This window comes from Blastomyces dermatitidis, assembly GCF_000003525.1.
Source record: "Blastomyces dermatitidis ER-3 genomic scaffold supercont1.2, whole genome shotgun sequence".
NCBI lineage: Eukaryota > Fungi > Ascomycota > Eurotiomycetes > Onygenales > Ajellomycetaceae > Blastomyces > Blastomyces dermatitidis.
Genome location: NW_025544775.1, coordinates 7,519,701 through 7,590,309, shown reverse-complemented (window position 1 = coordinate 7,590,309; position 70,609 = coordinate 7,519,701). Strand labels below are relative to the sequence as shown.

The window sequence follows — 70,609 nt, the reverse complement described above, 5'->3', positions numbered from 1 at the left end:
ACGCGCGTTGTGTACACTCTGATTCTCAGCCATTCCCAATCACTGATTCTCGGCCGCTACAAACACATGTATATTCTTCCGCCCCGAAGCTCCACCACCACATACACATATAAATATTCACCTCAATCATCAATTCTCGCACTTTCTCTTTCTTTCCTTCTCTAACATTTTTATCTTTGTTATATAAGACCTATAATATTATACCGATCTATTCGGCGTAGGCCCCTTACAGTACATGCAATTACAACATGTACAAGACTTCTTAGAAAGAGAGAGAGAGACATAGAGAAATACAGAAAGTATAACACAGTGTGTGAACAGCTCATTCTCACAACAATATCTTAGATAAGATATATAAGTCTCATATTTCCAGATGTAAAAGAGTACAATATTCATGTTTCTGTTTCTGAAAACATAGATATCTTTTATCTGCATTACAAAGTCAGATAACAGATATTAGAGAATAGACTGATATAGATCTATTATTCTGAAGAAATTCATTAGAGCAGATATCTCTGTGATATTGAACTTTACAGTTATAAAAAGCTTCTTGATATCTGTGAATATCATGACTTCATGCACAGTAAAACTTATAACAATTTTCCCTAAGAACAGAAAAATCAGTATTAGAAAGAAAAAGATGAAAAAGAAAAAGACTTATAATCTTAATACTGTTAAGAAAGAGAATAATTCTCTGATATTATTATTATTATTATTCTTCAATTATAGATGTATACAGTCAGAGACTATGACATCTACCTGAGAACTTTTAGTTCTCAGAGTTTTTTCTATGTCTGTAAAGTTAACTATTATACATTCATCAATTTCAGATATGTAAAATCAGAAAATTCCAGCTCAGAATACAAAAACTGTTTACAAATTACAGTGTTTTAACATCTTTTGAAACTTTGAAATCATTTGACAATATCATGACAAAGGAAAAGAGAAAAAGAACACAGTCTCAAAGATAGACACATTAAATAGATAGATAGAAAGAAATTGAAAGAAAAAGATAAAGAAAAAGATAAAGTAAAGAGAGACTATAATGAAATAAATTATTAAAAGAGAGTGTATAGCTGTTTTAACAGACTATATCTGATTGATTTTCTTCTCTTCATACTCAGATAATTCTGAATTTAGCCATTTTCTTATAGCTGCTTGAGTTTCTGATAGAAAGTCTATTAAGTATTTAATTCCAGTCTCAGTTGAGAATAAGAATCTCATATTTAATTGATTTAGATCATACTTCTCTTTCAATCTGACTCTGAGACTATTATATAATGCACAGAGCATTATAATATACTCAGAATTCTCATTTATATTACAGAATGAGCATTCTATTGAGTCAAATCTATCATCAAATCTTTGTATATAAGATTTGAAATAGTCATGTCCTAGTTTCAGCTGTATTATAGATGAGAATATTTTCTTTTTACATTTAATTGAACAAGATTTCCACTTAGGTTTTATTTCAAATCTTGAATAATATATACTCTTCTTTTGATTCTGCCAGTGTTCATTTCACTTATCTAAACAAGATTCTTTTATTTTTCTCTTTATAAAAGATCAGGACATCATTTTTTGAATAGATCTGCTTAATTCTGTATTCTTTTTTACAGCTGAATCAGTCAATTCATTGTCATGAATATTCATATGAGTAGAAACTCAGTGTAGATGAATTATCAGCTTTGATGTTCTTCTCTTTTGAATTTTCAAAACAGAGTTTAAGACCAGTTCAAGATTCATTTGATTATTATAAATCTGACTATTTCTAAGTCTTTTTAAAGCAGCTTGACTATCAGAGAATATTCATATCTCTTTCAAACAATTTTCTCTTTTATAAGATTTTATTTCAATGAGTTTAAAAGCTTTCACTATTGCAAATAGTTCAGCATCAAAGACTTCATATTCAGAGCCTAGATTTCAGAAATCTGAGATAAAATTAATATTATTTTCAATATAAGCAATGCCTGTGTCTAATGTATTCAAGTTCTTATTTTTTAAGTCATCTGAATAAATCAGAATAGAGTTCTTTATATTAATTGTAGAAATTCTCTTCAAATGCTGTTTATATTCTTTCTCTTTTAATAGTTCACTTATTTGTAAGTCTATAAGAGATTCAAGCTTTTCTCTTCAGAGAGATAACTTCTCATGATCAACTTTTTCAACATTTAAAGAAGAAAATTGATTTTTAATCAGAGAGCATAGTCTGTACAGTTGAGAAGACATTTTCTTTGAAGAATTATTTTCATTTCAATTAAGAAATCTATTTCAATCCAGTTCATTTCCAGAGTTAATTGATGAAAATGAAGAAGAGACTCTTTCTCTGATTATATGATTTAAGCTCATCTTTACAACTCTCAGAGCATAGTTCATACAGGCCTTTTCAAATCTAATAGCAGGAGAGAGAATTGAGGCTTCAATTTCCATTGCTTTTATAGAAGATAATTTGAATGCTTTCAGAATTCTTCTCAAGACTCTGTTTTGCAGACTTTGAAAGAGTTCAGTGAAATTCTCTTGATTATTTCATCAAACTTGAACTTCATAATCAGCTACTGATGTAATACAGACTATATATAACTGTCTCATAGCCTGAAAGAATAGATCTCTCTCTGTATTTAATAGTCTGATTATGTTGTTCAATAGTCTTTCTGCCTTGATAGTTCTTTATTGAATATGATATTTAAAATTCAACTTGAAGTTTAATCATACTTCTAATCATTTGATATTTACACTGGGTTTAATCTCTCTATTTAAAAGAGTTAGAGATAGTTCTTTCTCATTGAATCTAGAAAAGAAATGAATTAACTCAGTTTTATTCATATTAAATTGAATTTCATTGATATCTGCTCTAACAAAGATTTTCTTTACAGCTTCTTCAATCACTTTTAAATTCTCTTTAATAGTTTTTGAGCTGTAGACTAGATTAATATTATTCACATAACTCAGAGATTACACTATTCTCATATTTCTATTTTTAAATAGATATGCAGTGTATATTGTAAATAAAATAAGTGAGATTGAAGATCTCTGTGAGACTTCTATTTTTATCTCAGTCTTGTCTTATTTCATTCCATCAAAGAAGAGTTGTATAATTCTTTTAGATATAAAACAGTTAACTCATTTTATTAGAGAAAGTAGCAGTTTTAATATCTTCAATATCTGAATTAACTTTGACTTTGAAACATAATCAAATGCTTCTTTTATATTAATAAAAACTGTAGTTGAGACCAGACTCTTATGTTTTGCTATTTGAATATTGTGAACAACTAAGAGAACAGTGTCAATTGTAGAACACTGTTTTCTATCTCTCATTTATTCACTGAATAAAAGAGAATCATCTATAGAGCTTATAAAAGATAGTTAAGTAGCTATTATCTTTTCTAAAACCTTTTCTAGGCAGTTCAATAGAGATATTACTCTATATGACTTGAGAATTGAAGTTTTTCTATTAGGTTTTATAAGAATCACTTCAGTGGCTTCTCTTCAGCATTCATAATGATATTCATTTTTCAAGAGATTGAAAAAGAGCTCAAAATATTCATTCTTTAAGTAGGAATATGTATTTTGAATAATCAAGTGATTAATTGAATCAGGACCTGCAGCAGTTTTAACAGAACTTGAGAAGATAGCTGACTCTAATTCATCTTGTGTAAGATCAGATTATTTTCAGTCATTTTCATTAATATAGTTGAGAAGTGATATATTCTCTTTCTCTGAATCTGAATCTGAATCTGATGAGTTCTGAAAGAGAATTCTCATAAAAGCTTGACATTTTTCCTCAAAAGAGTTGACTGTATATGATTCATTCTGAAACTCATATTCTAAGACTAGAAGTTTTGCTACACTTCTTATTTTTATATAGTTAAAAGCTTTAAAAACTTTCTTCTCTTATGCTTCTTCAAGAAATTTATTTCAGCAGTCTGTTTTAGCTCTTTTAATATCTGAAAAATATTCATTTCTGACAGCTTTGAACTCTTCATCAGATATTACATCATTCTTTCAAATCTCTTCTAGCAGTAGCTAATTCTTTTCTTTTAGATGAGATATTCTCATTTCATCAAGATTTTGAATACTCAGAAGATTTTCTTTTTAAAATATTATCTCTAACACTTATTAGAATAATAGATGTAATAAGCTTCACTCTATTCTTAAGCATTTCATTTGAGATATCTTGATCAGAATTTCAATATAGCTCATTCTGTCTTTCAGATTTTAATAGTTTTATACTTTCTTCAACTGCTTTTCAATCAGCTTTTTCAAAGTTATACTGATTAGAGAGAAGAGGATTTTCACTCATTTATTTTTCACTCAGTTCAATATCAAATTGAATAATCTCATAATCTGATTCTGATGTCTCATTTAAATCAATAAATCAGTTTACAAGTCTTCTTTTCATTAGATTTTATGATATGAAGATTAGATATATAATAGACTTCTATTTCATGCCTTTTCTAAAGAATGTTTATTAATCAAACTTATTAATCAAATCTATTGAATGCTCGAAGATTTATTCAATCAGATTATCAGCTCTCACTGCTCTCTTACATTCTGAATTTTATCAGAAATGATATGCATTGAAATCTTCTGCAATTATAGAGTTTCTTAATAAAGTTAAGTTCAGAAATCCTCTATTAATTATTCAGATATTGTTATTTTTCTTCAATGACTTTTCATTATAGATATTTATGAGTTGTATAGTATCAAACTCATTTTCTTTATCTATAATATCACTCACCAGAATATCAGAGTCAGATATGATATCAAATCTTAGATTAAATTGATATCTTGATCTCTTTCTTTCATAGATTACTACTCTTGACTTTATCTCAGACTTTTGAGATAAAAAGCAGTAGTAGCTTAAATAAGAAATAACATATATTTACTCTGCATCAAAATTCAGCTTCTGAAGCAGTATAAAATCAACTTTTTATTCAAATGTAATTTGAAGATAAGAATACATACAATTTGAGTTTCTATTCACATTATTTTAAATAAATGTGATTTTTAAAGAGTTTTTAAACTTTTTTTGTTATTTTTATTGTATATTCATACTAAAAGAGAGTAGAGTAGAATCTAATCACTATTATTAAATAGTAGATTATAACTGTTCTGAAAAGTAGAAATCTTAACTACTTATATTATATCTAGTTTATCATCAGAGTTATTTCTCACTTCTCTAATCTTAACAGAAGTTTGAGAATTCAAATTCTGTTTACATTTAGCTGAAGAATTGAAGTTTGAAGACTTAGATAGTTGAGAGTTTCTTCTTTTTAAGCTTGCAGTTATAAGTCTACTAATTTGACTCTTCTCTTCAGTTTTAGATTGACTTTGAGCTTTATCTTTTCTTCAGTTCTTTTGAGTTCTAGAAGTAAATATACATTCTTTTAAGCTAGATGCATGTTTTTCTTTTCAATTAGAGCACTTAAGCAGAGTATGTTGACAAATTTCATCTCTTTTTAAGCATGTTTCACATTTATGCTCACTAGTTTTGTGATCTCTAGCACAGAATGCAAATTTTAAGTCTCTAAAATATGAGATTACAAAGTGTTCATATCTTTGATAGTTTGAACACTGTGTTTGAGCTTTGAGATTCATTCTTGAGTCTTTGTATTCATGAACTCTCATTTTCAAACCTGCTACTCTTACTTCAGAGATCTTTGACTGTTCAAGTGTTTTTATATATACTAGAACAGAGGCATTTCTCCTGCTTTGTCTGAACTCAATTGAATTTAGTTATACAGGCTTCTTTCTCAGTTGAATAGAGTTGTTTTCTTTCAATTCATTTTTAAGAAGTAGTATTTCTTCTTCACAGTCAAAAATATCAACTGAAATATTATAAAGAATGAATTTATCTCACTTTTCATCTCTTTCAGATAGAATTGTTGTGTTTAACAAAGATTCTACTGCTGACTTTCAGAGATTCTCATTCTGAATAAGGAATTCAGTACTGAATTCAGATATTGTAGTCAGAATGATGAAGTTTTCAAAGAATGATGACTCAATTGAAGCTATAACTGATTTTTAAACTTCAATATCAGTCATTAACTGAGAAAAGAACTGCTGATTAATTTCATTTCTGATTCTGAAAATGAGATTTAAGTTTAGCTTGTTTCTTTGCAGAATATTCTAATTTGAGACTTTGAAAATAAGTCTTCTATTTCTGAAGATTTGAAAGTTTTTCTCTTTTTACATTTTCTTTTTCACTTTTCTATGAATAGAGACATGAGCAGTATTCTTCTCAGTTTTCTCAGAATTTTAAGCAGGTTTTGAGATAGCAGATTTAGAGACAGCAGATTCAGCTGCTTAAGCATATGTTTTCTTCTAATTCAAAGAAGAAGAAGAAGTAGAAAAAAAGAAAGAAGAAGAGTAAGATAAAGAGTCAGTGATTATACTAGGAATTTTCAAGGTTTTTTAAACTGTGTTTGAGATTTTAAGTTTAAACTTGATCATCTTCTGTAGTTGTCTAGTCTGAGTATGAAGAATTAACAGAACTTCTTCATTCATCTCACTCAGACACTGCTTTTCAAGAATCTTTCTTACTTTTTCAAGTTTCTGTATTTTAAGAACTTATTATTTCTCTATTTCTTCTTTCTTTCTTCTCTTCAGAATTTCAATCTCAGAAATAGCATTTGAGAAAGCATCTTTTTCCACATCAACTGAGTGTATTTTTGAACTCATTATTTTCACTCAATGAAAAGTTGATCAGACTGTTTCAATTAAGATATTTCTAAGTCTGTTTTCAATTGAAAAGTTGATCAGACTGTTTCAAAAGAAGAATAAAAGACTTTTATGTATATAATATCTGAATTTTTTCACACTAGTTCAGTAACTAGATTAGATTTTTAAAGAGAATCTAATAAACTAAAATTGATTTTTAAGATAAATCAATAAAATCTTTACAATCTCTTTCTTAAGATACAGTGAGAAAAAGTATGATATCAATTGATAATAAATCAGATAATATGACAGTTTTTAAGAGAAAAACTGATAAAAAATAAATCAATTTTTTGCAGAGAAATTGATTAAAACTATTCAATTTTATTCTAAATTATTCAATTCTTCTTACACAATAAGTGTGTAACTCAAATCAGTTAATAAAGAGTGTAAAAAAGAATTAAGTATTAATAAAAGCTCTTCAGTCACTGAAAAAGTAATTCTTACTTAAAAGAATATGAAATTATGACATAAAACAACTCTGTTTTTAATTCTTTGTAAGAATATTGTGTAAAATTCAGAGAAAAACATCTTACTTTTTCAAGAGAAGTAAAAAACTATTTCTAAGATCTTTTTTTTTGCATTAACTGCTGCAGAAGAATGAGATAGAAACTGCTAAGATATACACTACTGTATACTCTCTATCAAGACTTTCTCTCTTCAGAGTCTTAATAGTATAGAGAATATAAGTCTGTTTCTATATAATAATATAAATATTGTCAGTGAGATGTAGAGGAACTGATTATCTATATTTCAAAATAGAAGACTTTGTCAATGATTATATCAATATAGAGTTAATTCTTAAATTCAATAGAAATCTAGTATTACTGTTCTCAATTCCTTACAGAATCTATTGAATATTGAGATATTAAAACTAGATTTAATATATCTCACTATGCAGGGATCAAAGACTCAGTCAGATCTTAAGATATACTGATTTTATAATTATTATGTCTGCTGATTATGTATTGAGTATAGTTACTGAGATATCTTTTTGTACTTTTCTATTGAGAATGAGCCAGATTGAGAGGGATGATATAAGAGTGAGACTTAGTGTTGATGTCTAGATACACTGAAGACAGACTGCAGAGATTGCACTTCAGAAGTGACTGTTAATTATATACTTGATATTATCATTGAGATATCTTTTTGTATTTTTCTGTCAGAGATGAGCCAGATTGAGAAGAGTGATATGAGAGTGAGACTTAGCATTAATGTTTTAAAACATCAAAGATGAACAGGGTTTTCACAGAGATTGCTTCTCAGATATCTTCACAACTACAGATTGAAGATCTTTCAAAATCAAGAAGATTGATGCATATGACTAGGTCTCTTCATCTTACAATTTGTATGGCACTTTGGCCCGGGGTTGTGGTGTGATAGGGGAGAATGAGGGATAATCCCATGCAGGAGTTCCGAATGACATCTGGTTCAATGTTTGGCTGGATAACTTCACCATCACACGGGGTATGCAGTCAGCGATGGGGTCAAAATGCTTGTATGATTGAGGGCTTTTCGATGGATCTATCGGCGGGTTCTTATTCGAAAAATCGAGCGAGTTCGTGGTGGAGCGGTTGTATTATAATTCTCTGATATAAATGAATAATTATCTCACTATGAATATTTAAAATAAACATAATAATCAGTATCTGTGACTGAGCTTCAGATTATTATATTATATACAGTCTTTATATAATAAATTGTTCTGAGAGTTGATAAGAAGAACAGAAGTATATATGCTAAAAAACATGATTTATTAAGTCTACACAATATCTTCTTGAAAGAGAGAGAGCTGATAATGAAAGCAGAGACAGTAAAATCAGAAGTAGTAGAAGTAAGAGTCATAAGAACAGAGATAGCAGAAGCAGGAGAATCAGACATAGAAACAGATGTAGAAGATTGAGAAGAAGTGACAGAGAAAGAAACAGAGAAAGCAGAGAGAAATGCAGAAGACTCAGTTATATATAACACAGATAATTTCTTTATTATTACATTCTTCAACTTTTCAATCAATAATTCAATATTGAGTTCACTATTATCAGTGAACACAGATCTGTTAACATGTGAAGATTCTATATGAATAAAAATAACATATCAGTATCTGCATTTATGCAAAATCATATCAGAAAATATGATCAGAAACTCACTGAGAAGAAAACAGTTAAGAATATATGAGAAAGTGAAGAAGATAGATTATTCATGATAGTACATTCTGACCATTATTAGAAGATAAACAAGTTCTGATCATGTTTCACAATATATTATACTTACTGCTAATGAACTGCCTAATATGAGTACTACAATAACACTTGTTATAAGAACAGAGAGTCATTATCAGAAATATGTATAATATAATAGACAAATAGATAGAAAGAGTTGAATAGAAGAAGAAATAGAGATCTTGAATAATGATGATATTTAATAATAATGATGATGAAGAAGATGATTGAAGAATGAGAAAAGTTAGTGAATAAGAGATGTAATATAGTGAAAGTTTCTTTGTAAGAGTGTACATGAAATACTAGCTGAATCAGAAATAGATTACAAGATTATGAATGCTAGTGGCGCGCTAATCCGCATGAAGCTAGAACAGATATTATGATCATATGAGTGTGACTGAATCTGATGAGGAAGAATGTAATTCAGAAGAATGTATGACTGTCAGATAATAACATAACTGCTTCTGAACTTGCTTACAAGTGTAAAGAAGGTCATAGCAGTCACTAATTAATTTAGCATACAATATTATAATATATAAGAAGCCGGCGTACGCCTGTAATTATATGCTGGCAAGCAATCTTTGAATCACAATATGAATAGAAATATAGTGGTTTGATTCTTAATATTAAATTAATGTAGATTGTTACTAATTACAGCTTTTATTAATATATTTCTTTTCAGTAATTCAATCTCATCTCTTTATCAAGACTGCTTATTCACTTCATTCATATCTTTTTCACGACACAACTTTTTTCTATAAATCATATCAGAAAGTAAAATGTTGTATCTGTTTAATTAAAATCTGAAACACTATCCGCTATCTGTCTCTAGATAAGAATCTGAGAATGATCAATGTCTTTCTTTCTTAGAAACTGTAAATAAAGATTTTACTGACAGTGATTCAGACAATGATGCTTATTATTATTATTATTATTCGTTAATTATAGATGTATGCAGTCAGAGACTATGACATCTATCTGAGAACTTTTAGTTCTCAGGGTTTTTCCTATGTCTGTAAAGTTAACTATTATACATTCATCAATTTCAGATATGCAAAATCAGAAAATTCCAGCTCAGAATACAAAAACTGTTTACAAATTGCAGTGTTTTAACATCTTTTAATACTTTGAAATCTTTTGACAATATTATGATAAAGGAAAAGAGAAAAAGAACACAGTCTCAAAGATAGACACATTAAATAGATAGATAGAAAGAAATTGAAAGAAAAAGATAAAGAAAAAGATAAAGTAAAGAGAGACTATAACAAAACAAATTATTAAAAGAGAGTGTATAGCTGTTTTAACAGACTATATCTGATTGATTTCCTCCTCTTCATATTCAGATAATTCTGAATTTAGTCATTTTCTTGTGACTGCTTGAGTTTCTGATAGAAAGTCTATTAAGTACTTAATTCCTGTCTCAGTTGAGAATAAGAATCTCATATTTAATTGATTTAGATTATACTTCTCTTTCAATCTGACTCTGAAACTATTGTATAATGTACAGTGTATTACAATATGCTCAGAATTCTCATTTGTATTGCAGAATGAGCATTCTATTGAGTCAAATCTATCATCAAATCTTTGTATATAAGATTTGAAATAGCCATGTTCTAGTTTCAGCTGTATTATAGATGAGAATATTTTCTTTTTACATTTAATTGAACAAGATTTTCACTTGGGTTTTGTTTCAAATCTTGAATAATATATACTCTTCTTTTATTTCTGCCAGCTTTCATTTCACTTGTCTAAACAAGATTTTTTTATTTTTCTCTTTATAAAAGATGAGGACATAATTTTTTAAATAGATGTAAGAATAAGTGCTCGGAGCGAATATTTGAGTGTTTGCAGCTTGGCGTGATATGTACTGTTAACTACTAGAAGTATTCACAGTAGAAAGATAAAATATAGAGATCAAGTGTATAATAGCATTCAAGCTGAGTTATGAATAGTATTCATGAACTTCAGTCTATATAGTTGTGTATAGTCAAGAGCTGCTAGCTCTATTGATTATATGAGAGATAGAAATAGAGATAAAGAATTCACAAGAAGTGAGATTTCTTACATACTCTCTTCTCTATAAGACTTTGTTCATGAAGCCTTTCACTGAGTGACTTCATAGAATCAGCTCAGCACTGCAGTGATACTCACTAAAAACTCTTCATATCTATAAAAAATCTCAGTGAGGAAAAATCCCTTGTTACTATGAAGAAAAAAGAGTCTGTCACTCAGTTTCTTATTTCATAAGATTCTTTATAGTTTACAGATTCTTCTCTAACTATTATACAGATTCATTTCACATCTTTTATATAGAAGAGTTTCAGTTAACTCTCAATCATTTTCATGAGATTCTTATGTAATCATTACATAGATTCATCTCACAGATGAATCACTCTCTATGAGATTATTCTCATTAAAGAGAAGTATTTATAAGTTAATCTTTCACTCATTCTTACAAATCATTGTTCTTTAACACTGTAGAATTGTGAGAAATTTTTCATTCTTTCATTAACTCTGTAGAATTATAGAATCAAGATGTCTACAGTCTGCAATTACTCTTTATAGTTATATAGAAAGATTCATATCTATAATTCACAATCACTCTTATTTACTAGAGTGATCTGACTATTTTATAAGATCACTTACAGTGTAAGTAAATCTCTCTAGAGTAGTATAAATATCTCAGATATATTCATAGAATCTCATCTTCTTTTCTCTTTTTCTATAATAGCTCTCTTTCTTATAAACTGTGAGTATCTCTATTTATTCATGAAGTATTTTCACTCAGATGACAGAGAGAGAGTATTTCTAATAATATCTGTGTATTAATTCAAGAACTTCTCAAGAATAAAAATTTTTTTAATTTTAATATCTTTGTAAATAATGTCTGACTACTGCTGAGCTTCTCATAAGTATCTTTACAACTTCTCTGATTGCTTTTTATCAGCTAATGAAGCAGAGACACTGCTGTTTACAACTGTGTCTTCACTCTTCTCAGCTCTGTCACTGTATTCAATCTTCAGATCTGCAGCTCACTCTATATCTCTCTCATATCAGTCTCTAGCTTCAAGTAGTGTAGTTCTCTTCTTTACTGTAAGTCTTCTCACAAGTAATTTCTTATAGACTCTAGCTGACAGTTCTTATAAAGCTCTCTGTGTTGTCAGTGTCTTCTACAGCTCTATAGATCTATGATTATCTTCTCTCTACTCACACAATCTCTGATCAGATATATATGAATATATCTAGATTTTCTATCAATGATTCTCACATCACAGTACATTTTCACAATCTCATTATCAATGAGAGATGAGTCTTCAGATACCTGCAAAATCTGAGTAATTAAGATAATGTAAATGTCATGAATTTATAATAAGAGTTAATCTGAATAGATAAGCTCTCTCTCTGCATCTTAATTGTTTTCAGACTGAATACATCAGCATAACTGAGAGAGTAGACACAGCTTTGTAAGAGATATCTGATTATATGCATAGACAGCCAGCTTTTAAGACTCTGCTATAACTGTATATACTCTGATGTTCAGCTTCTCTGAAGTTTATACATTTCTGAAAATCTTCATATCAAATGCAATAATTATCTGTATCACAGATATAATACTTTCTGCTTCTTTGAAGAAGAAAATTGATAGTTATAAGAGAATTGAGTGTCACAGATAATAAGAATATAAGTTTGAGTTTTCTTTATTTTTTCTTTATTAGTCTCTAAATTATGTTCACAGTTCTGTTTTTATTTTCTTATTTCTTAGCTTTAATGAGAGCATGATTTCTTCTTCTCTTATATACACTATGAACTGTTAATCTCAGTAGAAACTTATTATCTTATAGACTAGAGCTTATAAATAACAGTGTTAATATCTTTATTATAATCAGATTCTTAGTAAAGACTGCATTATTCTGACTTATCAGAATTCATAGTATAAAAGTCATGTCTCAGCTTCTGCAGATGTCTTATCTACTTAAATAATTCTCAAGTGAACTTATTCATCTTATCAGAATACTCTTATTACTGAATCTTGAATCAGAGCTTATAATCTCACTTCTCTGAGTTAATAATTTCTTTAATCTAATATTCTCTTTCACTCTCTAATACTTTATAAATAGAGTGATGAGTCACAGAGTTCTCTTCTGAGAATTTCTTATATTCACAGAGTAAAGAGATATGAAAAACATTGTATATCTGTAACTCAGATGATAGTTTCAATCTATAGAACTGTAAGCTAACTTTCTTCATAATCTTATAAGACTCTATTTATAAGAGATTCAGCTTCTTACTAGATCTCTGTATAATAATATTTTCTAGACTTAGTCAGACTTTATCATCTTTCTTGAAACTCTTTATAATATACTTAAAGTCATAGTATCTCTTCTGATACTCTTAAGTCTTTCTTAAGAATTTACAGACTTTCTCTCAGATCTTCTGAATTCTCTCAGTCTGTTCACAGATATTATCATACTCTATAGTGTACTCTCATGAGTTTATCAAGATCATTCATAGATAAGTCTCAGTAAGTATCTTAAAGAGGGTTTTATCTATACTGACATACTTTGAGTTATTGTATACAAACTTTATAAGTAATAATCAATACACTCAGTCATTCTGATTATAATTAACAAAGTATTACAGATACTGTTTTAATATACTTATCAGATATTCTATTTAATCATCTATCTATTGATGAAAAGCTATGCTTAGATCTCATGAGATCTTTAGTATAATTATCAGATCAGATCAGAACTCTTCTATAAAGATTAATTCTCTGTCTGAGATAATATTCATAGATAATTTATATAATCAGATCACATTGCAGATAAAGATATAAGTCAAATTCTTTAACTTCAAGTTCTTACAGATGAATATAAAGTGTGTTATCTTGATAAAGTAATTCACTATTATCAGTACACTGTTAAAGCAGGTATTATATATATTCTTACTTTCAGAGAGACTTATAAGAGTATTCATTTCTAGCTATTCTTAAGATTCTTATGAAATGAATAGAGAAGTAAGTTCTTCATATAATCTGAACTAAACTATTCATGAATTCTGATAAATAGTATAAGAATTTACTATCTTCTTTACAAGTTCTTACATCTTCAGTCAGCAGTATTTTTTTATAAACAACTCATGAGTTCTAGTGTCTGTAAAATAACTTATTAGAGAAGAGTCATGATATCTTTTAATAAGTTCTATACATAGAAACTCATTCATAGATATATAAATCCAGCTCTCTCTTTATAAGAGACTATTTAAGTCTCTTCAATTCTTTATTTCTGCAGAATTGATCTCTGTTATAAGCAGTTTCTGAATATACTGAGTATATTCATTCTTCAGTTGTAGTTCAGACAATCTGAATAGAAGATCTTATAAAGACTTATACTCTGTTTCTTCTTATATCAGATCTTCTACAGTGCTTCTCAAAGCTTATAAATTCTTCAGATTATAGATACTCTCTTCAAGAATTCTTACAAAGATTCTCATAGTATTGACTCTCAGTGTTATAGAGAGTAGTTGTATAGACTTCTTTTCTTTCTTTTCTTTCTTCTCTTACAGAGAATTGAGAGACTCTTCAGTTAATCTCTTTATAACACTCAGTTTGAGCATTCTATGAAGCTTTTCTGTCTTCTCTAGTCTCTCTATATCTGTTACTCTGATCTTCTTAATATAGTCTGATCTGTGAGACAATTCATCTGCTGAGTTCTTAGTTTTCTTAATATATTCTATCTTGAATCAGAACTCACTCAGTCTCTGAGCTCAGTAAATCTATCACTGTAAAAGTTTCTTGATTAAAGTAAACTGTTATAAGCTATTATAATCAGTTCTAATAGTAATTACTGTCATAAGACTCTCAAAGTAGTAATATCAGTGATGAAAGAATTTCACTATTATAAGAAGCTTCTGATTATGAATGTTATAGTTGATCTCTGTGAGTTATATCTTCTGTAAGAAAAAGATCACTGAAACTCAGTTCTTATTTAACTGTAGTTATAAGACTATTTCTGAAATTATAAAGAAGAAAATATCTGTCTTTAATCTGATTAAGAGTAAGAAATCAAAGTGAAATAGTATCACTATGTCTGTGAATATCTATTTCAATCTTGTAAACATCTTATAAGCTTCTGAGATAAGAAAGTTATCACAGTTCTCTCTTCTTAACAATCTTTTCATTCTTTATTTATAAGATGACTTCTTCTTATTTTCATTCTTCAGCATGTCTGTAAGAGTCAAGAAGATTCTTATAAATATAAAGATAAATTATCTATAGAAATTTACAAAGCTCAGAAAGATCTGAATCTCATGAATACTAGTTAACTTCAGTTATAATAGAATAGTCTCAATCTGCAAAGATTTCATCTAAATATCATATGCAGTGATTACATATTCTAGGAAATTAATCTGATAAATACTGAAGTTGTACTTTATAAGCTTAATATACAGTTCTGTCTCATCTAAGATCTTCAATACACTTTATACATGCTCAGTGTGTTCTTTCTTCTTTACAGAGTACATCATCACATCATTCAGATATATTATTATAAAGATATTCAGATATACACAAAGTATTTTATTAATAAAAGACTGAAATGCTGTAGAGATATTAGTCAGATCAAAAGATATTACTAGATATTCAAATAATCTCAGTGCAGTTCTAAAGACAGTCTTTTATTCATTCTCAGACTGTATTCACAGCTGTGTATATATATTAATCACATTCAGTTGTGTGAATATAACAGCTTTTATAAGATAATTAATTACATTCTTAATCAGAGACAGAGAGTAGCAGCTCTTTATTATCTTAAAGTTCAGATTCTTTCTTATATAGATCTGTAAGTTCTCTATCTTGTAATGAAAGAGCTTATAGATTAATTCTCAGAAGAGTTTCTACTCTTATATCAAATCTATTACTAGATTCTTCTCATAATGAGAAGAAAGCTCAGCTGTCTTTACTGAGCTGAACATCTCTGTGAGATCTCAGTATTTCTCTGATATTTGAAGCTCAGTTTTCATAACTGTGAGATTCTCAGACACTTATAAAGTCATTATATAGATGAGCTTATCTTCTCTAATCAACTTTACAGTATTAACTGATTCTATCTCTATAAGTGAGTCTGTCAACACTGATCAGAAGTATAAACCTGACTCATGAACAGCTATGTGTGAATTATGTCTTTAAAGTTATATAAGTCTTAAATACATGTCATCTGTGATATTTATAATAATCACAGTTTTTATAAATCTTCTTCAGATTTCAGAGAGATCTTGCAATTCAAAGATAACTCTTATAATCTCTCAACTCTCAGATCTGAGTTCTTGTATTCTACTTATTATAAGAGCAGATTCTCAGTTTTCATCTTTCAGTGTATTCACTCTGTGAGCTTTAGAGACATTATAGTAATCTGAGATTCTGAGTTCATTAATACTTTTCATACTTGCAGAGCAGCAGTACTGTGATGCAGTCTCTTCTTATAAGTAAGTATTTTTATCAGAGAAGTAACAGATTCAGGTATCAGCTTTAAGACTCTTAGAAAGACTGTTGCTGACTCTGTCTATAACTTCTCAAATTTCTATTTTAATTTATTTAGATAGTTTGTATAAAGATGTTCTGATTTAGAATAGATAAAGCAGAGTCTCTTTTTCTTAATCTCTCTGTTATACACTCTATTCACAGAAGCTTATAAAGCTCTCTCTCTCTACTTAGTAGTCAGATATGAATCTCTCTGTATCTTATCATTTTTTTCTAATAAATCTGTTCTCTGTTATTCTGACTCTCACAGAGTCAGTCAGTAATTCACTCTCTATAGATCTATGACTCTCACAGTGATCTGTAAGTAATGAATAAGAGTCATCAGTTTCTTCAGAGTTAAGAACTTAGAGTCTTACTCAATGAGCTTATTCTGTATATCTTTATTTAGTCTCTTTATAAACATTATCATTCAGATCTTATTTCAGAACTCTGTTTTCACAGATCTCAATTTGTATTATAATTTTATAAAGTATTATAAGTAGTCTTTATCAGATTTCTTATGTCTTTTTCTAATATTAATAATCATAGTTCAGATATTCTCTATTCAGCTTGTAAAGTTTCTTAACTTATTCTCTAGATAGATTTTAAGAACAGATCAGTGAAATCTCTTATAATTATTCTCTAAATAATTTAGTCAGTTCTTGACTTCAGTGTAATAGAGATCTGTTATTATATAGATAATAGCTTCTTCATCTTTCATATTACACAGTCAGACTTATAAGTTAATTTTAAATACAAACTTATAAAAGCTTTTATAGATTGTAATTTAATAAGTAATCTTAAGTAATTACAGCTTAAGAAAGTTTCTTTTCAATTTATAAGTATCTCTGAAGATTATGTCTAGAGACTCAGTTCAAGAGTGTTTACAGATAGTAAGTATTTCTTATAGAAAAATAGCTTGATTCTGTAAAAGATGCTTAAAAATATTCTTTACTGAGATTGATTTATTTATGAGTTCAGAGAGTTTCTCTATCACAGATATAGAGAATAATATTCTGTGAGTAATTAATAAGTTCTTTGAGACTTCTTTTATAGAGATTATTCATAATTCAGATGACTGCTTCTAAGTGTCTGTAGTAGAATTCACAGAGATTGAAGTATATAAGTTTCTAGTTCTTTTAGTTATAACAGATAATTACTGACTGACTGAGCTTGAAATGTAAGAATAAGTACTCACAGATGATTATTCAGGTGTTTACAACTTGATATAATATGTACTATTAACTACTAGAAGTATTCACAGTAGAAAGATAAAATATAGAGATTAAATATATAATAGTATTCAAGCTGAGTTATAAATAGTATTCATGAACTTCAGTCTATATAGTTATGTGTAGTCAAGAGCTGCTAGCTCTATTGATTACACAAGAGATAGAAATAGAGGTAAAGAATTCACAAGAAGCGGGATTTCTTACAATAGATCTGCTTAATTCTGCACTCTTTTTTACAGCTGAATCAGTCAATTTATTGCCATGAATATTCATATGAGCAGGAACTTAGTGTAGATGAATTATCAGCTTTGATATTCTTCTCTTTTGAATTTTCAAAACAGAGTTTAAGATCAGTTTAAGATTCATTTGATTATTATGAATCTGACTATTTCTAAGTCTTTTTAAAGCAGCTTGATTATCAGAGAATATTTATATCTCTTTCAAACAATTTTCTCTTTTATAAGATTTTATTTCAATGAGTTTGAAAGCTTTCACTATTACAAATAGTTCAGTATCAAAGACTTCAGATTCATAGTCTAGATTTCAGAAATCTGAGATAAAATTAATATTATCTTCAGTATAAGCAATGCCTGTGCCTAATCTATTCAAATTCTTATTTTTTGAGTCATCTGAATAAATCAGAATAGAGTCTTTTATATTAATTGTAGAGATTCTCTTCAAATACTGTTCATATTCTTTCTCTTTTAATAATTCACTTATTTGTAAGTTTATACGAGATGTAAGCTTTTCTCTTCAGAGAGATAACTTCTCATGATTAACTTTTTCAACATTTAAAGAAAAGAATTGATATTTAATCAGAGAGCAGACAATGATACTTGTAGTAAAGAAGTATTACTATTCTTAGTAAGTTTATTACTTTTAATATCTCTATTATTATAAAAACTAATATTCTCTAAAGACAGAGTCATATAATGAGAATGCTGCTGATAATATTAAGTATATTAAGTAAGTTTTAAAAGCAGCTGCTGAGAAGAATATTTCTGAAAATAATAATTAAAAGAATTCTGATAAGTCAGTTACTGATAATATTAAAATATCAGCTACTGATACAATTGCTATTACTATTACTAATTAATTTATTACTTCTGATTTAGTAATTAATATATCTTATAAATATAGTAACTTTGAAATGAATTCATTTATTCTAATAATAAGACTCTGAGCTGAAGAGTCAGATATTTTCTGAAAAAACTATAAATCACTACTGTAAATTCTGCATTTATTAAAGAATATATCACTGATAAGTCTGCTCTCTGAAGATCTATCAACTCTGAAAAAGTAATACAGAGTATAATTTCTGATTTTATCAGTTAAGAAAACCTCAATTTCAATAGTATTATTAATATAAATATTAACTCTGAGTTCTGCTCAGAAAAATCTCACTGAATTCTTTATAAAATTACTCTACTTTTAAAATCTAATTCTCTTGATATCTGCTCTTCTCAAATTCCCAACTTTTCAGTGATAAATGTATATAGAAATGATAGAAATTGTCAATAATTTCACCAAGTTATGACAATCTTATAGTTAAGAGAGCTCAGTTAAATATTATTCTAATGACTTTATACAATATTTATTAAATAAACCTATTTTTTCTTTCAATTTTATTCAGTATCAGTGTGATTATAGATGACAACGTTATCCTCTAACAGTAAGCGAAGGCACGTGTAAAAATAAACATTAAGCTATGACTTCATTCTCCTTCTGCTGGATCTGCCGCACTAATAACTGACTAGCAGCGGGCGAGAGGCAATCCAGAACGAAAGGTGCATGTCAACGCGAACTGAGTCGCCTGGATTCTCCCTCTATCTATCATATAATTCACTCTGCATTCTCTCCTATTAGATCTTCTCTTCTCCCTCTAGCTCTGTACAATCCACCCACGTCACACCTACCAAGAACCTTCCGCAACCATGCCCTCAGATCTAGCACAACTCATCGACATGGGATTTGATGCAGAGAGGGCTCAGTTAGCTGTATCCAAAACAGGAGGATGTAAGTGCTCTCCGTTGTTATATGTACACTTTCTCTGACCATCCGTACCTCCACTATCAAGTCTAAGCATATGGTTCTGCTGTAGTACAAGGAGCCCTCGAATGGCTCGAAGCCAACCAAGAGAAATCCCTCGACGAAATCAAAGCTTCCACCTCCGCCACTACCCAGCTGGGCATCGACCCAGATGAGCCACCAGCGTTGAAACCGGGCGAAGAAGCGAGAAGTCTTGTCTGCAACCAGTGCGGGAAGCGGTTCCGCAGCCAGGCCCAAGCTGAATTCCACGCATCGAAGACGGAGCATGTTGACTTTTCGGAATCGACGGAGGAAATTGCCCCGCTGACCGAGGAGGAGAAAAAGGCTAGACTGGAGGAGTTGCGGCAGAAGCTAGCTGCAAAGAAGGCGCAGATGTTGGAGCAGGATAAAAGTGACCAGAAGAGGAACGAGGTTAGTGAAACCCACTGGATGAGATTTGCGTATATATAGATTGGCCTCTCTCCTGTGACAACTTGCGTTTTTCCCTCTGTTTTTCTTTAAAGGTTGAATTGACGCAAAATAAATTTTAGGAAATACGAAAAAAGTCCACAAAGGAGACACAAGATCTCAAGGAAGAGCTCCAAAAAAAAGAACAGCTGAAAGAAGTTGCGAAGAAACGACGGGAAAAGCAAGAGGAAGTAGAAGCCAGGGCACGTATAAGAGCCAGGATCGAAGCTGATAAGGAAGAGAGGCGGGTGCGCGCTGAGAGGGAAAAAGCTGAGCGGCAAGGTCGTGCCCCGCCCCCTGCCGCCGTGCCCGCAACAAGCCTTGCTCCAACCACACCCGCTACGTCGAAACCGGCTTCGGCCTATACAGAATCTCGATTACGTTTGCAAACACCAACTGGCAATGTTATGAAAACTTTTCCCGTCGATACGACCCTGTTCGAGGTGGCCGCGGCAGTGACTCAGGAAATTGGGATGGAGGTTGAGAGCTTTACGCAGAATTTCCCTCGGAAAGTGTTCGATGCAGAGTCATTCGGAGAGACACTTAAGCAGCTTGGGTTAATTCCCAGTGCAAGCTTGATTGTGAAGTAGTTTTTGTTATTCTACTTCTGCTTCTTCTGTTTTATTCTATTTTTTAATTTACCTTCATATCATGATCCTCTGTGCTTTTTTATTGTGTGGTTGCTATAGCATCCCCCAACTATTGCATAGAATTAAAAGAGCACATAATGGTTCATTTGGCATTGTTTATAGCGAATACCTATGGCATTGATAAAAATAAATTGTATGAAGTCGCTCCGTTTCGCCCGAGTCCTTATCTCCAATCTAAGAACTTACGCACGCATTTACGGGTAAGGAGTGCTTGCCTAAAAATTCCATTACGTCATAGCTACATTCCCGATCTGCTCATATAACATGAAGACATGTCGCGTACATGATAAATTTCCCCTTCGATATGACCTGTGACAGCATTCATCTTTAGAAATGTAGAAGCCCGAGATTACCCGTTTGGGTAGGAAAATGGTTTGCCGGATCATAGGTTTGACGGCGTCAGATCGCCTAGGATATCCAGTTACGTTCAAAATATCATCACTCGAAGTCCATGCACAATTACAGCGAGACAATATTGTCTCTCGTATGAGGATGAGAGTATGTAGGAGACCATCGTATTGATATCACGTGAACAGCCATCGGTGTAGCGCCCCATACGCGTTTAGACGCACGCGTTCCCTCGACGGAACTGTCAACCATCAACCATCAACCTCACGCCCGTCTCGCTGAACTTCACAATCAACAGGCTCTCACAATTTTGGACTGCGTAGGTGCTTGCTGGGGTTTCATGTGTTTAAAGTCAATTCGCGACTATGCCAGCGTAAGTTACATCATATGCACCTTCGTTTACATTGGCTTTGATCGTCCTAATACTCCCGGGCCTGAAAGGGTAGGTGACCAGCACCGGCCACGGCCAGCGGGAATGACTCCAGCGAATTTTGGCAACGCCACAACCAATAATCCTTTTGAGGTTTCTGAACATCGCTTGAACCAATATACTGCTCAGGAAATTGCTACTCTACAGAGTCGCCTTGAAAAAAGATTAGGTCCGGAATATATTTCCTCCAGACAAGGGCCTGGAGGGCTCAGGGTGCACTATTTAGCTGCAGAGAAATGCATCAATCTCGCGAATGAAGTTTTTGGATTTAACGGGTGGTCGAGTTCTATTCAAAATATCCAGGTTGATTATGTGAGTTGGTTCGGCATTGCGATGGGTCACGTTTGACGAGCATACAACAACGACGCCAGCAGAGGCTAGTTTCTGATTCATCGTCCACTTTCACAGGTTGACGAAAATCCAAATACGGGGAAAATTAGCGTGGGAGTGGCTGTTATTGTGAGGGTGACGTTGAAGGATGGGGCGTTTCATGAGGTTGGTCCGCTCCTTATAGTAGTGACACCGAGAATACGCTGACATAGATAACAGGACCTTGGATACGGGCATAGCGAAAACTCGAAATCGAAGGCACTAGCCTTTGAGAAAGCAAAGAAAGAAGGCACGACAGATGCTTTGAAACGGGCTCTAAGGACTTTCGGTAATGTTCTTGGGAATTGTGTCTATGACAAGGAATACTTAAGTAGGGTGACGAAGGTCAAGGCTGCGCCGGTCAGTTACAACGCTTACCAAAGCTGTCTGACCAAAAGTTGATTGATCTCTAGACAAAATGGGATGTAGGGGATCTACATCGCGACGCTTCCCACACTGTCGTGAAGAAGGAAACTAATCCTACCCACAATGAGATTTCCAACCCACCGAACCCAGCTAGCACTGGACTTCCGCCTCGGTCGCATAATGCGCCGACAGCCAAAGCAGATGAAAGTCTCGCATTGGATCTAGAAGGCGAATTCGGAAGTAAGTTTTGTCTTGGCTTCTCGCTGAATATAGATCCTAACCTTTCGTAGGTGATTTATTTGATGAGGCGGATTTCGCGGAATCTCACACCGAGCGCCCCGATGAAGTGGTTGTGGATCAGCAACAGCCTGAACCACCCCAACAGAATCCCCGACAAGCCCATTCTACCTCTCACGAACTTCAGAAGAACCATCCAGGAGCCCCTAAAAAGCATATGAATCATAATGTCACCCCATCGAAGCCCGGAAGTTCATGGGCTACTACAGACCCCCCTTCCAGGGCGCAACCTGACCTTCCACCTATTTCCGGTGAAAGATTAAATAGACCCGTTCCCCCTCAACTTTCTTCAAACCATCTCCTTGCCGCAAATCTCAAAACCCCCACAGCCCCACGACCCCAGCCATTGCCACAGAACACCTCAAAACCTATCCCTCCTCAACCGCCCAAGCACACCCAAAATCTACCCCCACCACTCCCGAGTGATCAAGTAAAGACGAAATCCGAATTAACCTCGAAGGATAGCCCAAAAGGTTCTCCATCCAGGGCTCCGTCGCCATTCAACCCTCAGATTCCTGAGGACAAACGCCCACAGGATCCTGCCGGCGGGTTTTACTCTGCTCGGGCAGCCGATGCTCTAAGGACCAACCCTTATGAGGCACCTAAATCGGCACCTGCTTTTGACCCACGTTTCGACAGTCCTTCCATCCGGAAGACAGCGGGCATTAATCACAATGCGTCGGCCCCAGTTGTTCGCACCGTAATTAGCATTAACCCTCCGCGGTTCACAGATAACACTGCCGGCTCCATCCCTTCGGCTAGCCAGGTTCAGTACACTAATCTAACCAAAACCAATATCCCTGATTCGACAAAAAGAGGACCAGTTCCCCGCCCTGTGAGTGGTAGTGGTATCGGCTTAGTACCACCTGCAGCTAGGAGTCCTATGACGACTAGTTCATACAGGCCACCTACACGAATGACAAGAAGCAATGCCGCCAATGTTTCTGCTTCGTCGAATACCATCATAGCCCCTGCTCAAGCTCAAAACGCAAACGGGAAGAGACCACCTCTTGCGGATGTAACGAACGGTCAAGGCAGCGAAGATTCCACTAATGACCCCACGAAAAAAACTAGAGTTGGTAATGGAGAGAATATTTCAAATACCACTACACAACAACAGCAGCAGCAATAGCATCATTATTTGATCTCCATGCATACCCATCATCCGGTCCGGCGTCTTCTGTTCTATTCCATCGGCGTTCACCGTATGGTATCCATACCTTTATAAGTGTATTCATTCTTTGTATGATATTGAGGAGTAAGGGATTCTTTGTTTTGTTTTGGCCCTCAACGCCCGCGAACATATTTATTTTATTTTACTTTTCATTTGGGTAATGGGAGGGAGATCATCGGACGCTGCGGAGTAGTGGATCGGTTCTTACTTATTACTATCAGGTTGGTATCAGCAAAATGGAACATGAATTTTTTTCATTTCCTATAGTTGGTCGCTGCAGCTTCCCCTCCTTCCTCCTGTTTCTCCTCTGATTTCCATCCGTTGAGGGAAACCAGGTGGACCAATAGTAGTCATTAATTATTTCGATTACATATCACTGATGCACTTGTGATATAAATTTTTGGCCATAACAGAACATACGTTTCTGGATACCAATACTGCCATGGTGGCTTACAGGTTCTGATTGCTGTAAGGCTCCTCCAACTTCGACCGTTCATCCTGGTGATCCATGTCCCGTTATAGTACTCTCGTTGGAGTCCCTGGTGATTAACGTGGATATGGCCCCTATATTTATTCTTAGCTGAAGAACGAAATCTATGCGTATATCAGTGAAACCTATCAACAAACAGTTTACATTGATTTGAAACAATTGAGTACCAAAGTGTACAATGCGGAAGCTTTGTAGAATCGGAAATTTTTCAAAGTAATATTAGAGAGTCCATAGGGATGTTTGGCTTGTGCATTCGAACAAATCAAAAAGTACCTCTTTTTTTGGCTGGAAATATTAAGGAAACGGGTTTGGTACTTTGGCGTTTTCTTTTTTTAAAAAAAAGGAAGGTGAAAAGGGGTGCAGAACAAAAAAACAAAAACACAGAGAAAAGAAAAGAAAAGAAAAGAAAAGAAAAGTGCAGAGTGCAGGGCTATTATTACTTGCGAGAAACTAAACTGTGGGTCGCATCTAATAAACAACATCGGGAATATTCATGGAGAGTTCACAGAATGATACTCCATGGGTGTTGCAATACAGCCGGTGGAAGGGGGTAATTGCAAGGGCAGATCATCAATCATGGGCAAAGAAAACGGATAACACGCTGGGAACGCAAATTAGGACACAGTTATGGGTAACCGCATCTTCAGCCAAAGTTCATACTTCTTCCCCTCGTTCACTCTAGACTCCGTAGCTCGGCACCAAGCATTGATAAACCTAATCTAGCTAGCCCATTTAGAGCTCGCAAGGCCAGGGGACTCCTTCTGGCGCTTCGACGGCCCGCTATTAGTTGTTGACTCCTCCATGGTGCGTTGGGACACTGTGACTTGATGCTTTGCCATCTCTGCGATAAACATATCAATACCTTTTCCATCTTTTCTTGGTCTGGGTGATGGCCGTCCCTTGCTCGCCCCTTTGGGTGAAGTAGGTGCATCTGCTGGTGTAGCCCATTTGGAATTTTCTAGTCCACTAAGTCGGGGCGGGTTAATTGAGGAGGATACAGAAGCTTCAGAAATTTTGCGTGTGGCGCTCACAGTAGAAGCGTTGCGACCTTCCTGTCCTGCTGGCGGCGGGGGGTCTGTTGCTTGAATGCTAGCATGGGATATCGTCCCGGAGTATTGCAAAGTTGCGGCTGACACTGGGAACCTGGACACAAAGGCTGGAGTGATAGGCTTACTAGGGTCAACAGGTGGGTTGTGGCAAGATGGTGTTGTAGTGTCAGGAGACTTTGGTACTGCATTTTGTTCCTGACGTTGGAACAATGCTCCGGAATATTGCATCGTTGCCGCTGACATAGGAAACTTAGGAGCAAAGTTCCGTGCAATGGGCTTCATTTCACTCGGTTTAGGCGGTACCCCCAGCCCTGGAGAAGAGACGCACTGTGGGCCCTGGGGAGCAGGCTTAGGTTGGTATGGTGCGACAGGGGATTGTACTACTGCAGTCATGTAGCAAATGGGAGAGGGCGGTTCGCTGCTTTGCTCCAGGGGATGAATTGCAAAACTTGATAACTGCTGTGTCGCAGTCAACAAATGGTGATTCCGCTGCCCATTTAGAGGCAAATTCCGTGGTTCAGTTGAGCGCTTACTTGTCTCAGAAGTAGATTCCAAATATTGTCGAGTTATTGCGTTGTCCGGGATATTAGGCGTATCTCGCACTTGTAGTTGGTTAACAGAGGAACTATGATCAAACGCTACTGCACCATGCGGCGCCGGCCTTGCTTCTCCAGTTGCAGGACCAGCAGGGGGGGTGGAAAAGTCATGAAGGCTACTGTTTCCACTTAGTACTTTTGGCGTTTCTAGATCTGATTTGATGCTCGAAGGATTCCTTCCTGGCAATAAATGGTCACCGATAATATCGTGTACTGAGTTAGTGAAAGTAGATAAAGTGGGTGTAGGAATCGGTGGTGTGTTGTTGGACATGAGCAGAACTTCCTGGGGGCCAACATTTGGCTTGCCAAACGACATCGCTGTAGACCCCGATCCAGGAATCAGCGGAGCTACCTCCTTTTTATCCATGGAAACAACTGGGACCTTTGGGATGGGCATTTCTTGAGAGACATTATGCTCCTCATTTGGCTCCTTATGAGAAGGGTCTTCTAATGTCAATGCACTGAACGGGAGTACAATATCACTCTCCATCTCAATTGCTTCCGCTATTTCGCTTTCTAATTGCTGCTTCCGCTTTAGCAAATAAATTCCTATACCTGTGAGCTCGATAGGCCCGGGAGTATCCTCAATAATCTGGTTCACTTGGTGCAGTTCTCTCTGTAGCCTGTCAATAAGCAAGTCGAGTGCAGCCTTCAGAGCTGCATTGCTAGTTCCATTCTGAGAGTTCCCAACTGCTTTTGCACCAGCCGAGCTGGTTGGTATTTCCGGCAGCAACATCCGCATGGACGGAGGAGTATTAGTCAGAAAGGATGACATAGGAGCTATATTTCCTGAATCCATATGTCGAGGGCGAATGGCGGATGCTGGGTTTGAAGGTGATCGACTTTTCCGCATCAGGTCGATCAGGAGTGTCGACTCTTCTGATGCATGAATTGGCTGAGGAAGGCTTGATCTAAACCTTTTATCTGTCTTTAGTTTACCAAAGTCAGTCTGCCCAGGTCCAATACCACCAGAGGGGAGGCTATCTACTTGAATAGCCCAAGTATTTCCCGAAGTTGACTTTGCATCGTGCTCCGGTAATATAGTTCCTTTGAGCTGTAGGTCATTCGCGAGCGTGGCGCTAATAGTATCTTCATTTTTTCGCTTTTGAGTTCCCCCTTTAATGTGTTCTTCCAGCACTCCATTATGTGAAGCTCCTTCCTGAATGCACACTTCTTCCTTAGCGGCATTCTCTTGCTTGGTTTGATTGGATGGAGTCATAGGCTGGGCTGCTGCATTCCGCGTTGGCTTAGGGGGATCAGAAGGGCAAGAAGCATTATGTACTTTCGCAACTGCCATGAAGTCTGATGGGTCGGCGAACATTGCCTCAGAGTTGGCGCTTTGATCGCCTATCGTCAGCTTTGATACCCAATAAAACCAACCAGTTTCTAGCTTACCTTGGATCAACAACCCGTCTGGTTTTAACCATGCCTGGACGGCCTAGTCCACCGGAGCCTCTATCACTTCTAGGGGTCCGTGGAGTAACTCCTGCTTTCCCTATCTTGGTGTCTTTTTCACGGAAATTCTCAGCCGCGTCGGAGCGTGCAGGGTCCAGACATCGGCGCCGGTCTGGGGTGCTTTCAACAGCGTGGCCTCCACCAGACCCAAGCACACACGGTGAAGGAGTACTTTGGGGGCCACTACGATATCAGTGACTGTATAAGACGGGAAGGCTCAGGGAATTTGGGATGATTCACAATGATGTTCTTGAAAAGTTGCCACGGGCGCGGCTTCCCGCTACTCCTCCACCACGCCCAATTCCCCTGGAACCTCTGGGCGGCTGGGTACTTCTGGAGCGCCCATTGGGAGGAGCTGTTGGGCCGTGAATATACTTCTGTCCACCTTTTGATTGAATCAAATCACAGAGCTGGGCACGGTGACTCTGTCCGGACATCATGCTATCCAGATCTTCCAACTGGACATCACCCCCAATTGTTTGGTGCGCGTCTGTTAACTCTCAGTCAGTCGACACTAAAACCCCCCAGGCAGTAAAGGATAGCGAATAGGATGCGTACTGTTCCAGGCACTTAACTGAGTCTTGTTGGCTTCTGCCAATTTCTGCACTTTAGAACCCTTCATGTTGGCTGCCCGCATGGCCTCGATCTGATCCAACCCAACATGGCGGTACTTGTTCGGGGCGTCATCAACGGTCGATATATATTCACGGCGTGCACTGCCCAAATCCGCCTGAATTTGTGAAACTGGAGTGAGCATATACTCCCTGAAATAAATCATAGAACCCAATAACAGGATCTCCATATATATTTGAATGTCCAAGATACCATTTGAAGCTCCTGCATACGCCTCTGGCGTTCTTCTTCATCCATAGCTTCCGATAAAGTTAGCAACACTAATGGTCAAGTAGCCCTTTTTTGATCCCCTAGACGGTCGTTCGTTATCCTCAAACTTAGGATCAGAGGATATGAGAAGGGCACGTACTGTATACCTAGAATGGACTGACCTGGCGCCGTCAGTGGAGAATAGACTCTATTTTCAAGTTCAAGGCAAATACCATATGGTGATAGGCCTTTCTTTCAGGATAATGGGACGAAAACAGAGCGAATGGAAGAATGATTTAGAGAAAACCAACTGCTACAAAGCTAGAAACAAGGGTATATGACGATGAAACCAAGTCAAGGAATAAGAAAGCGCCAGATAATGTTAGTTTATATTGTTCCCTAGGGCCAGGCTGGAGAATAACACACTCTTGGTGACATTGCTGGTGCTGGGATGAGGCACACAAAGGCCCAGTAACCCAGCAACAGAGGACACGCCTCACAGAAGGTAAAAGAAACCAGTCTAGATATTTTCTGCTCGTGGTGATACTGATGCAAAAGTTGAGAAAAGAATTGTGTCTTAATTATAAGAACTCAATGTAAAAGCATCAATATCCTTCAAAATAGAGAATCATTTAGAGATATTGCCTAGAAATAATAGAGAAAGGATATAAACAATATACGATGAACTTGTTGACCTCTCTTGACAGCCTCATGCAGCCAGGCTTTGATCGCTGTGGCTTACCGAAAGCCAGGTAGGATAAAAGAAAGTCCCTTGATATATAATATATTAAGCCCACCACAGCAAATAGGTCTTGAAGAGGGTCGGGATCAGTAAATCATGAAAGATCCTTCTTCAGTGTATCTATTCCTCTACAGGCGAGATTTGTGAGGTAAATACTCTGAGTAGTGGAGCTCTGATTTTGAGGAGTATCGCAGGGGAAATATGAAATGTGTGCGACAAATATGTACTGTACTCTGATATGAAATTGAATCCTTCCAACGTACCTGGAATTTGTCTTCTGCGGCGAAATATCGCACCGCAAATCACCGGAAGGTAAAAGTATTGTGGTTATATTAAATGAACATATGAAAACGAAAGTAAAATAAATAGCCTACTTGAAGCATCCTCAAGTAGAGGACGCAAGGGTGGTCCCAAAATAGATTGTGACGATTTCACCGGAGAGCAAAGATTGCCGTCAGATTTCCTTTCAAACATAGTTTGAGAATAAACCTTCGCACATAAAGACCATACTAGTAGCAGCGTAGGTGTTACCACAAACTACAGCGTAGGTTGAAGCAGCAAATTAAGGGAAGATCGTACTAGCAATGGTTTGCGATAATTCTGTTAGTCATACGATCTGGAGGTACGGTTAGTGCAAGCGGACGAAGGGAGGTAAAATAGTGACATTTTGGGTGGTTTAAAAAAGCCCGATCGAATCGCCTTCTGTCTGCGGTATCACGCTGGCATAATGGGATTCGGAAATGTCCCAGGTCATCGAAAGAAAAGAAAAAAAAAAGAGGAGGGGGGGGGAAGAATTCTTTCTTTCTATACCCCACGACAATTTGCACCGGAATGTCGATAAAATAAAATGTATATGTATATGTATAGTACAATAATACCCTCGCCAGCAAGTTTCACCCTAACGCCATGGAAGTGCTCGTAGACGAGTCGTAGGGGAAATTAGGGATTCTATATATGCAACAATGACGGCGTACCGAAAAGTCAGACCAGGATATCGTATCAACACAACCGTAAATAGCTAGCATGTCCCTCTCTCGCCTTCATCTGTAAATTACAAAGAATCCAAGTGTTAGAATACATTGATCCAACAACAGTAAACAACAGTAGGGCGGCAGACACTATTGACTTACTCTTGATGATTTTTATCATCACTTGGACAACACTAGTGCAAAGTACAATGCCACCAAACAGGATACATGCATATGCTGGTGTTTTTTCTTTCCAATTGCACTTGCTCAATTTAACGTAGCATAGAGGAGGTAAAATATATGCCAAGGCACAGGCACTGGTAGCTCCTATTAGCTCAAACACAGCGCCCAAATCGCATGTGAGTAATGATAACACCACGGAAGTAACGACCAGCGCCGATGTGAATATAACATGGAGAGCGAGATTGTAAGGCTCATCGGGAAAGAAGAAAGTTGTCATCACTGAACGGCAGACAAAAGCTTCCAGTGGAAGGGTTGCGAGCATGTTCAAGCCGAAGCATCTGGATTTCCCCTAGTCAGCATCGGGTTTGTTATTTGCTCAGCCCAGAAATATACACTCACAGTCTTGCAATGTTCACCATAACGTTATCGGGTGGGAAGTTGTTCAACACATTGCCTTTTGTCTTCTCACCAAAAGTAAAAAACCCTGCGAGCGCCATAATCAGGCACATGACCATCGAGATACCCGTAGAGGAATGTGTCACAAGAGCAAACCGATCCATAGTCGGCTTCTTTAAGGAGCCGTATATAAGGAGGCTGTTGTGATCTAGAGAAAAGGTATTAGTTACTGCACAACGGGGAAAAGGGGCTAAGTTTATCGTACGGCAAACGAATGCTAAAAAAAAGGTCACATTAGCATGTAGGCACTAGATTCATGGCTAGGTCCAACTTTACCGAAGGATATGACACCAACCGCCTGGAAGAAACCGTTGACCTGCCAAAATTTGAGGTGTAATAGATCGCCCCTCAAATCGGCAGGGGCTCGGATTCCTTCAATAATCACGGTTACCACAATCACAAGCATGGAAACTAGTGCAAGTGTCGATGCTTTCGCCAGCTACTACAATATTAGCTGTATGTAATTCAAAAGGGGAAGAAAAGGCTTGTTGTTTTACTTTTGCAATGTCCCGATAAAGGGATAAAGGATAGGAGATCCCCAAAACAAAAAGAACGATGATGGCTCGCCTATCCGTCAGGAGCCATAGAAAGGGCGTATCCTTCAATGATGGAAAGATTGACGCGAAGACATGAGGAATTGTATCTCCGACAATGATACAAAATGCGACCATACCTCCAAATGCAAATGCCCATTGGGCGATGGAGATGGCTATTAAACCGGGCCTTCCGAAGCAGAACTCCACTGTTGTTTGGAACGAATCTGCGCCGCTCAGTTTCGAGTTGATAACGATCAAACGGATAGTCCAGTCGACGGTGAGAGTAAGTCCACAGAGGAGTATGATCCCAACCATTAAGCCCGCTTGCCGAAAGGCGTACGGCTGTCCAATGATTCCCGCACCTATAATACTATTCGCCATATTCATGAAGGCATTCCTTAACCCGCTCCTGGGCCGCGCACCCTCCAAATGGTCCTCAGGAAAAAAGTCTCCTGACGTAGCTAGAGTAACACTAGGCGCTTCGATATTGGAAAGTAGAGGGGCAAGCTGGCCGGTACTGCTTCGGCCTGCGCTCGATCCATCGCCATTCATATAATCATTCCCCTCAAGCCATGAGTAGGGATGGCCAATGTGATGTCTTCGTGCTTCTTCCCCATCATCTTCAGTGTCATCGTCTAAATCGAATCGGACTCGGTTAGGAGTTCTTGGGGTCCGAGGTTGACCGTTCGAAGGGGGTATATATATTGGGGGTTGCGGTTTGGAGGTGGATGGCGAAGGCAGGGGTAATTGCGCAGGAGCGGCTTGGGCGAGGGACTCCTCTTCGTCCAGGGACAGCAGGGCGCGAGATTCTTCTACATCTACTTCATTTTCCTCAGTCCTGTGAACATCAAATCTATCGCCTTTGGGCATAGCGAAATGTGGGATCATTGCTCTTGATAACAAGCTGGCTTCATTGTTGTCTCTCGAGGGCTATGCAACGACACAGTGTAATTATCACGTGACACTGCCAGCCCAGCCATACCTAGTTACCGGAAGAACGTAGGGTTATTACACAACCGGATGTCAGTTGTCAAGCTGTAAATCAATCTCTGTATTTTCTCTCTATTTATTATAGAAAAACCAATTTTCTGTGCAAAAAATGCTGTAATGTGACCTCACATGATGTCACATGCATCTCTTTGAATTCATGAAGAGGATTGAACAGCCAGCTCTGCAGCCTGTACATTATTATGATTATTATTATGTGGAAGATGTAAAACTTGTGTGATTGAAAGGTTGCTAGCTTGGTGTATACAGAAAATGTAGAATAGTTGAAGGCTACAAGAACATAATATAGTGGTGGGTCACGTGATCTAGTGGGATTGCTAACCGCAACGGCTGTAACAGCCAACACTCCCCCTCAAGATAACAAGAATCACATACAAAAACACCCAAATCATCAAGATAGTCTGTCAAAACCAAATACAAAATGTAAGATTAAACATTCCCAACTTTTACACCTGTAAGATCTAGCAAAATCATGAATCACAGCCCCGGTGGCCGAATGGTTAATGCGGCCACATGGTAGCACCTTGGCGTGGGAAACCAAGGCGCGTGGGTTCGAAACCCGCAGGGAATACATTAAATCCGGAACTCAAGCACCTCAGGTTCCTAATAAATACAGAGGTGTACAAATCGCTTCAATGAATCGCTCTATGTTCCTGGGCTGGGAAGTTATTATCGCATGTATCTAATTGTCACTCCTTTGTATTTTCCTATGTTCTTGTTATCTTGGCGTGGTCTCAACACCTGTATTTCCTCCTGTATAACCAACACTTGACCTGTATTTAACATCACGCAAGGACTTATCATAAGCTCCGCTTGTATATGAGTATAATGAAAGAATAATAATAATAATAATAATAATAATAATCATGAATTACACAAATGTCACAGTGTCTAGAGATTTAGTGAGTTTATCTACTATTATCTGAGTGATAAGAATATATTCTAAATCAATGACTCTCTGATTCAACTATTAATATGAAAAATGAAAATATACTTCAGATTATAATAACTGCTATCTTTATAAGATCTATAACATTTTTATTATCAGTAAGAATCTGTATCAGAGATGTAGTAATAGATAATTCTTAATTATATAGATAAGCATTTTCAATAAACCTGTCTTAAATTCAGTGAATTATCTTATATAGACCTTCTTAGTAAGATACTTATACAGATATGTTATCACTATATAAACTTAACAGAGTGTTTAATCATGAAGTACTGCTATTGTAAAAAGAATATAATTAATAGTATTAGTAATAACAGAAGTATAGATCTCTTCTCTAGAATTCTTCTTAAGTCAGTTATTACAAATCACTTAACATGATTTTCTAAGAATATTATCAGAATCAGTATTCAGATTCATGAGCCTATGTTTCTTAAGAAATACTTAATAGTCTGAAGTAATCAGTTCATCTCTCAGAATATCAGATTTAGAGATTAAACTTTATATATTATATCTCTTCAGATCAGTAATCTTATATTATATAAACTTCTTTTAATAATCTTCTATCTTCTCTAGCTGAGATGTGATATTCTTATAAAACTTCAGAAGATTATCTATAACTAGACTGGCTGCTGAGATCATGAATTTCATATTTAATCTCATTTGATCTGATTTCATACATTTCTTGGCGTGAATCCCGCTGAGACTAATCATTAAATAAACATACAAAGTGACTATATATCAGATCTCAAAATGGAATCATGACTTGAAAAAAATGAGAAAGTGATCTCATTTGATCTCATTTAGTCTCATTCTTGACATAAAGTTACTATTTTTAGACATTTTAAGGTTTTTTTTAGACTATTTTTAATTTTTTAAAAAGTAACACTTTTTGGTAACACTCAAATGAGATTTAAAGTCATTTAAAGCAATAAAAATAATTTAAATTGAGAAGTGAAAATCATGGTCTCATTTGAAAAATGTGACAAGAGTAGACAGTAAGTCTCACTGAGACAGTATGAGACTACTATCTAATGTTAGAACTGTGTAATGAGATCTGTCAAATTGATAATAAGACTATCAAAAATTCTGGTTCTGATCTCAGACACGGTCACACAGTCAGTCTATCTGTAACAGAGCTTGAAGTGTAAGTAGTCAGTAATTTCACAGACTGTAATTATGTAAAATTCAGATCATTAATATCAGAAGCATCTTCATTATTAATTAGATAAATATTAGATTTCAGTTCATCAGTATTATTAATAAGTGTCACAGATGTAATAACTGATTTCAATTTTTCAGTAATCAGAAACCTTATATCACTACTGATAATAATTCTGTCAGATTCAGAATGCTATAGACAATATATTAATATATCACTGAATTCAATAATGTAATAGAAATCAGTATATGAAGAGAGCTTATCTGCAGACTTCTGAGATTTATACAAGTGAATAAAAATCTCTGTACTCAATCAGTGAAAATGTCTCATATTCAACAGAGTATTTATAAGTGCATATTAAGAAATCTTATATGAACTTAGAATCACAGAAGTCTCTGCAGTAGAGAGTCAAAATTTCAAGTTATAAAGAACTGTAGATATGAGAGTATTATTAATTATTACAATTACTGTCTCTAGAACATCTGCTCAGAACTTCTTAGAGAGATTATCTTTCAAAAGAGCAGCTCTAACTCATCTCATGATAGTGTAAATTTCATATTCAGAAACATCATTCTGATATGATAAATGTAATACTGTTGATTCTCATTTGATATCATATGAATTCATAACTGTGTGTATATATGTGAATTGAAAAACATTATCAATATCAGTCTGTAGAAAAGCAGGGGCTGTATACCTGAGATTATTCATGAATCTGAGCCATAACTCAAAGTATTGAATAGCCTCATTTTTGAACTTTAAAAAATATACTCAACAGTAGCAAGTTGCATCACAGATGATAAGTATTCAGTATTTAATTCTCTGACAGAACTCTAAGAGATAATCAGAGAGGTCTTTCAATGTACATCTATCATCTATAAGATTAATATAAATCTTCTCAATGAGTCAAATAGATCTAGGCATTAATATTTTCAAATAATCTCATATTATACCTATCTTGACATATTTCTTACAAAAGAACTTAGTCTTAGAATCTTTAATTGTGACTTCAGTATGAAGATTCTTGATTATAGCAATTATAGCATCAGTGTGAATGTGACTGAGATCACAGTGTCAGTTCAAAAGAGTCTTTGTTATTCTTGTATTCTTAAGACCTGTATTCAGAACTGTATAATTAATGTTATTAACAGTAGTAACAGCAGTCACAGAAAGATCAACTTTTCAGTTAAAATCATACTCATGTGACATTGTAATATACTTGACTGTCTTGTTCAGATAATTGAAATTCTTATTAAACTTTTATTCATTGATCTTATATATGTTGTTCTGAGTAGTCTGAACTGTATGAAAAATAACATCATTCAGAGCTCTGTAAATAAAAAATGAGAGAATAGTGAAAGACAATGTAAATCAGAATCTCTAATCTTCAAGCTTTATAAATGAGAGCAGATTAACTGTAATATTAGAAATATAGTAAATATTCTGTAAGTTAATATCATCACTCTCAACCTTCAAGATGACAGTTTCAATCTTCTTGATAAACTCAGTTCTCTCAGTCACAGAATCAACAGAGATATTATCATTAAAAGATTTGATATTTGAAAAAGAATAAAACTCATCTGTTATATTCAGGCTTACACATGTGTGTAAATACCAAGATCTAGAGAATGATTTTTCAATTACTGTGAAAGAGAAATAGAACTCAATCTTTATAATTACTGCATTTACTGCTGATTGAGAACTCATTAAGTCATTCTTCTTCTCTTTCTTCTTATCATGATTCTTCTTATTCATCTTCTCTTTCTTTTTATCAGAATGTAAGAGGAAACACCTGTTAATAGTATGTCTATATCTTCTGCAGTGAGTGCACTTTCATACAGATGTGCTTTTATTCTCATCTTTATTCTTATTCTTTTTCACAGTCACAGAATCAGTCTGAGACTGCTTTTTTCACTCAGTGATAATCTTCTTGAATGTACAATTGATCAGTTACTTTATCAAATTATTAATATCAATGTTAACAATGAGTTTCTGACTAGTGGAGAAAAACTCATTCAAACATATCTTAACAAATAGTCTTTGATAATCTTGCAGATTGTTAAGAAAAAGATCATGATATACATTCTCAGTACTCTGACAGAGCTTCTTGTGACAGATAACAATGTAATTCAAAGGTTGCTTAAGCCAGCGTATGATTACAGGTGTACGCCGGCTTCTTATATAGTGTAATATCATACGCTAAATTAATTAGTAGCTACTATGACCTCTTTACACTTATAAGCAAGTTTGAAAGCAGCTGTATTATTATCTGATAATTGTATGTTCTTTCAAATCACATTCTCTCTCATCAGATTTGATCACACTCACATGACTATGACATCTACTCTAACTTCATGCAGATTAGTGTGTCACTAGTGTTCATAATCTTGTAATCTATTTCTAATTCAGCTAGTATTCTGTGTATACTCTCACAAAGAAACTTTCACTATATTACATCTCTTATTCAATAACTTTTCTCATTTTTCAATCATCTTCTTCATCATCATTATTATCAAATGCTACTATTATTCAAGATTTCTATCTCTTCTTCTGTTTAACTCTTTCTATCTGTCTGTCTATCACATTATATGTGTTTCTGACAATGACTCTCTGTTCTTATAACAAGTGTCATTGTAGTACTTATACTGAGCAGTTCATTAGTAGTAAGTGTAATATGTTATGAAATATAATCAGGACTTGTTTATCTTCTAACAATTATCAGAATGTATTATTATGAATGACACATCTTCTTCATCTTCTTATACACTCTTAACTGTTTTTCTTCTCAGCAGGTTTCTGATTGTGTTTTCTGACATGATTTTATATAAACACAGATGCTGATATATTTGTTTTTATTTATATAGAATCTTCATATGTTGACAGATCTGTGTCTGCTGATGATAGTGAACTCAATATTGAATCATTGATTAAGAACTTGAAGAATGTGATAATAAAGAAATTATCTGTATTATGTATAACTGAGTCTTCTGTGTCTCTTTCTGCTCTCTCTGTTTCTTTCTCTGCTGCTCTCTCTTAATCTTCTACATCTGTCTCTGTATCTGATTCTTCTACTTCTGCTACCTCTGCTCTCTCTGATTCTACTGCCTCTGCTTTTATTATCTGCTCTTCTCATTTCAAGAAGATGTTATATACACTTAATGAATTATGTTTCTCAGTATATATACTCTCGCCCTTCTTACTGATCTCTAGAACAATTTATTATATAAAGACTGTATATGATATAACTATCTGAAGCTCAGCTGTGAACACTGATTATTATGTTTATTTTAAATATTCATGATAAGATAATTATTCATTTATATCAGAGAATTACTTTCTCTCTCAACAGTGTTAAGATTGTAAGTGTTTTTCTTTTTCATCTTTTCTTTCTGACACTGATTTTTTCATTCTTAGAGAAAATTATTATGAGTTTTATTATATATAAAGTTATGATGTTCACAGATATCAAGAAACTTTTCAAAACTGTTAAATTTAATATTACAGATATATCTGCTCTAATGAATATCTTTGAAATAATCAATCTATATCAGTCTATTCTTTAGCATTTATTATCTGACTTCATGATGCAGGTGAAGAATATCTGTGTTTTCAGAAATAAGAATATAAATGTCATACTCTTTTACACCTGCAGATGTGAGACTCATTAAACTTATCTGAGATATTATTATAAGAATGAGCTGTTTGCATGCTATGTTCTACTTTCTGTATTTCTCTATGTTTCTCTCTCTCTTTCTGAGAAGCCTTGTGTGTGTTGTAATTATGCATACAATTCTAAGATAAGCAGATGTTCATTCAGTAATTATTATCTCTGCTTTTGTAGTTTCATATACTAATAAGAGTTCTTAGTTGCTCCGGTGTCAGAGATCATTTTAATCAAAGATGATAACATTATCAAGACTACTCTCTTTCACTCTTACACTTCTTCTATCACTTTCTCTTCCTTCTCTCCAGAGAAGGTTGTGTGCATATCAGATTATAAGTGTTTAACTCTGAATAGCTTCTGCTGTCATTTGTTCAGTTCTGTATCTTCTTCTTCTGTTTCTTCTGTCTCTGTTTCTTCTGCTCTGACTTCTGATTCTGCAGATTTCATACTCTTCTTCAATTTCTCTACACATATATGTACACATTTCTATATTGGCATTTCAGCCAATCTTGTGATAAATGACATTAATGTTATATGCAGAGTGATAGAGAAATCAGAGATATGTATAATATTATTATAAGAGCAGCTTATAGCTCTTGAATTTCTTATGAAGCTTAAGTTTTAAGATTTCCTTTATTTTTGATATTTTTCAGGTGACATGATATTGAAAATAGATTAAATATGTAATATATAAAAATGAATGAAATATATATAATAATATTTGTCTTTTTCAGCTGACTCTTACAGTTGATAATCAATTCATTATCTCTTTTCTTTTCTTACACTTTTTCTTTATCTGCTAGTCACTACTCTTACATGATCTCTATATTATTATTATTATTATTCTTCAATTATAGATGTATGCAGTCAGAGACTATGATATCTACCTGAGAACTTTTAGTTCTCAGGGTTTTTTCTATATCTGTAAAGTTAACTATTATACATTCATCAATTTCAGATATGCAAAATCAGAAAATTCCAGCTCAGAATATAAAAACTGTTTGCAAATTGCAGTGTTTTAACATCATCTCATACTTTGAAACCATTTGACAATATCATGACAAAGGAAAAGAGAACACAGTCTTAAAGATAGACACATTAAATAGATAGATAGAAAGTAATTGAAAGAAAAAGATAAAATAAAGAAAGACTGTAACAAAACAAATTATTAAAAGATAGTATATAGCTGTTTTAACAGACTATATCTGGTTGATTTCCTCCTCTTCATATTCAGATAATTCTGAATTTAGCCATTTTCTTGTAGCTGCTTGAGTTTCTGATAGAAAGTCTATTAAGTATTTAATTCCTGTCTCAGTTGAGAATAAGAATCTCATATTTAATTGATTTAGATCATACTTCTCTTTCAATCTGGCTCTGAGACTATTGTATAATGCACAGTGTATTACAATATGCTCAGGATTCTCATTTGTATTACAGAATGAGCATTCTATTGAGTCAAATCTATCATCAAATCTTTGTATATAAGATTTGAAATAGTCATGTTCTAGTTTCAGCTGTATTATAGATGAGAATATTTTCTTTTTACATTTAATTAAACAAGATTTTCACTTGGGCTTTATTTCAAATCTTGAATAATGTATACTCTTCTTTTGTTTCTGCCAGCTTTCATTTCACTTGTCTAAACAAGATTCTTTTATTTTTCTCTTTATAAAAGACCAGAACATAATTTTTTGAATAGATCTGCTTAATTCTGCACTCTTTTTTGCAGCTGAATCAGCCAATTCATTGCCATGAATATTCATATGAGCAGGAACTCAGTGCAGATGAATAATCAGCTTTGATGTTCTTCTCTTTTGAATTTTCAAAACAGAGTTTAAGATCAGTTCAAGATTCATTTGATCATTATAAATCTGACTATTTCTAAGTCTTTTTAAAGCAGCTTGACTATCAGAGAATATTCATACCTCTTTCAAACAATTTTCTCTTCTATGAGATTTTATTTCAATGAGTTTGAAAGCTTTCACTATTGCAAATAGTTCAGTATCAAAGACTTCACATTCAGAGTCTAGATGTCAGAAATCTGAGATAAAATTGATATTATCTTCAGTATAAGCAATGCCTGCGCCTAATCTATTCAAGTTCTCATTTTTTGAGTCATCTGAATAAATCAGAATAGAGTCTTTTATATTGATTGTAGAAATTCTCTTTGAATACTGTTCATATTCTTCCTCTTTTGATAGTTCACTTATTTGTAAATCTATAAGAGATTCAAGCTTTTCTCTTCAGGGAGATAACTTCTCATGATCAACTTTTTCAACATTTAAAGAAGAAAATTGATTTTTAATCAGAGAGTATAGTCTGTACAGTTGAGAAGGCATTTTCTTTGAAGAATTATTTTCATTTCAATCAAGAAATCTATTTCAATCCAGTTCATTTCCAGAGTTAATTGATGAAAATGAAGAAGAGACTCTTTCTCTGATTATATGATTTGAGCTCATCTTTACAACTCTCAGAGCATAGTTCATACAGGCCTTTTCAAATCTAATAGCAGGAGAAGGAATTGAAGCTTCCATTTCCATTGCTTTAATAGAAGATGATTTGAATGCTTTCAGAATTCTTCTCAAGGCTCTGTTTTGCAGACTTTGAAAGAGTTCAGTGAAATTCCCTTGATTATTCTATCAAATTTGAACTCCATAATCAGCTACTGATGTAATACAGGCTATATATAACTGTCTCATAGCCTGGAAGGATAGACCTCTCTCTGTATTTGATAGTCTGATTATGTTGTTCAATAGTCTTTCTGCCTTGACAGTTCTTTGTTGAATGTGATATTTAAAATTCAACTTGGAGTTTAACCATACTCCTAATCATTTGACATTTACACTGGGTTTAATCTCTCTATTTAAAAGAGTTAGAGATAGTTCTTTCTCATTGAATCTAGAAAAGACAATGATATCTATATAATACAGTGTTCTGTGACTAGATTTAACAGCTTTCATCTTTTGTAATTCTGTCTCATGTATTATACTGTCTCTCTTCACCTGCTCAGATTACTACAGTGAACAGCTTATCAAAATTAATCTTACCTGATCTCTGAGCATTCTCAGAGATTGAGATGACTTGATCTTATGTATTTATAAATATTTCAAATAGTTCATTCTCTGTGATCTCTGTAATTGAACTGATGTAAACAGTTAAATTCAACTCTGAATTTCTTTTTCCTCTCTGATCTGATTTACATATATATCTGCTACTTTGAGATCACTTTTTACTGTATTACATCTGCTGTCTGCAGCATGTTATTATATGATCAGCTACAGTCTTATCACTTATTAAAGTGTAGTATTCATCTGATTTCTTCATTACTTCTCATTCTTTTCTTATAAATATGAAAAGATTGAAATAAGTAAGATTATCTGATTCATAAGCATCTATGATTTCTCTTACTTTGTGAGACTTTTCAATTATAAGTCTCTTCTTTTACAACACTGATAATAGTGCTGTGAAGAGGCCCGGTGGCGTAGTGATTAACTACACTATCATGAAGCCTCAATTAGCGGCCTTCCCCCCGGGGAATGAATATCAAGAGATGGCAGGTTCGAACTCTGCAAGAGCTATCTTAATCACAGCTTTCACTGTTAAGTTATAAAACAGTACTGAAGACCTCTGAGTGCACTATAGTGAATCAATGTCAAGCTTAAGATGTTCATTCTGAGGGTTTCTGAGCACTAATTCTCACTGATCTTAGAGTTAACAGTCTCTCAGGCACTTCAAGTTAGATCAGTACTAGAGTGATTGAGATCTAGAATACTCACAGAATAGTAAATCATCATCAAGCTTAACTGATCAGATCTCATTCTTCTCACTCTGAATACTTACTTTCAGAGAATGAGATTTAAAAACTATCTGATTAGAACACTCTGAGTCTAGCAAGAATCTAGATGAGACAAGATCTAGGCATTCTTAATAGATAATTAGTGCAAGCAAGATCATGACAGTCAATTAATAGACTGAAATGCCAAGATTGACAGTCAGAAGATTAGAGACTTAACTAGAATTAAGTAGCTCTGATATTATTCTTAGTAAGAATCTCACTTATAAGTAAGCTAGTTACAGAAGCTAGCTGAGTGATGACTCTTTAGAGAGAATAATAACCTCTGAAGCAGGTCTGAGAGAACAGAGACAGCAGTCAGTTATATAGAGTGTTAAAATATGTATATAGCTTAAGATGTAAACTGCAAAGATCTTATTCTGTAGCTCTCTTTACTTTATCTTTTTCTTTCAATTTCTTTCTATCTATCTATTTAATGTGTCTATCTTTAAGACTGTGTTCTATTTCTCTTTTTCTTTGTTATAATATTGTCAAATGATTTCAAAGTATCAGAAGATGTTAAAACACTGCAATTTGTAAACAGTTTTTATATTCTGAGCTGAAATTTTCTGATTTTGCATATCTGAAATTGATGAATGTATAATAGTTAACTTTACAGATATAGGAAAAACTCTGAGAATTAAAATTTCTCAGATAGATATCATAGTCTCTGACTATATACATCTATAATTGAAGAATAATAATAATAATAATAGTGCTGTGAATAACTATAATCTGCTTGAGTCTTACATCTTTACTTTTACAAGTCATGAATTATTAATTAAGTTATATAAGATCTGTCTCTTTGATTCTTTCAATGTATATATTCTCAGAGAATCTGATTTGAGTATTTTATATAACTTAAATCATCTAGATTGAAACTTCTCAGAACTCTTATTATGTATAAGAACTTATATTCTTATCTTAAGACTTGATTTCTTAACTAGTAAGTCTTGTATTCTTTTCAATTGAATTGCTCAGTTCAGAAGTAACTTGTTAGCTTTTACACATGTGTGACTGATCTCTTTCAATCTTGATTCTGTGTCTGTAACTATTGCATTCACAACTGCTACTGCTGCATCTATGACTGCTGTTTCTACTGTGTTTACAACTGTTATATCTGTGACTGTTGCATCTAGACTGACCGTGTGACCGTGTCTGAGACCAGGATCAAACTTTACAGTTATCACATTGTCTAAAAGTATTACTTCTGGTCATGATTTGTGTTCATTACATTGATCTCAAATCATATTATTTCAAATATTAAAGGTTTCAGATTCACTTTTCAAATAAAAATCTAGTCTCAGATAAAGAATATATTTGAATTCTTAGTCACATTTTCATTCTGATCTCATTATTGAGAATGACATTAAATGAGACTATGAAATTACTTCTCACTTACATAATATCATAACATAGTGCTCATTTGTTGAAAATTCAATAGAGAGTATTATCAAATATCAGTACTTTTCTGAACACAGATTATAATTCATATAATTTTAATTATGAAAAAAACATAAAATATAAAAAACAATAAAAAATAAAAAACAAAACAAACACAAGAAAAAATCACATTAAAAAAAAAAAGAAAAGAAAAAGAAAAAAATAAAAAATCAAAACAAAAAAAATCAACATCACAGAGCTGCAGCACTCTCAAAATACTCACTTCTTAGAGTCTTCACAATATTCATTACCAACTGTGTATCTCTTATAGTGAGAATAACACAGCTGTGATGAGTCATTATCTTAACATTATCTAATAAATAATCAGTATATATCTGTATAAATGTGAATAATTAGAAAATATACACTTAAAAAGTATGATCAGAGTGAACTCTGCTGTCACTTGAATAACATCAAGAATAGAACACTGAAATCAATGATTTCTCTTATTAATTTCACAGACAAGATGTGTGAAGATGATCTTGAGAAATATAAGATTTCTCAACTTCTGATAAAAATGAATCTCATGAAGAGACTCTATTTTCATGATATCAGAGACTGAGTATTATTAAAAAGTGTTACTTTTATGCAATGTACATGTACTTACTGCAGCAATTCACTCTCTGCATATATAGTCAAGAGTTGCAGCTTTCTCACATCACATGACTCTCTCTGAGATGCTGTCATCAGTTTGCAATTCACATAGTCTTTCAGTTCAGCACACACTGTGTGTATACAGCTCTGCATGCTGGGGCTGTGTTAGTTATTATAGCCTGGCGTGGTACTCGCTTTTCGCAAGCCATGTTTCATTTGAGAGAGGAAGAGAAAGACATGACTGTTGTTTTATTAAGAAGAGAATGAATAATTAGTATTATTGAATTAATTTGATTCATCTGCATTTAAAATTTGATTAGTTTATACTCTTCAATTTGAGAGTTTCTATAAGTGTTTTAATAGTTTTCATACCAGCTTGAACTTAGTGATGAGTTGAAGAAGAAGAGAAAAGAAAGAAGAAAGAAATGAGAATAACTTATCTTTATAAGATAAAAACAGAGAATCACTGTAATCATTCTCTCTAGTAACAAAGATCTGTTTTCTGCATGTATCTCTGATATAGATTATATGATAAATGCATACAAAGAATATTAATAGTGTATGTATTGAATGAAGATAATATTGCTATACAACACTGTAGTCATTTCTGTACATCTCTGAAAGCTGTTAATAGTTTCTTTATCTCTTTATGTTTGATAAGTCAATAATATATTTCAATGCATTTCTTCTTTCATTATCATCATTATCATTATCATTATTATCATCATTATTATCATTATCATCATCATTATCATCATCATCATCATTATTATCATATCATTGCCTGTCTTCACTTCTCTTTCAATACTCATTAAAATCAATTATGTCATTCCTCTTTAAATATTCTGTGGTCCTGTGAATCAACAAGGCGCGTGAGCGCCATCACAGATTGAAGAGAGAGAAGAAGAAGGCATTCAAGCACAGAAAGACAGATTATAAGACATATTATAATGCCTTGAAGAGACTCTGTAAGAGAGTAGAATGATAACAATTTTAAGTAATACTTCTGATAGATTTAGACTGAACTAAGTATAGAAATAATGCAGATGACACTGCTCATAAGAGATTGAAAAAGAAGACAGTGAAGAGTGTCATACAGTAGCAGTGAAATCAGAAGAAGTTCTGAGAATGATTTGAGACTAAGATAAAGAGAGAGAGAGAGAAGAAGAGTATTACTGTAAATAAGCAGCAGCAGAAGAAGATTGAGAAGATATTAAAGTAGAAGACAAAGAAGTCAAAACTGATAAGTTTTTTATTAAGAGATAACAATTTTTGATAACACTTCTGTTCTCTAATTGATTAGCAGAAGCTAGCAGAGAAGAAGAGAATTGAGACCTTGTTCAGATCTTGAATGTGCTTCATGATTCAGAATATCAAGAAGACAGCTCTGCTCTCTGAGTATGTCAATCTGCTTACTGCTGAGATGGAACCTGAGACAGTAGATCAGAAAATGCATGATTTTGAGATGCAGATTGATCTGACTGAGAAGAAGTAGTGAGAACTCTCTTCTAAGAAGACAGCAGAGAGAGATTTTGAGATGATTATCACCTCAGATAAGAAGAAGAAGAAGAAGAAGAAGAAGAAGAAGAATGAGAAGTAAATTATGAAGAATGATAAGAAGAATGAGAAAGAGAAGAAATAGATTTTTTTCTTTTTATATTAGTTAATTATAAGTTTAAGTTTTTAATTATTAATAATTAAAATTAATTTTGAGTTTTCAAAAATTATTGTACAAGTCGTAATCAAGTCAGGAATGATATATATATATATATATATTTAACTATTATGATTCACAAATCACTATAATGTATAAGTAATAACATTTTTTCAACATTGATATTCATAATATTAATATATTTTTAATGATATTATCTGATAACACAATTTAGTAACACTCTCTTTCACAATATTAATATATTTCAAGAAATATGACAGAGATTAATCAAGATTATTTATTTACTTTTATACATCAATGATAGAATCTTCAATAGAAGTAAAAGAAGTGAAAGAAGTGAATTTAGAAGACATGATAATAATTTAAGAAAGATGACAATTTATTTTCAATAACTGATCACTGATGTGTGTAAGAAGAATTAATATAAGAGATCATGACTCTGAAGGAATTTTCTGACATCTGAAGTCATCAGAATGCAGATAACAAAAGAAAAATAATCAGAAAATTACTACTGAGCTGGTAAGTTACTCTATCAGATAATGATTTTTAATAATGCTAACTTTCTAATTTGAAGAAAATCATGTGAAAATGACTCTGTATCAGTACTCTGATTTCATAACTCTCATCTGATAACTTCTGTGAATAATTACTTTGCATGTGTATATCTCTGAATCTTTCTCTTCAATTAATTGAAAACTCTGAATTCTGAACACTTCTTCAAATGCTTAATTCAAATCTTCATATTTCACATTAAATCTGTCTTCAGTTCAACCTTGAGACACACTACAAAGTCAATATACAACATCTAGAATCAGAGTTGAAGAATCATTGAAGAGTGTCTCTCACAGTGAATGCATGAACTAGTATAAACAATCTTGCATTTATAAGAGTTACATGTTATTACATTGATGAGAACTAAGCTTATTGAGAGACATTAATTGAATTTGAATCATTGATCAGTAGTCATACTGAGAATTATATAACAGAGATATTAATGACTGTGATTAAAAATGACTATTGAGATATTAGTTTCAGTCTTCTTACAATTATAACTGATAATGCTGTGAATAACTACACTATGATGAAGAGCTTGAAGCAAAAATTGACTTTGTATTTCTGAAATGATAAACAAGGTCATATTCTCTGTATTGCTCATGTGGTTCAACTTGTGATACAAACACTGATAAAGAATCTTAATATCAAGATGAAGAAAAATGAGATGACTGGTTCTTGAGATGAGAATGAGATGAAAGTAATTACTCAAGTAACTTTTGCATTCACTTTGCAAAAGATAATGTTTTTTAATAACACTTTTTAATATTGCTTTTTGATAATGCTTTTTAATAACATTACTGTTAATTTTGAATAGATTGACTAACAATTTAAATATCATAGATTCAAAACATTGCTAATGCAATTTATATCTCTTCTAAATAACAACAACAATTTCATGATATTCAATAAATAAATAAATCAGTCACATCACTGAATATGATACAGAATGCTATAACACAGTGAAGTTCAACATATGAGATGACTACTCAGACTCTTCAATTGTGTCAGATAATTAATCATTGAGTGCAACACTCTGATTAAGAAAAGATTCAGATATTGAAACTTTCTGATATGAAGTGAACTCAGTTGAAATATGTGATTAATTTACTGTTCAGTTTTATTGTCACACTCCCGGCCGCGTCAAGGCCCCGCTGCGGTTTCACACGGCTCATCACTTTCATGCGGATGATTCCATTCATTCTGCAGACTGTCTGAACCGGTTTCCAACTGCTCTATGACATCATTCAGATATATTATAGAAAGATTTGATTAATGAATATGAGAACCCTGCTTCTATACAAGGTCAGCAGATTACTTTTCCTTGGCAGTGAGATGCTGCTGAGGTATCACTTCAGCTATTCTTACTCATAAAATGAGAGGAGGTATTCACTCATTGTCTATATAGAATAGCTAGATGCTGGCTTCTTATAAAAGAAGTCAGTGATTTGTTTCTTTTACTATGACTGAAATATACACAAGAGTTACTGTGTGTCTCATATAATCTTCTTAGTATACTAAGTATCATATCAGTGATATTCTTGTAATAACTCTGTAGCATACAAGCTCACTATTCAAGCAAGATAGTTAAGCTCACTTATACAGCTTTCTAAATAACTATCTCTATATATCACTGCTGACTAGTCACTGCTTCAGTTCTGTTATATTACAATTCAAATCATTTGACCTGATTACATGTTTGAATCAGTCAAGCTCTAATAGACTGATATAATCTTATACACTCACACTGAGACTGATCTGATCTCACTCTCTGAGAAAAACACTACATCATCTTCTAGAGTGTGTACATCTCTATCTCAGCAGAAATCCGAGATTTCTGAACTCACTGCATATTTTAACATAAGCTCTTCAACTACTCTATCACTGCTGCAGCCTCTACACACCTACATCTATCATAGAGATAGAGAGATTAAGATCAGAGATTCTCTGAGATATAAGAGAAACATCTTGTCTGAATTTCACAGCTTTATCTGTACTCTTGAATGGAAATTCCACCTTAACCTGAGCCAGTATAATACTCACAAGATATGAGTAATATATACTGTTAACCTTCTTGAAGGCATCTCTGTGACTACTTGAGTCATCAAGAAGAGGAAGCTTGAGTGTATCAATACTGTTATAACTTGAAAAGAATTCAAGAACTTTCTACTGAATTAAATCAAAGATCACTGCAACTGCAGCTTCACAGTGATGCAGTGATTCAACTCATTATATTAATGAGATGATGAGAATTCTTCTGATTTCAATGCAAGATTTGAAGAATATTGAGGGAAATTAACTGATGATTTGAATCAATTAAAAACACAGCTTTATCTTGCAAAGCTGACTCACAAGATGTGAATAATAATATCACAATATCAGAGTTTATCAATCAATTGCACTGAGCTTGTCAATCTAGCTTTCTGAATCTATTTGAATAATTAATTCTCTGAGAAAAAGGTCAATAAGATCTCTTCTAAGTAATCAATGATAAGATCTAAACAGTGCTGTGACAGCTTCAGTGTGAAGAAAGTAAAGAAGAATTTCAAGTGTTCTGATTCTTCACTCACTGTGAAGAAATGTTAAAAAAGATTTAACAAAGATCTCTGTTTCAACTGCAGAGCTGATAATCACTATATCAGTGATTGTAAGAAGCTGAAGAAGAAAAGAAATTAAGAAGATATCTTCTCAAAGTTGACTTCTCTTCTGATAAACATATCTGTGAAAGATAAAGAAGAGAAAGAAAAGAATTGATAATTCTTACATCTCTAAGTTCATGTTACAATCACAATGCATACTCTGAATGAAGAGATATTAGTGAGATGTCTACTTGACTTCAGAGTGAATACTAACTTCATATTCTATTTCTTTTCTTTGATAAAGAGTTGAAAGAAGATAGATTCATCAGATTATATGAAATTTACTGATAAAATGAAATATCACTGTTTTAGCATAATTCAAGTGAAGTGTGTGATCACAGACTCAGAAGAAATCTTCAAGAAGAGCAGTCTGCTCCTTCACACAGTCAATATCATAGATAAGAACATCATTCTAGATCTTCTATGATTGAGAGAAAACAATTCTCTCATTGACTGAGTTACTCAGATGTGATGATACTGCCTCACTGATGAAGAGACAGTAATAGAGAGACCTGAAGAGTTTCATTGAAAGAATCTTGAGAAAAAGATTGAGTCAATATACTGTATAGCAGATGATTGAGACTTGAAAACAGGTGAAGAAGTCATCACTCTTGCTGCAAGATTAGCAGCAGTATCTGTTATTGAAGATGAATGTATACAACATCTCTTTACAGATTTTAAGAATGTCTTTTCAGAAAGAGAAGCAGTGAAGTTTCCTGATATCAAGATATAATATAAGATTCATCTTAAAGATGATGTAATAGCACTATACAGATCTCTTTACAACTTGTCTGTAAAGAAGTTGAATGTTCTGTGCAAATATCTTGAAGAAGTGCAATCAAAGAACTGAATATATTCATCAAAGAGTTCAACAGAGATGTCTATACTCTTTATGCCTAAGAAGAATAGTAGACTATGTCTATGTATAGACTACAGAGGCCTCAATAAGATGATGATTAAGAATCACTATTTATTACTGTTAATCAATGAGATGATTGATTGATTATCTGAAGTAAAAATGTTCTCAAAGATTGATATATAAGATGTCTATCATAGAATCAGAGTTAACAAAGATGATATTTAGAAAACAGCTTTTTGTATTAAGTATGACAATTTTGAATATCTTGTTTTATCTTTTGATCTTTATAACACTTCAGTCATCTTTCAGACCTATATAAATGAGACACTGCAGGGCCTTGTCAATGTCTCCTGCATAGTATATCTGAATGACATTTTAATCTTCTTAAAATCAGAGAAAGAACATGATACTCATGTTCAAGAAGTGTTGAGTTGCTTGAGACAGTATTAACTCTATATAAACACTGAAAAATGCTTGTTCTACATGCAGAAGATTGATTTCTTAGATTATATTATTAAGATGAATGATATTTCAATGAACAGAAGCCAGGTCTCTGTCATTGAGAACTGGCTAATGCTGTAGATGTACTGTGAGATGCAGATGTTTCTAGAATTTGTAAATTTCTACAGATGAGTCATCTATACATATTCATGAATTACTACCTCTCTTACAGATCTGTTGAAGAGAAGTATGAAAGACAGAAAAACAGAACTGTTTATTCTCACTCAAGGTGCTGTGCAGGTGTTTGTGAAATTGAAACAAGCTTTCACAGATGTTATAATGCTGAATCATTTTAACTCTGACTTACTCAGTCAGTGTGAGACTGATGCATCTGAGAATGAGATCTGTGAAATCTTTTCACAGTTGACACTGAAGATCTTTCAATATTGAAAGAATCAGAGAATAATCATCTGTGAAGAAACAGATAATGAATTGTCTGTGAGAGAAGACTTTTTCACAGAGTCTATAAGATGCTGTGAATGAAGATCAGTGATCTTCTTCTTCAAGAAGTTATCACTCATACAGAGAAGATATAATACTCATGATCAGAAGATATTAGTAATTATCAAATTCTTTAAGATCTGATAATATTATCTTCAGAGTAGTAAGTACTCAGTGTAAGTTCTCACTGATCATACAAATCTATGTTACTTCTTGACAACAAAGAGCTTGACAGAATGTCAAGTCAGGTGAACAGAGCTGCTTTCAGAGTATGATTTCTATATTTAATACTGTTCAGATCAGCTTAACCCTGCTGATATACTGTCTAAATAGTCTGATTATAATATTATTAATACAGAGAAGAATTCTATAAAAGAACCTCTGTCATCACTGCAGAAGAAGCTGGCTGCAGAGGATTGAGATTCTCTAAAGCTTGAAAACAGTGCTGAAGAGACAGCTGTGTAACTCAGTATAGAAGGTGAAAGAGAATCTGAGTTCTCACAGAGAACTGACACTGAAGATTATAAGCTTCTCATGTTATGTCTTACAATCATTGAATTGATAAAGAATGAAATAATCTATAATCTTTCAATCTGACTACTTTTGAAATTCATTGATAAGTTACAGAAGAGGGATATCTCTACTGCAGCTTGAATTCAAAAGTTAAAGAAGAAAGAATTCAGTTTAAACTTAAAAGAGACAGACTCTGAGCAGAGCAGTGCTGCTAAGAAATCAAGTCACTGATAACTAGAAGAATATGAACTTCTACTGCTGAATGATTCAGTCTTCATTTCTTATAGCAGAGCAGTGTGCTAGAAGTTATTGAGAATTCATCATAATAATTCCCATACAGAACACTTTAGGTTAGAGAAGACTAAGAAGCTTCTAAAATGTAAATATATTTAAGACAAGCTCTGAGCAGATGTCAAAGAGTATATTGAAACTTGTAATATCTATTAAAGAATAAAGATTCTGTGATATAAGTAATACAGTGAGTTGATGCCACTGTCTGTTTCAAAGAGCTCATGACAGAATCTATTGATGAATTTCATAGTTGATCTGCTGAAGTTGACAAGAGTCAAAGAATATGACTCAATTTTGATCATTATTGACTGCTTTATAAAGATAATCAGATATATCTCTACTTATAAAAAGATTAAAGTCTCTGAATTGACTGACCTATTTTTAGATATCATTATTTGTGATCACAGTGCTCTGAAATTGTTGATAACAGATTAAGAATTCCTCTTTATCAGTAAATACTGATCAGCTTTTTGCTATTATCTTATGATAAGATATCTTCTCAGTAATGCATTTCATTTGCAGACTGATAACCAGACTGAATATCAGAATCAGATACTAGAACAGCATCTTCAAGCATTCTGTTTATATTATTAGAATAATTGACTTAAACATCTTCTAACTGCTGAATTTATATATAACAATGCAAAGAATACAATCTTAAAGATATCTTCTTTCTATGCTTATTATGAATATAATTCTTCATTACTCAGTGATATCACAGACAACATTTCAAAGAGAGAAATAAGCAGTCAGAATGTTAAATACATACAGAGAATGAAGTATTTCTCAGTATCAGAAGTAAAAGTAAGATTGAAACTTTTGAATAAAATTCATAAGAAGATGATGAAAAGCATTCACTATGCCTAGAAGTAATAGATGAAATACTATATTTAAAAACATCTTTCAATGAAGTTCTTGATAGAGAATTAAGTACTACTTTCAGCAAAGAATATTAAGATAATGAGACTGTATAAGAAGCTCAGTGAGTGAGAACTAGAATCTTTCTCAGTAATAAGAGTGATGAGTAAGCAGATATATGAGTTGAAATTATTCACAGAATTGAAATCAATTCATTCTGTTTTTCACATTTTCTATTTAAAGCTCTATAAGCAATGCTCTGAAGCAGAGCTGTCTCAGCTGAATGATATTAAGATTAAGAGTGATATCAAATATCTTATGAAGAAAATATTGAATAAGTGAATATATTACAGTAAGCTTTAATATCTTATTAAATGAGAAGATTATTCATTGTCAGAGAATTCATGAGAACTGCTTGAGCATTTGAAAAATGCTGAGAAAGAGATTGCAAGCTATGAGATGACTAGTAGAGACTGTTCTGTTACACATCAGAGATATTGAATAAGAAATACTGCTTAAGACTTCTCATTTTTTTCAAAGAGTTTTTTAGAGATGATTTTATAATAGTGAGCTGATATCTTGTAGACTCTGTAGCACTCTTCTTCTATTTTCTCTTAAAGGATTTTTTAGAAGTTTAATAAGACTATACAAGTGTAAAATTTCTGAAGCAGTTAATAAGAAAAGAAAGAGATATTTAAAATCAATAAAAAGATTAATATTATTGATCTGTGAACTGCTGCTATTCTAATGAAGCTGCAGTCTGCTGAAAAAGTAAAAAGAGAAATCAGAATCTACTCATTAATAACTATACTCTCATTAAACTCATTCTTCACTGTTGAAGTCTTCAGTATTGATATCTTTGTCTGCTGAGAAGTTAGTACTGCAGTGCTGTAGAAGAGCAGAAGAAATGCATGAAATATTAACTTATCAACTTATAAAGCATCTTAGTTATCTACTTCAATTGAAGTGAGATTCTCTTTAATCAGTAATTAATCTCTGTGATACTTTCAACAGCAGCACTGACTGATCTCTTCTTGAGATCAGTCATTCTGAGATGTTTTTTCATCTCAGAGATTCATGCTTTCATCTTCTTTTACAGATAAGCAAGAGAGATCTTCTCAGTCTTAATAAAATCTGTCAATACTTGAAGCTCTGAGACTCTTGCTCTGTACTGCTTGAGTATTTAGACTTCTTATCAGAACTGACACAATGTCTTTCTATAAGATAATACTTACAGAGAGATAGGAGTTGTTGTTACAGATATAACAGAAATAATAGAAGTAAGAGAAGAAGTAAGTGTATAAAATCTCTCTCTTCTTCAGCTGCTTAACACAGTATAGACAAGTAGTGATATTGATCAGAGACTGTACTGAAGCCTTCTCACAGAGAGAAGATGAAGAAACTGCAGAACTCTGTGAACTCAACTCAGCAGCATTCTGAGCAGGGCTTGAGTGTGCTATGAAAGAGAAACTACAGATTGAGCTCCTCAGAGTCACTGTCTCTGAAATCAAGCTCTTTCTGAGTTTCTCTCTGAATGATCACACAGGGTCATATATCACTGTATTGACTGAGAGGGGAGACAGTGTTACAACAGCAGTGAGAGAAGCAGAGAATAGACTGAACATGAATGAACTGACTGGCAGAAGAGACAACATCTCACTACAAGATACAGTGACTACTGCTGCAGCTGTAAAAGAAGCAGAAGAAGAAGAAGATGTGACAATGAGAGTGATACTCTCACAGCTCATTGACATCACTGTCTCTGCCTTCAATCTGGCTTTCTTGACAATCACAGAGGCCACTGCTGCATCACAATGATGTTTACTTACTAGAAAATATCAGAATAAGTTCTCTACTGTTCTTCAAGAATGATACTCTCATGCACTCACTATTACAGATGAGAAGAGAGAGAAGAAAAATGTGTTATAAAAGAGAAGATCTTTTCAAAAAAATCCTGCTACTACTGTTAGCTTTGTCTCTAAAACACACTACTTTTGCAGAGAATTTCATATATAGAATAGAATATATTGAAAGATCTATAAGTCACTTATTAACTATATTTTTTCACATTTCAAATTGATATATAAGGAACTCACTTATCATGTGTTTGATTTGAATAAAGATGAGAAAAGAAAGACTTATATAGTTAGCAGAAAAACTCATCTATTTCTTTGTATTATGTGCAGCACATGTACTGCTAATCAGTTGACAACTGTTACTATATAACAAAGATAATTTCTAATTCAGTAATCTTAAGAATATAGAAACTATATTCTTAAAGAGAAGAGTATTATTATACTCTCAGCTATGCTAAGACTCTGCTATGATTTCACACAGCTCATTGCTTTCATACAGATGATTTCATTCATTTCACAGACTATCTGAACCAGTTTTTAACTGCTCTATGACATTATTCAGATATATCATAGAAAGATCTGATTAATGAATATAAGAACTCTGCTTCTATATGAGATTAGCAGATTACTTTTCCTTGACAGTGAGATACTGCTGAGATATCACTCTGACTATTCTTGCTTATGAAATGAGAGAAGATATTCACTCATTGTCTATATAGAATAGCTAGATGCTGGCTTCTTATGAAAGAAGTCAGTGATTTGTTTCTTTTGCTATAACTGAAATATACACAAGAGTTACTGCATGTCTTATACAATCTTCTTAGTATACTAAGTATCATATCTGTGATATTCTCACAATAACCCTGTAGCATATGAGCTCACTATTCAAGCAAGATAGTCAAGCTCACTTATACAGCTTCTCAAACAACTATCTCTACATGTCATCACTGACTAGCCACCGCTTCAGTTCCGTCACGTTACATTTATAAAATAATAAAGACAGTCTCAATCACTTGTACATCAATGCTACAGTCAGCCTGGTGAATATATAACAGTTTATTTACTCATCTTGAGAAGCAGTTGAATCACTCAAAAAGAAATTCAGTCTGAGATGATGCTATAGTGCAGGCTATTATTACTGTAAGAAATAAACTGGTATATTACTACAGCAAAATGAAACAATCTTTTACAGAGTACTATACTGTAGCAGCTCTACTAGATCTCTTTCATTGAGTTAACATCTACACTTCTCAAGATTGAATAGAGAAGAAATGAGACTTATATGTCAAATTAGCTCAAGACTACTACAATGTTAACTATCAGAGATTTGAATGAGCAGATGTTCAAGATGTGAAGACAGTGAAATACAATTCTCTAGTAAGTAATGATCTTTGATAATGCTTTATATCACATAGAACTATAATACTAACTTTGAAATAGAACTTGCATACATTGATTGCAACTGAAAATCAGGCAAAACTACATGCTTATAAAACTGAATTTGACTGCTATCTTCAAGATGATCTGATGAATTTACATGCCAAATCAATTCTAGAGTTATGAAAAATTGTTGAGAGTACATATTCAACTGTTACACTGATGATATGTGATATTCTGACAATTTCATTAGCAGGGGTGAGAATGAAGTGAAAGTTCAACTTAAGTCAAGATATTTATCACTATCATCAGAGACAATTACAAGGAGAAATAATCAAGAAACTCATAATTATAAAACATGGAATTATCAGACAGTTTAATACCTCTGATCACAGTATATCAGAGAAGTGTAGTTTTCATAAGAAAGTGAAGAATAAACTTGCACAAGAATGTATTTAGTTGTTTCATAAGTGTTATCAATAATTGTTATCAAATTCTGATTATATAAGTAATCACTGAATGAACTGAATGAGACTGATTTTAATCTTCAGTCTCAGTCTCATTCTGATTTTGAAAGAATGATCATCTTTCACAGTTTATTCTGGAAAATTACTCTCATTTCACTGTTCTTGAATTAAATCTGGTCATTTTTCACGCCATTTCTCTCAGAAATGGTTCATTTTCAGATTTTTTTGAGACTTGGTCCTGGTGAGACTCACGCCAAGAAATGTATGGGACCAGACCAAATGAGACCAAATGTGAAATTCATGGTCCCGCCGGCCAGTCTAGTTGCATCTACAACTGCTGTTTCCTCTCTCACCTTTTCTGAAGCATTCTTCAGAATGTGCGGATGCAATTCATATAACAGGTAGAATGATGAATACTTAGAGACTGCATGCTGTCAAATCCGCATGATTAATAGTATCTGTCTGAGATATTCATTCTATAGTCTCATAGACTTGCTCACTAGATATTTTATCAGTATGTTACTCAAGATTTCATTCAAGTATTTCATCTTCTTATTCATTCATGAATGATATAGTATTGTTCTACAATATCTTATCTGTAACTGATTCATAAAATGTCTTACTACTTCTCTCATGAGATTCACACTGTTATCAGTTAGAATCTCACACAGTATTTCATAGTTAATATAGATCTCATTATATAGAAACTTCACTATTACCTTCTCTATCATCTCTGAAACTGCTTTTATAACTGGTCAGTCAGTAGTGTAATTAATAGCAGTGATTATTCATTGATTTTCATTTGATATTTGTGATAATATGTCTATGAGATTCACTCTTCATTATTTGAACAGTTGTATTATACACTTCATCTGATGTTATACTTTCTCATATTCTAACTCTTTCTTAGATTCTGTCATAATCTGATAATTCAGGCACTTGTAAGTGTATATCTGAATGTTCTCAGTCATGCTTAGTCAGTATACTCTTAATTCAAGTACATTTATGAGTTCAGAGCTTTCTAAGTGACTGAATTCCTTGTGCATGTGAGTCATAAAGTCACATATAAATAAAGATTCTAGATAGAGAGCTTTTATATATTCTAGATCACAGTAAAGTATAACATCATTTTTAAATTTTTCAAGTTTGAAGTTTGAAAGTATCTTTTCTACTACTCTCACAAGATACTTGTCATTCAATATCTTGCTATTCTTCAAGTGAGAGATTATTCTATTCACTCATTCTGATTTCTTACACTCTCTCAGTACATTTAATATAAACTTCTCTTATATCTGATTCACAGAACTCTCACTCATGAAATCAGATCTGTAATGAATTACATCAGATATCACAGTGTCTGATCTCTTTCAGTATTTGATATAAAGATTATATATTTGAAACTCTGAGATTCAATATACTAAGCATTTGAAAGGTTTTATCATTGATTATAGATAGATAAGGCTTTCATAATCTGTGATCACTGTTATTATATATCTGTTATTCATATATCTATCTCATAATATCAGTGTATACTTAATTACTAGCAATTTTCTTTTATACACTGAGTAATTGAGCTCAGTGTCTGATAGTTTTCTATCATCATATATTATCAGATGCAGCTTGTCATTCTTACTCATCTGTAGAAGAGTGTCTCTGATAGCTCATTCAGATGCATCTGTCTTAATGTAGAAAGATTTATTATGATCTGATTGAATAAGCACTGAGAATGTTATTATACATTTTCTCAGTATAAGAAAAGTCTCTTCACACATAGTATTTCAGATAATTAAATAAAACTTCTTCTTTCACAGATTTATATCTATTTCTCTTAAGAGATCTGAGAGTGATGCAGATATTCATGTGAAATTCTTAATAAATCTGCAGTAATATGAGATTAACTCAAGAAACTGTTATATATAATGTATATTTCTCAGCCACAGTCAATTCACTATAACATTCAATTTCTTCAGAATGAGATATATACAGTCATCACTTACTACATGTTCTATGAACTTCAACTCTTCTGTTTCAAACACACACTTTATTGATTTGATATAGAGCTTATGCTCTGTCAGAGTTATAAGCACTTCATCAAGATACTTCAGATATTTATTATATGAGTTTGAAAAGACTAGAATATTATTAAGATATATAAGACATGAGATTCTATTCTATTTATAAAGAATTGTATTCATCATCATTTGAAAGATGACAGATATATTTATCAGACTAAATGATATTATCAGAAATTTGAACTTTTCTTATTATGTATTAAACAAAGTTCACAGAACTGACAGTTTGTCTACACAGATCTGTCAGTATTCTGAGAGAAGATTGATCTTTGATAGATATTGAGTGTTTTCAACTGTATTCAACTGTTGTTGAATCTGTGACAGTGAATATTCATTCTTAATCATAAGCTTATTGAGTGCTTAATAATTAATATACATTCATCACTCTTCATCTATCTTTTTCATAAATAGAACTGAAAAGCCTCACACACTTGATAAGAGTTATATAAGACTATATTCTAGAAGGTCTGTGATCTGATGCTTCTATTCTTTGAGATGTGTTTGTAACAGAGAGTACATATTCTGATTGACTGGTTTTGCATTTCTCATGTCAATCTCATGTATAAATCCTCATTCTGACAGTAATTCTGATGAAAGATCTGTTCAGAAGACCTTCTCATACTTCTTCAGAAGCTTCTTCATATGCTTATTCTTCTATATATTCTTTATCTTAATTTTCTCTGCTTTCAGATTCTGTATAATATACAAAATACTTTCAGATGAGATCTTGTAAATTATTCTCTTTACTTATTAATGTATAAGCAGATTTAACTCTTCTATATCAGAGATGTGAAATGTTCTTCTCATATCAGTTAATAGAATTGTATGAACTGTTTTCTTTCTATTAGTCAACTATATATGACCTGTACATTATTGAATCTGCAGATTAAACCTTTGAAATCAATTAAGTCTGAGAATAAGATTATATTTCATGTTCTACAGCTCTCACACTTAAATATAGCAAGATAATTCTCTGAAGTACAAGAGAACTCTTACTCTTACAGATGATATCAAATATTAATTATCAGATGATCTTATATATCAGAGATTCTTCACTCAGCAGACCTCTTTCAGTCTTCAGATTATATGATTATTAATATATTATATAGAAGCTTCTATATCTGCTAACACTTTTACAGTCATCTCTTGATTCTTATTCAAGTGCCTCTTATACATTAACATTTCAGATCTTAAGACATTGAGATAAGTGTTCACTTCATTCTTCTTATCTGCATCTTATTCAGAAGCCTGCTTTCTCTTGATATTCACAGAATTCAGAGAATCATCTAACACAGATATCTCTTTCACTTTAAAGACTTTTTATAGAATATCAGTGAGTGTCTCTGAGCTCACTGATTCTACTAGTTTTTTGACTTTCTTACTTCTCTTAACTATGTATACTGAGTATAATCTTTTATATCATGGTTTTAGCATCTGTAGTTGAAGCAAGCTTGATGCTTATAATATCAAGATTTTCACTTAGAGAATTTTTTTTTCAGGAAATTCAGTGCTTTAGTAATAGCATTCAGATCTAGATTCATTGTATTCAAATATATAACTTGTGTTATAGAAGTCTGATTATCTATTCTTCACTGAGATATACTCAATTGCAGTATTTTCTGTTGCAATTGACTTACTTATTCCTGTATAATAAGAATATTATACACTTCTTTCACTGTGTCTGATTGCAAGATTAAGTATTTTCATTCTACTCTTAACTTGAGTGTAAGATCATGAATGAAGATCTGTAAATAGAAAGATATTGAAAGCTCTTCATTCAATATAAGATAGTGTAAACTGAAGTGTATAAAGTATAATATAAGATTGCTTACTTATCTACAATCAGTGAAGCATTTGTAATACTTATCTCATATATTTACTTTCTCAAAGTTGTGCAAGATTCATTTGAAAAACTCATTTCATATTTATAGAAATGAATATCACTTCAGATCTGTGAGATTTATCTTTTCATCAGCTATTTATAATGACTTCACTTTTTTATATAGAAATATAATAGATCTTAAGACTTATTAAAATTCTGTTGATTATCTGTCTGTGAGTTCACATTCAATCTGATAATATAATCACATCTAACTTAGTCAGCTGATTGCAGCATCATTTTTTCAGTTGTCATTAAAGCTTAATACCTCTGACAGATCTTCTGACTTGATATATCTCATACTCAGATTCTCATCCTGCTGTGGTTCGGAAGAACATACAACCGTCGGATAATAACGCGGCCGCTTCCGAACTTGCTTACAAGTGTAAAGGGGTCATAGCGGCTGCTAATTAATTTAGCATACAATATATAAGAAGCCAGCATACGCCTGTAATCATACACTGACTTAAGCAATCTTTGAATCACATCTGATAGCATGTCTAAAAACCGGTGAGAAGTGCAGACTTCTTCAGAGCATGATAATTCTGTCTACAAAGTGATTCATAGTTATCATGTCAGTATGATTCTAGAATATCTCAAAAGATAGTGTATGAAGAGCAGTGAGTGAAAGAGCATCTGATTGATGCTGCTTTGCTTGTTGAGAGAAAACTTCACACTCAGATAAATGCCATGTATGCGAATAGATGAGATGTGAGAAAGGGGATGAGAGTGATAAACAAGATTCAAAGAAGTTCACTCCCTATCTAAAAGAAGAATAAAAGAGAGAGGTGACTATCATTGAAGTTATATAATGATAACAGAAATTATATAATAATATAGTGATATAACAATATAGTGATAGAATGATATATTAATATAATGACACAGTAATATAACAATAGACATTGTACAATCAATGAGAAATCACTGAAATGAATATCTTTTCTAGCTGATACAAACAACACCCTTCTCTGCTACCTGAACTGAAAGGTATACAGAACCTCTTAGAGAGTTTACTCAAAGCAGTAAGAAAAGCAGCTGAAATCACTGAACTGAAATTGAAGCTCTGTACACATATAAGAATTCTAAACAAGATTGAGGCCTTGTGTACACAGTGGCAGACTGAGACAGAAGTCAAACAACAATTGATATTCACTGCAGATCAAGCATTTACTATGAAGAGCTTCACTGATGCAATCATTATCACTAATAAAAATAGAGAAAATCAGATCTTAGATCTGCAGTGAGAGATTGAATGTTTACACAGATAGATAATTATATCAAATCTGAAGATCTTATCATGATTGTTCACAATCTCTTCAGAAGTGTACACATCATCAGAGATCACTGTGCAGAATGAGAATTCAAGCATGAGATATATCAAGTCAGAAGATCTGTCAGAGTTATCAAGCTTCAATGACAACTGAAAAAATGATGCTACAATCAGCTGACTAAGTCAGATGTAATCATATTATCAGATTGAATATAAACTCACAGACAGACAGTTAATAAAATTCTAACAAGTCTTAAGATCTACTGTGTTTCTATGCAGAAAAGTGAAGTCATTATAAATAACTGATAAAAAGATAAATCTTACAGATCTGAAGTGATATTCATTTCTATAAATATAAAATGAGTTTTTCAAATAAATCTTACACAACTTTGAGAAAGTGAATATATGAGACAAGCATTATAAATACATCACTGAGTGTAGATAAGTAAGTAATCTTACATTATACTTCACACACTTCAGCTTACACTATCTTGTATTAAATGAAGAGCTTTTAACATCTTTCTGTTTACAGAACTTCATTCATGATCTTACACTTAAGTTAAGAGTAGAATGAAAATGCTTAATCTTATAGTCAGACACAGTGAAGAAAGTATATAATATTCTCATTATATAGAAACAAGTGAGTCAATTATAACAGAAAATACTGTAATTGAGTATATCTCAGTGAAGAATAGATAATCAGACTTCTATGATACAAGTTATACATCTGAATGTAATGAATCTAGATCTAAATATTATTACTAAAGCTCTGAATTCTCTGAAAAAGAAATTCTCTGAGTGAAAATCTTAATATCACAAGTATTAAGCTTACTTCAACTGCAGATATCAAAATCATGATGTAAAAGATTACACTCAGTGTGCACAGTCAAGAGAAGTAACAGAGTTAAAAAACTAGCAGAATCAGTGAGCTAAGAGATACTCACTGATATTCTATGAAAAGTCTTTAAAGTGAAAGAGATGCCTGTATTAGATGACTCTCTGAATTCTGTAAATATCAAGAGAAAGCAGGCTTCTAACTGAAGTATGAGTGAGAATGAAGCAGATGCTCATCTCAATGCCTTAAGATCTGAAATGTTAATGTATAAGAGACACTTGAGTAAGAATTGAGAGATGACTGCAAAAGTGTTAGTGAACATAGAAGCTTCTATGCAATATATTAATACTTATATAATCTGAAGATTGAAAGAGGTCTGCTGAGTGAAGTATTCTCAATATATAAGATTATCTGATAACTGATATTTAATATCATCTGCAAGAGTAAGAGTTCTCTTACACTTTGAAGAATGATCTTGCTATATTTGAGTATGAGAGCTGCAGAATGTGAAATATAATCTTATTCTTAAACTTAATTGATTTCAAAGATTCAATCTGCAGATTCAATGATGTACATGCTATATACAGTTGACTGATAGAAAGAAAACAGTTTATATAATTCTATCAACTGATATGAGAAGAACATTTCATATCTCTGATATAGAAGAATTAAAACTGCTTACATATTAATAAGTAAAGAGAATAATTCACAAGATCTCATTCAAAAGCATTCTGTATGTAATACAGAATCTGAAAGTGAAGAAAATCAAGATAAAGAATATATAGAAGAACAAGTGTATGAAGAAGCTTCTGAAGAAGTATGAGAAGATCTTCTGAACAGATTTTTCACTGAAATTGCTGATAAAATAAGGATTTGTACATGAGATTGACACAGAGAACACAAAACCAGTCAATCAGAATGTATACTCTCTGTCACAGACATATCTTGAAGAACAGAAGTGTCAGATCACTGACCTTTTAGAACATAGTCTTATACAATTCTCATCAAGTATGTGAGACTTTTCAGTCCTACTCATGAAAAAGATGAATGAGAAGTGACAGATATATATCAATTATTGAGCACTCAATAAGCTTACAATCAAGAATGAATATTCACTGTCACAGATTCAATAACAGTTGAATACAGTTGAAAACATCTGATATTCATCAAAAATTAATCTTCTCTCAGAATACTGACAGATCTGTGTAGATGAACTATTAGTCTCATGAACTATATTTAATATACAATGAAGAAAGTTTGAATTTCTGATAATATTATTTAGTCTGATAAATGAATCTGTCATTTTTCAAATAATGATGAATATGATTCTTTATAAATAGAATGAAATCTCATGTCTTATATATCTTGATAACATTCTAGTTTTTTCAAACTTATATAATGAATATCTGAAGTATCTTGATAAAGTGCTTATAACTCTGAGTCTCTGACAGAGTATAAGCTCTATATCAAATCAATCAAGTATGTGTTTGAAATGAAAGAGTTGAAGTTCATAGAATATGTAGTGAGTGATAACTGTATATATCTCATTCTGAAGAAATTGAATGTCATAGTGAATTAATCACAGCTGAAAAATGTACATTATGTACAACAGTTTCTCAAATTGATCTCATATTACTGCAGATTTATCAAGAATTTCACATGAATATCTGCATTACTCTCAGATCTCTTAAGAGAAATAGATACAAATCTGTAAAAGAAGAAGTTTTATTCAATTATCTGAAATACTTTGTGTGAAGAGACTTTTCTCACACTGAGAAAATGTATAATAATATTCTCAGTGCTTATTCAATCAGATTGTAATAAACCTTTCTACATTGAGACAGATACATCTGAATAAGTTATCAGAGACACTCTTCTACAGATAAGCAAGAATAGCAAGCTGCACTCAGTGATATATGATAATAGAAAACTATCAGACACTGAGCTCAATTACTCAGTGCATGAAAAGAAATTACTAGTAATCAAGCACATGCTGATGTTGTGAGATAGATATATTGATCATAAGTATACAACAATAATGATTATGAATTATAAAAGTCTTGTCTATCTACAATTGATGATAAAATCTTTCAAATACTTAGAATATTGAATCTCAGAGTTTCAAGTGTATAATCTTCATATTAAATACTGAAAGAGATTGAACACTGTGATATCTGATGTAATCAGTCACAGATCTGATTTCATGAGTGAGAATTCTGTGAATCAGATACAAGAGATGTTCATATTAAACACACTGAGAGAATGTAAGAAATCAGAATGAGTGAACACTATAATCTCTCACTTGAAGAATAATAAGATGTTGAATGATAAGTGTGTTGTGAGAGTAGTAGAAGAGATGCTTTCAAACTTTAAACTGAGAAAATTGAAAAACAATATTATACTTTACTGTGATTTAGAATACATAGAAGCTTTCTATCTAGAATCTTCATTTAGATGTAATTATTATTATTATTATTATTATTATTATTCTTTCATTATACTCATATGCAAGCGGAGCTTATGATGAGTCCTTGCGTGATGTTAAATACAGGCCAAGTGTTGGTTATACAGGAGGAAATACAGGTGTTGAGACCACGCCAAGATAACAAGAACATAGGAAATACAAAGAAGTGACAATTAGATACATGCGATAATAACTTCCCAGCCCAGGAACATAGAGCGATTTATTGGAGCGATTTGTACACCTCTGTATTTATTAGAAACCTGAGGTGCTTGAGTTCCGGATTTAATGTATTCCTGCGGGTTTCGAACCCACATGCCTTGGTTCCCACGCCAAGGCGCTACCGGGTGGCCGCATTAACCATTCGGCCACCGGGGCAAATTTAGATGTAACTTGATAACTCATATGCACAAGGAATTCAGTCACTTAGAAAGCTCTGAACTCATAAGTATACTTGAAACAAGAGTATACTGATCAAGCATGACTGAGCACATTCAGACATATGCTCACAAGTGCCTGAATTATCAGGTAATGAAAGAATCTAAGAAAGAGTTAGAATGTGAGAAAGTACAATATTAGATAAAGTGTATGATACAACTGTTTAAATGATGAGAGATGAATCTCATAGATATATTACTGTGAATATCAAATGAAAATTAATGAATAATCACTGCTATTGACTATACTACTGACTGGCCAGTTGCAAAAGCAGTTTCAGAGATGATAGAGAAGATGATAACAAAGTTTCTACATGATGAGATCTATATCAACTATGAAATACTGTGTGAGATTCTAACTAATAATGATGTGAATCTTGTAGAAGAAGTGATGAGGCATTTCATGAGCCAGTTACAGACAAGACCTTGTAGAACAATGTCATATCATCCGCGGATGAACAGAAAGATGAAATGCTTGAATGAAATCTTGAGTAACATGCTGATGAAATATCTAGTGAGCAAGTCTATGTGACTATGAGATGAATATCTCGGGCAAGCACTACTGACCACACGGATTCAACAGCATGCAGTCTTCAAGTGTTCATCATTCTACCTGTTGTATGAATTGCATCTGTGCATCCCGGAGAATGCTTTGAAAAAGGTGGGAAAGAGAACAGCAGTTACAGATGCAACAGTTATAAATGCAACAGTTGCAGACATAGCAGGAACAGCAGTTGCAGATGCAGCAGTCACAGATGTGGAATCAAGATTGAAAGAGATCAGTTATATATATGCAAAAGCTAATGAGTTACTTCTGAACTGAGCAATTCAATTGAAAAGAATATGAGACTCATTAGTTAAGAAATCAAGTCTCAAGATGAGAACATGAGTTCTTGTATACAATGAGAGTTCTGAGAAGTTTCAATCTAGATAATTTGAGCTATATAAAATACTCAAATCACATTCTCTGAAAACATACACATTGAAAGAATCAGAGAGACAGATCTTATACAACTTAATCAATGATTTATAACTTGTGAAAGTAAAGATGTAAGACTCAAGTGAATTATAATTATCTGCAGCACTATCATCAGTGTTGAAAAAGAAGAAACTTATAATTGAAAAGTCTCATAAGATAAGAGAAATCATAGATACTTACAAATCAGATAATCTCACTTATTTCAATCTTTTCATAATTATAAGAAAAGAATGAGAAGTAATGAAGAAATCAGATAAATGTTATACTTCAATAAGTGATAAGACTGTAACTGATCATATAATAATACATTATAGACAGCAGACATAACACAGCAAAGAGTGCTCTCAAAGTGACAGACTTGTATATGAGTCAGATCACAGAAGAAAAAGAAATTTAGAGCTGAATTTGACTATTTATACCAGTTCAATCACAGAGATTACAGAGAATGAACTATCTGAAACATCTGCAGATATATAAGATCAAGCTATCTCAACTTCTGAGAATGCTCAGAGATCAGATGAGATTAGTTTTAATAAGTCATTCACTGTAGTGATCTGAGTGAGTGAAGAGAGATAGTATAATATATAAGACAGAATTATAAAAGATGAAAGCTGCTGAATCTAGTCACTGAATACTGTATTATATAGAGATTGTGTAAGAGTAGTGACTAGCAGATAAAGAAAAAGCATAAGAAAAGAGATAATAAATTAATTATCAACTGTAAAAGTTAACTGTAAAAGATAAAGATTATTATACATATCTTATTCATTTTCATACACTACATGTTTAATCTATTTTCAACATCATGTCATCTGAAAAACATCAAAAACAAAGAAAATCTCAAAACTCAAGATCTGTAAGAAATTCAAGAGCTGTAAGTCACTCTTATAACAACACTGTGCATGTCTCTGATTCCTCTATTGCTCTGTGTATAACATTAATGTCATTTATTGTAAGATTGACTGAAATGCTAATATAGAAATGTGCACATATATGCATAGAGAAATTGAAGAAGAGTGCAGGACTCACAGAATCAGAAGTCAGAACAGAAGAGACAGAGGTGAAAGAAACAGAAGAAGAAGAAGGTACAGAATCAGATGAATGATAGCAGAAGTCACTCAGAGTTAAATGCTTACAATCTGATGTGTGCACAATCTTCTCTGCAGAGAAGGAAGAGAAAGTGATGAGAGAAGCTTGAGAGTGAAAGAGAATAGTCTCAGTGATGTTATTATCTTTAATTAGAATGATCTCTGATGCTGAAGTAACTAAGAATTATTATTAATGTATAAAAATTATAAAATCAGAGATGAGAATAGTTACTGAATAAACACTCACTGATCTTAGAGTTATATATGTAATTATAATATGCATGAGACTTCTCAGAAAGAGAAAGAGAGACACAGAGAAATACAGAAAGCAGAACACAGTGTGTGAACAGCTTATTCTTACAATGACATCTCAGATAAGATGTATAAGTCTCATGTCTGCAGGTGTAAAAGAGTACAACATTCATATTCTCATTTTTAAAAACATGAATATCTTTTGCCTGTATCATGAAGTCAGATGATAGATGTCAGAGAATAGACTGAGACAGATCTATTATTCTGAAGAAATTCATTAGAGCAGATATCTCTGTAATATTGAACTTTACAGTTATAAAAAGCTTCTTAATATCTGTGAGTACTATGACTTTGTACACAGTAAAACTCATAATGATTTTCTCTAAAAACAGAAAAATCAGCATCAGAAAGTAAAGATGAAAAATGAAAAGACTTATGATTTTAATACTGTTGAGAGAAGAAGTGATTCTCTGATATGAATAAATAATTGTCTTATCATGAATATTTAAAATGAATATAATAATCAGTGTTCATGACCGAGCTTCAGATAGTTGTATCATATACAGTCTTTGTACAATAAATTATTCTGAGAGTTGATAAGAAGAGTGAGAGTGTACATACTGAGAAATGTGATTCATTAAGTCTATACAACATCTTCTTGAAATGAGAAGAGCTGATAATAAAAGCAGAGACAGTAAAACCAGAAGTAGCAGAAGTGAGAATCACAGAAACAGAGATAGTAAGAGCAGGAGAATCAGACACAGAGACAGGTGTAGAAGATTGAGAAGAAGTAGCAGAGAAACAAACAGAGAGAGTAGAAAGAGACACAGAAGACTCAGTCACACATAATATAAGCAATTTCTTCATTATTGCATTCTTCAGGTTCTCAACTAATGAATCAATATTAAGTTCACTATCATCAGTGAATATGAATCTGTTAACATGTGAAGATTCTACATGAATAAAAACAAACATCAGCATCTGTGTTCATATAAAATTGTGTTAGAAGATATGATCAGAGACTCACTGAGAAGAAAATAATCAAGAGTGTATAAGAAGATGAAGAAGATGTCTCATTCATGAGAGTATATTCTGACAATTGTTAGAAGATAAACAAGTTCTGATCATGTTTCACAATGCATTACACTTACTGCTAACAAACTGCTCAGTATGAGTACTACAAGAACACTTATTATGAGAACAGAGAGTCATTGCCAGAAACATGTACAATGTGATAGATAAACAGATAGAAAGAGTTGAACAGAAGAAGAAGTAGAAATGAAATAATAATAGCAATCAATGATGACAATGATGAAGAAGATGATTGAAGAATGAGAAAAGTTAGTGAATGAGTGATATAATATAGTGAAAGTTTCTTTGTAAGAATGTACACAGAATGCTAGCTGAATTAGAAATAGATCACACAATTGTGAAATGCTAGTGATGAGCTAATCTGCATGAAGCTAGAACATACAACATGATCACATGAGTGTGATCAAATCTGATGAGAGAGGATGTGATTTGAAAGAATATACAACTGTCAGATAATAACACAGCCGCTTCTGAACTTGCTTACAAGTGTAAAGAGGTCATAGTGGCCGCTAATTAATTTAGTGTACAATATATAAGAAGCCGGCGTACGCCTGTAATTGTACGCTAGCTTAAGCAATCTTTGAATCACACTGCATAGTGATCTCTGATAATATGTATACTTCTGAAGAGATTGTAAATAATTGTAATAGAATCTTCAGATTCAGTATAGTTATCTATCTGTGTAAATATTCAATCTTTCACTGCAGATCTAAGATCTGATTTTCTCTATTCTTATTGATGATAATGATTGTGTCAGTGAAGCTCTTTATAGGAAATACTTGATCTGTAGTGAATGTCAATTATTGTTTAACTTTCATCTCAGTCTGTCACTGTGTACACAAGACCTTGATCTTATTTAGAATTCTTGTATATATACAGAGCTTTGATTCTGATTCAGCAGTTTCAGCTGCTTTTCTTACTGCTTTGAGTAAACTCTCTGAGAGATTCTGTCTATCTTTCAGTTCAGATAGCAGAGAAGAATATTGTTTATATTAACTAGAGAAGATATTCATTTCAGTGATTTCTCATTGATTATATAATATCTATTATTATATCACTATATTGTTATATTACTATATTGTTATATTACTATATTGTTATATGATTTCTGTTGTTATTATATGACTCTGATAATAATCATTCTTCTCTTTTATTCTTCTTTTGAGTAGAGAGTGAACTTCTTTGAATCTTGTTCACTGCTCTTATTCTCTTTCTCACATCTTATCTATTTATGTATTATATGTGATATTCATCTGAATGCGAAGTTTTCCCTCTACAAGTGAAGCAGTATCAATTGAATACTCTTCTACTCACTGCTCTTTATATACTATCTTTTGAGATGTTCTAGAACCACACTGGCATGATAACTATGAATCACTTTGTAGATAGAATTATCACACTCTGAAGAAGCCTGCACTTCTCACTGGTTTTTAGACATACTATCAGATATGATTCAAAGGTTGCTTGAGTCAGTGTATAATTACAGGCGTACACTGGCTTCTTATATATTGTAATATCATATGCTAAATTAATTAGTGGCTGCTATGACTTCTTTACACTTGTAAGCAAGTTCAGAAGCGGCCGCGTTATTATCCGATGATTGTACGTTCTTCCGAACTACAACAAGATAGCAGAAATGTCTCTGAAAAGTAAGATAATCATTATTCTTGACTTATAATTTTATTAATTTCTTGAAGACATTAACTCATTCTTCAGTCAGTGATATCATATATTTAACATTGATCTTGTCTCACAGAGTCACAGTATTGTCAGCTTTCAAGGTTTCAATAGTGATTCAAACATTTTCAACAAGACTTAATAGCATACATCTATATAGAGACTTGAAACAGATTCTTCACTTCTCAGAGTCAATATGACATGTAAAAGAGAATTCTTGTTAAGTTCTCAATAGAATGTCAGTTTTATTAATAACTTCTGTATCAGTTAATATATCAACACATCAGACTTCATACTTAGAGTCATCAAATGTGATCACTGATTTGATGTTTAGTATATATTTAACTTTCTTCTAGTATTCCTGTAACTCATCTCTCATAGTGTCTCTTTATGCAGAGACAGATGTGATAAGATGTTAAGTAGTTTCAGTCACAGTTATTTAATTTCATAGTATTATCTGTATCAGATTCATAAGATTGTCTGCAGTGTAATAGATAGATTGATTCAGATCATCATTAAAAGTCAGCATTCTGAGAGTGAGAGATAGTGAAGAATTTAACAGATTGAAATGAACAGATTTTACTGATGAATATTAACTCTGCTTTTCTTTATTCTGAAGTTTCTTCATTATCTCATCATCAAATTTCATACTCTGATGAAAACTAATCTCAGTCTTATCTTACAAGTCAGAAGCCTTCTCATAATGAGTAGTCATTCTATTAATAAGTTATCTAGTAAAGTGTGTGATTCTGAACCTTGAGCTGAACTCTGAAGT

At 33.0% G+C, this 70,609-nt stretch overlaps 4 protein-coding genes across 6 annotated transcripts; 2 read left to right on the top strand and 2 right to left on the bottom strand.

Moving 5' to 3' along the window:
• Positions 1-19,359: 19,359 nt before the first annotated feature.
• Positions 19,360-21,127, top strand: BDCG_02363 (UBX domain-containing protein). The gene is made up of 3 exons (XM_045417907.1): positions 19,360-19,700; positions 19,786-20,144; positions 20,264-21,127. Exons 1-3 carry the CDS (start codon positions 19,619-19,621, stop codon positions 20,768-20,770), a joined length of 948 nt encoding a protein of 315 aa, XP_045274612.1. The 5' UTR covers positions 19,360-19,618; the 3' UTR covers positions 20,771-21,127.
• Positions 21,128-21,167: 40 nt separating this feature from the next.
• BDCG_02362 (RAD52 DNA repair protein RADC) lies at positions 21,168-26,516 on the top strand. The gene is made up of 7 exons (XM_045417906.1): positions 21,168-21,551; positions 21,620-21,920; positions 22,017-22,103; positions 22,158-22,337; positions 22,391-22,583; positions 22,634-25,490; positions 25,608-26,516. The coding sequence occupies exons 1-6, from the start codon at positions 21,544-21,546 to the stop codon at positions 23,770-23,772; spliced, it is 1,908 nt and encodes a 635-aa protein (XP_045274611.1). The 5' UTR covers positions 21,168-21,543; the 3' UTR covers positions 23,773-25,490; positions 25,608-26,516.
• Positions 24,046-28,670, bottom strand: BDCG_02361. 3 transcript variants are annotated; one of them, XM_045417904.1, is made up of 6 exons: positions 28,230-28,670; positions 27,963-28,134; positions 27,645-27,894; positions 27,345-27,587; positions 25,336-27,286; positions 24,278-25,270 (listed from the first exon to the last, which is right to left on the bottom strand). In XM_045417904.1, the coding sequence occupies exons 1-6, from the start codon at positions 28,272-28,274 to the stop codon at positions 25,160-25,162; spliced, it is 2,772 nt and encodes a 923-aa protein (XP_045280004.1). In that variant the 5' UTR covers positions 28,275-28,670; the 3' UTR covers positions 24,278-25,159. The 3 variants fall into 3 exon arrangements, with proteins under 3 accessions (XP_045274610.1, XP_045280005.1, XP_045280004.1); XM_045417903.1 differs by having other exon boundaries at positions 24,046-27,286; positions 28,230-28,415; XM_045417905.1 differs by lacking the exons at positions 27,645-27,894; positions 27,963-28,134; positions 28,230-28,670 and having other exon boundaries at positions 24,046-25,270; positions 25,336-25,812; positions 25,887-27,286; positions 27,345-27,621.
• Positions 28,671-28,790: 120 nt separating this feature from the next.
• Positions 28,791-32,666, bottom strand: BDCG_02360 (amino acid transporter). The gene is made up of 6 exons (XM_045417902.1): positions 31,073-32,666; positions 30,852-31,014; positions 30,781-30,792; positions 30,519-30,723; positions 30,099-30,457; positions 28,791-30,012 (listed from the first exon to the last, which is right to left on the bottom strand). Exons 1-6 carry the CDS (start codon positions 31,997-31,999, stop codon positions 29,987-29,989), a joined length of 1,692 nt encoding a protein of 563 aa, XP_045274609.1. The 5' UTR covers positions 32,000-32,666; the 3' UTR covers positions 28,791-29,986.
• Positions 32,667-70,609: the final 37,943 nt, after the last annotated feature.

Excerpts from the sequence above, each read along its gene's own strand:
- BDCG_02362 (XM_045417906.1), top strand. Across the intron at positions 22,104-22,157 it reads AGGATGGGGCGTTTCATGAG|GACCTTGGATACGGGCATAG; the intron begins GTTGGTCCGCTC and ends CATAGATAACAG. Across the intron at positions 22,338-22,390 it reads CGAAGGTCAAGGCTGCGCCG|ACAAAATGGGATGTAGGGGA; the intron begins GTCAGTTACAAC and ends ATTGATCTCTAG.
- BDCG_02363 (XM_045417907.1), top strand. The coding sequence starts at position 19,619 with ATGCCCTCAGATCTAGCACAACTCATCGACATGGGATTTGATGCAGAG. Across the intron at positions 19,701-19,785 it reads TGTATCCAAAACAGGAGGAT|TACAAGGAGCCCTCGAATGG; the intron begins GTAAGTGCTCTC and ends GTTCTGCTGTAG. Across the intron at positions 20,145-20,263 it reads GTGACCAGAAGAGGAACGAG|GAAATACGAAAAAAGTCCAC; the intron begins GTTAGTGAAACC and ends AATAAATTTTAG.
- BDCG_02361 (XM_045417903.1), bottom strand. The coding sequence starts at position 28,274 with ATGGATGAAGAAGAACGCCAGAGGCGTATGCAGGAGCTTCAAATG. Across the intron at positions 28,135-28,229 it reads GTATGCAGGAGCTTCAAATG|GCGGATTTGGGCAGTGCACG; the intron begins GTATCTTGGACA and ends TCACAAATTCAG. Across the intron at positions 27,588-27,644 it reads AACTTTTCAAGAACATCATT|TGGCCCCCAAAGTACTCCTT; the intron begins GTGAATCATCCC and ends CTGATATCGTAG.
- BDCG_02360 (XM_045417902.1), bottom strand. The coding sequence starts at position 31,999 with ATGATCCCACATTTCGCTATGCCCAAAGGCGATAGATTTGATGTTCAC. Across the intron at positions 31,015-31,072 it reads TTTATCGGGACATTGCAAAA|CTGGCGAAAGCATCGACACT; the intron begins GTAAAACAACAA and ends ATATTGTAGTAG. Across the intron at positions 30,013-30,098 it reads GATGATAAAAATCATCAAGA|ATGAAGGCGAGAGAGGGACA; the intron begins GTAAGTCAATAG and ends TGTAATTTACAG.